This window comes from Lepidochelys kempii, chromosome 2 (assembly GCF_965140265.1).
Source record: "Lepidochelys kempii isolate rLepKem1 chromosome 2, rLepKem1.hap2, whole genome shotgun sequence".
NCBI lineage: Eukaryota > Metazoa > Chordata > Testudines > Cheloniidae > Lepidochelys > Lepidochelys kempii.
This window is the reverse complement of record NC_133257.1, coordinates 64,087,175-64,159,263: the sequence shown is the minus strand read 5'-3', so window position 1 is coordinate 64,159,263 and position 72,089 is coordinate 64,087,175. Positions and strand designations below refer to the sequence as shown.

Genomic DNA, 72,089 nt, shown 5'->3' with positions numbered 1-72,089 from the left:
AGTACATTAGCTTTTTCCACATCCTCTGTCACTAGGTTGCCTCCCTCATTCAGTAAGGGGCCCACACTTTCCTTGGCTTTCTTCTTGTTGCCAACATACCTGAAGAAACCCTTCTTGTTACTCTTGACATCTCTTGCTAGCTGCAGCTCCAGGTGCGATTTGGCCCTCCTGATATCATTCCTACATGCCCGAGCAATATTTTTATACTCTTCCCTGGTCATATGTCCAACCTTCCACTTCTTGTAAGCTTCTTTTTTATGTTTAAGATCCGCTAGGATTTCACCATTAAGCCAAGCTGGTCGCCTGCCATATTTACTATTCTTTCGACTCATCGGGATGGTTTGTCCCTGTAACCTCAACAGGGATTCCTTGAAATACAGCCAGCTCTCCTGGACTCCTTTCCCTTCAAGTTAGTCCCCCAGAGGATCCTGGCCATCCGTTCCCTGAGGGAGTTGAAGTCTGCTTTCCTGAAGTCCAGGGTCCGTATCCTGCTGCTTACCTTTCTTCCCTGCGTCAGGATCCTGAACTCAACCAACTCATGGTCACTGCCTCCCAGATTCCCATCCACTTTTGCTTCCCCCACTAATTCTACCTGGTTTGTGAGCAGCAGGTCAAGAAAAGCGCCCCCCCTAGTTGGCTCCTCTAGCACTTGCGCCAGGAAATTGTCCCCTACGCTTTCCAAAAACTTCCTGGATTGTCTATGCACCGCTGTATTGCTCTCCCAGCAGATATCAGGAAAATTAAAGTCACCCATGAGAATCAGGGCATGCGATCTGGTAGCTTCCGTGAGCTGCCGGAAGAAAGCCTCATCTACCTCATCCCCCTGGTCCGGTGGTCTATAGCAGACTCCCACCACTACATCACTCTTGTTGCACACACTTCTAAACTTAATCCAGAGACACTCAGGTTTTTCTACAGTTTCGTACCGGAGCTCTGAGCAGTCATACTGCTCCCTTACATACAGTGCTACTCCCCCACCTTTTCTGCCCTGCCTGTCCTTCCTGAACAGTTTATAACCATCCATGACAGTACTCCAGTCATGTGAGTTATCCCACCAAGTCTCTGTTATTCCAATCACGTCATAGTTCCTTGACATCACCAGGACCTCCAGTTCTCCCTGCTTGTTTCCAAGGCTTTGTGCATTTGTATATAAGCACTTGAGATAACCTGTTGATCGCCCCTCATTCCCAGTATGAGGCAGGAGCCCTCCCCTCACAGACATTCCTGCCTGTGCTTCCTCCCGGTATCCCGCTTTCCCACTTACCTCGGGGCTTTGGTCTCCTTCCCCCGGTGAACCTAGTTTAAAGCCCTCTTCACTAGGTTAGCCAGCCTGCTCGCAAAGATGCTCTTCCCTCTCTTCGTAAGATGGAGCCCATCTCTGCCCAGCACTCCTCCTTCATGGAACACCATCCCATGGTCAAAGAATCCAAAGCCTTCTCTCCGACACCACCTGCGTAGCCATTCGTTGACTTCCACGATTCAACGGTCCCTACCCAGGCCTTTTCCTTCCACGGGGAGGATGGACGAGAACACCACTTGCGCCTCCAACTCCTTTATCCTTCTTCCCAGAGCCACGTAGTCCGCAGTGATCCGCTCAAGGTCATTCTTGGCAGTATCATTGGTGCCCACGTGGAGAAGCAGGAAGGGGTAGCGATCCGAGGGCTTGATGAGTCTCGGCAGTCTCTCTGTCACATCGCGAATCAAGTGGAGTGCCCCAAGGGTTGGTCCTGGGGCCAGTTTTGTTCAATATCTTCATAAAAGATCTGGAGGATGGTGTGGATTGCACTCTCAGCAAATTTGCGGATGATACTAAACTGGGAGGAGTGGTAGATACGCTGGAGGGGAGGGATAGGATACAGAAGGACCTAGACAAATTGGAGGATTGGGCCAAAAGAAATCTGATGAGGTTCAATAAGGATAAGTGCAGGGTCCTGCACTTAGGATGGAAGAATCCAATGCACCGCTACAGACTAGGGACCGAATGGCTAGGCAGCAGTTCTGCGGAAAAGGACCTAGGGGTGACAGTGGACGAGAAGCTGGATATGAGTCAGCAGTGTGCCCTTGTTGCCAAGAAGGCCAATGGCATTTTGGGATGTATAAGTAGGGGCATAGCGAGCAGATCGAGGGATGTGATCGTTCCCCTCTATTCGACATTGGTGAGGCCTCATCTGGAGTACTGTGTCCAGTTTTGGGCCCCACACTACAAGAAGGATGTGGATAAATTGGAGAGAGTCCAGCGAAGGGCAACAAAAACGATTAGGGGTCTAGAACACATGACTTATGAGGAGAGGCTGAGGGAGCTGGGATTGTTTAGCCTGCAGAAGAGAAGAATGAGGGGGGATTTGATAGCTGCTTTCAACTACCTGAAAGGGGGTTCCAAAGAGGATGGCTCTAGACTGTTCTCAATGGTAGCAGATGACAGAACGAGGAGTAATGGTCTCAAGTTGCAGTGAGGGAGGTTTAGATTGGATATTAGGAAAAACTTTTTCACTAAGAGGGTGGTGAAACACTGGAATGCGTTACCTAGGGAGGTGGTAGAATCTCCTTCCTTAGAGGTTTTTAAGGTCAGGCTTGACAAAGCCCTGGCTGGGATGATTTAACTGGGAATTGGTCCTGCTTCGAGCAGGGGGTTGGACTAGATGACCTCCTGAGGTCCCTTCCAACCCTGATATTCTATGATTCTATGATTCTATGAATCACACCCGTGTGATAGCATAGATTTTCGGCTACTAGTTGATATATAATACAGCACAGAATTGCATTGTGCTAAACTGAAGTAGTCAAGCACTTGCAGAAGTAACCTACAATGTCCCTCATCAACTAAGCTTTCCTGAGTTTAAGAGTAATAGTACCCAGAAATAGTGAAATGCAAACACTGAATTTGACTTCACCAGCCAATCCACACCCATGCTTCTGAGAGCACTGGGCTGGATTCTTGACAGTAGTTAGAGATGCAATTTTTGCTTTATGGAATATTAATGAATGCATCTCCAGTCATTTTTTGTTAAGAGTTAAATTGTAGCAAGCCAATGTGGCTGTGAGGTTATGAGTAGTGAGTAAGGAGTTTTCCACCCTCTTGAATGACCTGAGAAATGCAGCACGTGTGCTACAGACGTGTTGCCCGGAAGTACTGTGTGTTACTAACTTTCAATTCTGGAGGACTTAGGTTCAAAACCTGAACTCCTCACTGACACAAAATGACTTCAGTGGAACATTGTACCCATGAGGAAGTTGGCTGCCTAGTCCCGGCCCTACTCTAATATTTACTTTCCTAAAGAGTTTAAATTAACCCCCTGGATAAACTTCAAATTGTTGACTATCCTCCCCAATGAAAAAATGAGAGGCAACAAAAGACCTAAGCCAGAATCGCCTAAGCAGCTGAAGCCACAGCAGAACCTAGCTCAGGACAGGGCGGCACTGAAAGAAGTCCTAGCGGACTCAATCTCAAAAAGGGTTTGTGGCCTCTCTCAGGATGTATGTGATATAAAATCCCAGATATAAATCCCAGGTGGCTCACTTGGAAAATGAGCTACAAAAAACTGCCACTGAAACCAGGAAAATTAAAAAAGAAACTGCCTCCTATATATTTGTCTCTGATGCCCATAGGTTATGTTCTCACTTATTTAGCTGTTTAGTCACTTAATGATTGATGCCCTGCATGACCAGTCTATGGATCTAGGTTTTGTGTGTGTTTGCTTTTGGTTTGTTTTCTCCAGGTTTTGCAGATATTAAACACTGAATTTTGTTATTTATATGGTATTTCCACCTTGTCCACATATTTATACATATTTTGTTTCATTATGTATTTAGATTATATATAAAATCAATAAAGTTTCAAAAGCATAACAAAATTACTTCAATGGGAGGTTTGGGCCTGTAGAGGGAAAAGGAAAAGGAAATTGATTGCCCCAACTTTGTCCCATTTTGACACATCACAAAACTACTGAACAAACTTTTCAAGAATCAAGAAGACTCATTTCAATTCAAGTAATGTGTTGTAAGGCAAAGCAAAAGGAAACAGTACAGTAAATGCAGCTGCCTAACAATTACAAGCATTACATCATATCAGCATTAAAAGATTGGTCTTTGTCATTCATCTCTGCAGTATGGATCCCAGCTAGTAACTTTTCTGAAAGGCATCACATCAAAATGTTTAAAAACAAGGGGTGAAATCCTGGTGAAGTCAATGGCAAAACTCCCCTTAATTTCAGAAGGATCAGGATTTCACCCAACAGTTACAGAAAAAGCCTAATTATACATAATATCATTATTGAGAACACTAGGCAGTCATATTCTTTTTAAATTCAGAGCCTGAGCCAAAATCTGTCCACTGACTTCAGTGAGCTTTGGATCAGGTGCTTAAGAAAGATGTGAGTCTGAACTTGAGGGAGAGAGCAGTAGGTGAATCAATGTTTAAACTCTCCGCTCCAAATGGATTTACATTAACTGATGTCTGTAGTCCCCAAATTATACTGCACCTTCACTATTATATAAATTCTAGAAGGTTTAGGCTCCCCAGACACAGATGCCTAATGTATAGCAGATACCATTTCACAAATGGCACTGCATGCACTTTTGTATGCCAGTTTGCAATAATGTTTCCCTATTTTTTGTTGTCGTGTTTCTAAAGGACAAATCATTTTCTCAGCCACAAGCCACACCTCTGTCAAGCTCAAGATCAAAACAGTGTTTCATTCTGTTGATACCAATGAGTTCAATTCTTTTATTGATAAAATATTACTTAGGCTCAATCAGTTTATTAATCAAAAATAGATAAACCAGCACAATACAGAAAGTTAATACATCACCGGTCTGGAGAGCAGTCTTGTAACATTCAGTTTGTCCCAAAGTATGAGCTCCCTTTGACTTATATTTATGCCCCACTTGTTTACAACAGATAGAAAATCCTCAAATCCACTGTATTAACAAAGCCTTATATCTCTTTTCTCATCTAGTCCTATACCCATTTTGCAAGACATAAAGACATCTGTACCAAACAGATCCAGTTCATATGACTATCTGTACCTGGAAGATGGTGCTTATTTCACAAGCCTCAACAGAACCTACATCTCATTTTCTGACAGACTCTACCCAGACAAAGAACAGAACTACATGTACAAAAACAGGGACTGCAAGAGTTTAACTGCTAGTACATTGCCACAATACATTGCTAGTACATTGCCACAATACATTGCTAGTACATTGCCACAATACATTGCTAGTACATTGCCACAATACATTGCTAGTACATTGCCACAATACATTGCTAGTACGTTGCCACAATACATTGCTAGTACATTGCCACAATACATTGCTAGTACGTTGCCACAATACATTGCTAGTACATTGCCACAATACATTGCTAGTACATTGCCACAATACATTGCTAGTACATTGCCACAATAAGCTGAACATGAGTATAGTTCACAGTTCTAAACTTAGCACAAGTATAAAGCATTCTAAAAATATATGATAGGCCTTCCTTGTTGCTTGTTAATAACTTCCTTATTTTAGTTACACAACACACCTTATCCAATTACCCATGTAATTACAGTAATAAAGCAGTATATATATTTGGGTTAATATGTCTGTGAGAATTGATTTCAGAGTCCTTAATACAAATCCATTCTTTATTTGGCGAAACTACCACTGTAACATGGCACTATAGCTTCTCAGACAATAGTTTTCTGCTTCACCTTTGGTCAAGCCATAAAGCATTGTGGGGCTCTGGTTCAGTTCAGTTATCAATTCTGGACATTTTCCAAAAGAACAGAATTACGCTAAAAGATCTGATTAAACAACACACATGCTATCACAGAGCCCATAGTGTTCTGAAGAATTAAACTTATTTCTTTCAAATATATGACAAGAGCATTGTTCATTTTTTTGGCACTGATTAATAAACCTGATTCTTTTCTAATTTATAAGCACAATCAAGATTCCATCCCTGGAGGTAAAATGTATTTCCCTGTAAGCGATATTAAAATGTGATCTAGGGCAATTATTATGTCACTGAATGAAAATTTGTCAGATTAATGGACCAATTCTACAGAGGTAACATAGGATAAATCACTGTAAGGTAAGCTAAGCATTCTGGTGTTCTGCCACTTGCAATGCACAACATGAGTTTAATTATGAAACTTGCAACAAATAACTCTATTTACAGATAGCTACCCTGCCCCATGGAATGGATGTTCAATCAAAAAAATAGATTTGCTGAAATATAGAAAATGCACTACTAAAAACAGGGGCATAATTATAAATCAATGCTTCGGTCTCTTCATTCTTACTGGGAAAACGGTGCAGGCTCTTCCAGGCTGTAAGACATTTTAAAAGTACAAATTACTTCACTGTCATCGTCTATGATAGTATCTTGCTTGGTGAAGTCAGTTATTCTATATGCAATTATAGCAAACAGTGGTATAAAAATTTAATAATAAATAACAACCATAATAACATCATAATTTAAATTGGTGGTGGAAATCGTGGAGCTACCTTTTCCAAAGGATACTGGTAATAAAGATACTTTATTTTCATAGAAGGCTATGTTCATTTTTAAAAGCAATGACTGCTACTAAAAATTTGATTCTTGCAGCACTGGAGACATCTGCAAAACCAGAACTAATACATTGCAATTCTATCCTATCAGAAATCGCAAAGTTGGGGGTCACGTGGTACCCATGACGAAGGTGGCTACCTAGTCTCGGACCTCTTCACTCCCTACATATCAATTCATCTCTAATAATTACTTTCTTGGCAAATTGGCAGTAAGTTTCTGTCATCAAAGTTGAAATTGATCCCCTGAATAAACTTTGAACACTTGACTATGGATTCCAATGAAAAGGCAACAAAAGATCTGACCCTGCATCACCTAAGCAGCTGAAAGTGGAGACCGCAGGGCCTCAGCAAAACCTAACTCAAGATATCATGGCACCAAAGGAATTCCTCACAACTGGATTTAATGTCAAAAGACATTTGTGGTCTCCCTAAGCATGTATGTGATATAAAATCCCAAATGGCTGACTTGGAAAATGAGCTACAAAGGGAAATTAAAGAAGAAACAGCCTCCTTAAACTTACACTAGACAAAGTGGAAGACAATAGGATGACTTAGAAAACAGATCTCAAATAAACAACTTTTGCCTCTTGGGCATTGCTGAAGGTTTAGAGGGGAAGAATACTATCAGCTTTCTTCAGAAGCAGCTCTCTGACATACTTAAATTGGATCCCCAGCTGCTCCCATTAGATATTGAAAGGGCTCATCAAATGCCTGATACTACTAGCCAAGATTCTGGCAAGCCCAGACTCATCGTCTTCAAGCTACTGAATAGCTTGAAGATGATAAAGTAACGTTAATGAAAGCTGCCAGAAAACCTAAAACCTTTATGTACAAAGGCCATAATTTTTCTCTTTTTCCTGCCTTCTCAGCTGAGCTTAGCAAAAAAAAGGGTTGCATTCAGTGCACAGGGGCTACTTTCATTTTCCTGGGTGGGTGTTCCACCCCGAGGCCCTACCCCCACTCCCGCCAGCACCTCCCCCCGCCACCGAACAGCTGATCGGCGGGTGGCTAGTGGATGCTGAGCACCCACCTTTTTTTCCCCTGGGTGCTCCACCTCCGGAGCACCCACAGACTCAGCACCTATAATTCAATAGCATAAAGCAAATCCTGAGGGGGACCAACCTCAGATACAGCATCAAATAGCCATCCACTTAAGGACAACCGAATAATGCTGCAGTGCATAGACTAACTGTTTAACACTAAGCTGAGGTTTATAGCAACATCTGCTGACTGAAGTATTATCTGCACTAACCATCGCAACTTGAACCGCTAGACAGAATCTCTTCACTAGCTCTGCCTCTCATGAATTGTGTTACGGTGACCACAAGTCCTTTGGAATAAGGCAACACTCCTGACATGTAAAGTACACTATAATCTTAAATAGCACTAGTTATTCAATTTGTGCAGAGCATTGGACATACTGTGAATATAATTTTATCTTGCATTTTTCATTTTTAGATTTCATACTAATTTATATTTGATTTACCAGATCAGTTGTAAATGTAGATGTGATGAGTTTGTTTATATGTATATGCATACAGTGGAGCCTCAGAATTATGAATACGTTGGGAATGGAGGTTGTTTATAACTCTGAAATGTTCGTAACTCTGAACAAAATGCTATGGTTATTCTTTCAAAAGTTTACAGCTGATCATTGATTTCATACAGCTTTTAAACTTTATTATGCAGAAGAAAAATGCTGCTTTTCCTTTATATTTTTAGTAGTTTACGTTTAACACAGTACTGTACTATATTTGTTTTTTTGTTTTGTTTAGGTCTCTGCGGCTGTCGGATTGTGCACTTCCATTTCCAAATGGGGTGTGTGGTTGACTGCTCAGTTCGTAACTCTGGTGTTCATAACGCTGAGGTTCTACTGTACATAGTAGAGAGGCTGAGGGAACTGGGGTTGTTTAGTCTGCAGAAGAGAAGAGTTGTGGAGTGGGATTTGATAGCAGCCTTCAACTGAGTGAAGTGGGGTTCCAGAGAGGATGGAGCTAGGCTGTTCTCAGTAGTGGCAGATGACGGAACAAGGAGCAATGGTCTGAAGTTGCAGTGGGGGAGGTCTAGGTTGGATATTAGGAAACACTGTTTCACTAGGAGGGTGGTGAAACACTGAAATGGGTTACCTAGAGAGGTGGTGGAATTTCCATCCTTAGAAGTTTTTAAGCCCTGGCTTGACAAAGCCCTAGCTGGGATGATTTAGTTGGTGTTGGTCCTGCTTTGAGCAAGGGGCTGGACTAGATGACCTCCTGAGGTCTCTTCCAGCCCTAATCTTCTATGAGTTTATGATTCTATAAGTATACATAAAATCTGTAGGTAGGAATATATTATACATATTCTAGAATGCCCAATAGTATATACAAAATTATATTTGATTTAAAATATATTTGTATTTAGAAATGTTTAGACTATTATTAGATAATATAGGGAGGGGAAGAGAGGATGGAACTGAAGCCATCAGAGGTCTGAACGTGCCCACACTGGGGCACGTTTTAAGTCTGGGGGGTTGGTTTGTTTATTTTGGGTTCATTTTCCCCCAGGTTTTACAATTTTTGTTGATATATGGTATTTCCATCTTGTGCGTGTTTTTATATGTTATAAGAAAAGGAGTACTAGTGGCACCTTAGAGACTAACCAATTTATTTAATCAATGAAGTGAGCTGTAGCTCACGAAAGCTTATGCTCAAATAAATTGGTTAGTCTCTAAGGTGCCACTAGTACTCCTTTTCTTTTTGCGAATACAGATTAACATGGCTGCTACTCTGAAACCTGTATATATGTTATATGTTTATATTTTATATAAAAACAATAAAAATATAGGTTTTTTTAAAAAAGACATTGCAAAGTTGGGAAAGATTGTATTTGCAAGGAAAACAAAATCCTTCTGAGAGAGATAAGGTGGGTGAGATAATATCTTTTATTGGACCTACTTCTGTTGGTGAAAGCGGCAAACTTTCAAACTACACAGAACGCTTCTTCAGATGTCTAAATATCCACCTGTGACCCTCTGAGTATCTTTCCCAGGCCAGAAAAAGAGCTTTGTATAGCTCAAAAGCTTGTCTCCCCAACAGACCTAAATCCAATAAAAGACATTACCTCACCCACCTTGTCTCTCTCTAATATCCTGGGGCCAATATGGCTGAAACAACACTGAAAACAAAAATCCTACCAGTTCAGTTTTTCACTTCTGGGAGCATGCTCAGGTTAAAATTAACAATGTTGTAAGAAATACCATTGATCAAAAGTCAATTATGTTTCAGCAGAATGGATTGGCTGTTAAATGCTCATAGATTCTGTGTCTCCATCAATCATAGGAAGCTATACTGGGTCAGACCAATTGTTCATCTAGCCTAATGTGCTCTCTCCATACGGACCAGTACCAGAGATTTAGGATGGGAGGCGTACAGAAAAGAGCAGTTGGAATGATCCATCCCTGTCTTCTCCACTTGGTTTTCTGGTAGTCAGAAGTTTAGGGTTACCTTGAGCATGAGGTTGCATCCCTGATCATCTTGGATAATAGTCATTCATGGACCTATCCTCCCTGAACACATGTAGTGCTTTTTTGAACCCAGATTACTTTTAGCTATCACAGCATCCCATGGCAATGAGTTCCACAGGGTAGTTCTGTGTTATGAGAAACGTACTTTCTCTTGTTTGTATTAAACCTGCTCCCTATTAAACAAATATTTTGTGTTTCTCACTCTACATTTTATTTTTATGGTAGGGAAGAAATAGGCAGGTGGGATTCTGATCTTTGCAAACTATGTAAAGAGTGTTCAGGAGACAGTGTTGGCCTATAGCATTGTAGTCAACCTTGTCTGAAGACCCCTTCCCAGGCTGTGGAAGCTTTTTCAGCCAAATGGAGTAAGGGCTGTAGAGAGAGGCTGTGAGGATTAAGTTCTGTACCTTAAGAGACTAACACAGAAGAGTTTGTAATGTGGCTAGGCTGGACTGCTTTGTTGCACTTCAAGAGGAAAATGCATTGGTCTTTCTCTGAGCCTGGAGACAGTTTCCTACTTATTTTTGTCCATCCCTCTTCTGGATCTGCTGTAATTACCCCAAATAAAACAAAACTGAGGAAATTTCTGGAAATAATGAATAGGAGATTTTATCTCATTCTACCTACTTTGCCCAAGGTAGAGTGAGACTGGGATGTGAATAAGAGCTTTCAGTTCTCCTAGACTGCAGCCTTAACAAGTCTAAAGTTTCATTGGTTGTTGGTGTCTGCTCAAGAATTTATCTCAAATTAAAAATCAACACTCTCCTTCTGGCAAATTATTCTCTACTGAAAGGAATTTGTTTGCTTCCATCAGAATGCTTGGCTTTTGTTGTTATTTTTACTTAACCATTCTATTAAGTGTCCCTCCTTTTAATAAGCCTTTACGCTTGCATAGTATGTGCTCACAGATCAAACAAAGGTATAGTATTTTGACATTTGAAAAGGGGACCTTTCCCCACCCCAGAGAACATTCTACTACTTTATCTCTTTGAAACTGAATTTTATATATATAAATGGAAAAAAAACCTTACCTTCATTAATTAATATAATATGTTACTTTCACAGCGGATGGGGAATGTGGTATGCCTGAGACATTCTTCCATTCAAAAGGACTTTTTTCTGGATGCCACTGGACACCATAAATAGGGGATTTATATGCTGCCATAAACAAATTTTCCATCAGTGCACATATTAGGTCTTCACTCAAGTCATTGCATGCACAATTTTATTACAATGAATACATTACTACAGTTCTCACTAATAATTAGTGGGTTCTCTAACAGGAACACAAAGCCTTAAGCAGCAAGTTGGATCTCTGTTGTGAAAATTTATTCCTATCCAAAAAGTTTCAGGCCAAGAACAATATTTATTTAAGTTTAAAAAAATAATTTGGTCAGTTATATAGTATGAGAACTTAAAGTTACAATTAAAATTAAGCATATTGTTAAAAGAAAAAGGGTTTCATTCTATATAAACAAGTTTCTGCAGGTTTTTGTTCCCCCTTCGTAATCTGATTGTTTTAGTTGCAGTATTAAAAAACTGAAAAAAGAAAGCTATCGGGGGGAGGGATAGCTCAGTGGTTTGAGCATTAGCCTGCTAAACCCAGGGTTATGAGCTCAATCCTTGAGGGGGCCGTTTAGGGATTTAGGGCAAAAATTGGGGATTGGTCCTGCTTCGAGCAGGGGGTTGGACTAGATGACCTCCTGAGGTCCCTTCCAACCCTGATATTCTATGATTCTAATTGTTTCATTTAAAAAAATGAGCAAGTGCTAGGAGTTTTGTTAACAGCACAGAAGTTACTATCGAGCTCCAGTACTAGTCTAGAATGTACATACACCATACATTTAGCCTACTGCATAGCTTCTAGTAGAACAATGACTAAATCCTCTCTCTGGCATTCTCTAGTGAATCAAGTTGCAGTGGGGGAGGTTTAGGTTGGATATTTTAGGAAAAACTTTTTCACTAGGAGGGTGGTGAAACACTGGAATGCGTTGCCTAGGGAGGTGGTAGAATCTCCTTCCTTAGAGGTTTTTAAGGTCAGGCTTGACAAAGCCCTGGCTGGGATGATTTAACTGGGAATTGGTCCTGCTTTGAGCAGGGGGTTGGACTAGATGACCTTCTGGGGTCCCTTCCAACCCTGATATTCTATGATTCTATGATTCTATGAGACATATGCTTCTGGAGTTAAACATTCAGATGAAGGCACTAGTAATGCAGGAGTCTCTTGGAAGAGAGCAATTACCAGCTTTCCCTGTGCTGGAGGCACAGATAAACAGAGCAGCATGGAGAGGCAGCATCAGTATCAGTAGACAGCCAACAGCAGAAGTCCAGAGTAGACACATTGCACTAAGGAGGGGTTTAAACTACAAAAATGGAAGTGGTGCTTCCATGTCTTGTCCCTCAGCACTGAAAATATTCTGTTGATAAAGTGTGCTGACATATCTGGTGTGGAGCAGTTGGGTGAGAGAGGGAACACGTGTACTCAGAGACATGCACATCAAAAGCCAAGCGCGAAGATGTAGGTTATCTCTAGAGTCCAGACTGAACACATTCCAATCAATTGAAAGGCAGGCAGTGCTGACAGTCCTCTGATTATCCTAACATTAAATTTGTATTATGAACTCGTAACACCACTACCACGCTCACTGAGATCTTCCACAATAATAATAATTACAATCACAGTTTACATTGGAAACTGATAGCTACCCTCCATTGTGGATGCAAACTCTATCTTTCCATCTGTGTTAGTTGTCAGAACCTTATAGAAGTTGGTTAGTTTCTCATTCTTTCTGAAATTCTGCAGCAAACAAATGACAGAAAAAAACTGTTATATTTATAGATTTAGAAGAATAAACTCATTTGAATTCACTAAATCAAATAGTCAAATACCTTAATGGAGACACTCCTCTTGTGAAAGTGTGCCGTCAAAGGCTCAGTGGCAAGTTTTTGCAACAAGTCATCTGGAAAATTCTGGAACATCCTGCTGTCTTTTGCAGCTTGTACAAAAAAAGAAAGGAATATTCTGACTATTGTATGATCAATGGAACATCATTAATAGGATGGGGATACATGTGATAAAGTACTGACTGAATTCATTTCAAATCCTTTTGATTCTGTTCTTTCGTTAGACTTTATTAATCAAGAAAACCCCTGAAATATACTCACATGTGTGTAACACAGCTCCAGCAGACTTCACCCTTGCAATTCTCACCAGGCCATATGCTGAAGCCCTGATCTATTGAGGTCCTGATTCTGCCACCTTTGTTCACACTGATTAGAACCCTATTCTACCATTAATTTCAGTGGGACTACCCACAAGATAAGGTATTACTCTATGTAATTAAGAAAGGCAGAATTGTCTAAATAAGGCAAGGCAACAGCATTTAGTCCATTAATTATTGGCAATCAATTGGAGAAATCCTGCTCATTGCTGTGAGATAAAAAGCCACAGAAAGCATCATTCAGAGTCAGATTCTGCTACCCATATGCTGACTTGCATCTCATTCTGGAGGCAGACCAACTGCTTTCAACGCTATGTGTTATACCACCAAGAAGAACAGTGCTGCCATTTATGATTAGAAGTGAGCCAACCTGCTAAGTTCTAATCCAAATGTCTCCAACGCTTGGAGGTGTTTGGATCCAAACATTTTATTCAGCTCATTACAGAGCTGGGGGACTAGACCTAAATTATGGATCTCGGACGAAACTTCCCCAAAGTTCATGGCTGTTCAGAGCCACAATTTTGATTTTGGCCTCTCTGTATATACCTGTGGCCTGCAAATAGTTTGCTTTCAGACCTCTTATTTTATATTCATAGAATTCTATTGCTAGAACAATATCAACATAATAAAAACATTAGTCTCACCTGTTCTAAATCTTCAACCTTAAATGTTGGTTCATTACAAGAAGAACATTAAAAGGGGAGAGAGAAGCTCTAACATGATTCCTGTGAAACCAAATGATATTTGTAGTGTTCATCTGTGGTAAAGTTCAATGGGAGTGAAATATTCTCAGTTTTCAGTTTAACCAGTAAGTTCTTCCCACTGGTGAGATATGTAAGCTCTTGGTGTCCCAGACATGTTCCCCAGACAGGAAAATAGTCTCCTTTATCATTAGTCTTTAAAATAAGAAGCAAAAAAAGTCAAGAAATATGTCAACACATAGAGTAATTTAGGTACATGTTAATATGCACTGGACCTTTGTAGGGTATTGGCAGATAATCTTGTGAGTGGCCTGGACATGAGAACCATGAAATGAGGACATTTCTACTATGAGGCAAGCACAACGCTATGCATTAACAAATAGTACATCCTTTTATTTCTATGGGGGACAGGGAGTTCTGCAACATCTAGCCCTTTTATGTGCTTGACGCTTGCATAGCCAGCAATTTTGTGCTCTAGGTTCCTGGAGGAAAAATTCTGACTTTAAACAACATAAAATAGAAAGTGGCACTGTTACTTTAAAAACAATGAAACTGATATGAAATCTGAGCTAAGGGCAAAACTAGGGTAAGGGAAGAAAGAAAGAATAGCTAATAAAAAGCAGAATGAAACTAATTTTTGTAACTTAAAGAAGCACATATGGCTCTGAATATTCTCAGAGAGATCTGGACAGTGAGAAGGTGGTAGTTTTTCTGACCGCACACAGGTTTTAAAAGCCCTGTTGTCTCCCGAACATTAAGGTGCTACCTCCATCTTAACTATATCACTGACACTGTGACCCTAAAAGCTCACATAGATCCTTGCTCCTACAGTAAAATGTTGAAATATTGACTATCTATGCAAAGAAGCTCCAACGGTATCACGGTATATTTAGAGCTAGGCTTGGAAGGATTAGATATTAGATACATATTTGTAAAAGTCAATTTCACCATACATACACAAACTCATGAAAAAATAGTTCCATCAATGATAACTGAAATGTACAAATAAGCAAAGTAAGGAAAATGCTACTTCAGAACTTATGAGAGTTTCAGTAAGGGTATTTACTTTTGTATATTTGGACATGTGGTCATGACAATTTATATTTAAATGGTATAAAGCTTTAAACATGTTGAATTTCAGCATCTACTGTCATTAAATAATTATCTGACCCACACTGTTTTCTCACTCTCCCCATAATTTCCTGCAACTGTGGAAATTTAAATTGATAAAAATCTAAAAAAATGCTTTAAAATAAACATCAATATTATCTGTAAAAATATTTAAAAACTTAAAACAAATTATGGCAAGCTTATTTATAGTCATCTGCCATGTAAATACTAGATGTGTAAAGCTTGCTGTTCCTTTCACTTACTCTGGTGCATGTGAGGAATGAATGATGTCAAAAGAGTTTAAGTGAAACCATAATCAAGCCCTTAACATGTACTCCCCTTATAGTCACTGTCCCTAAAAATGAGCCTAGATGCTAACCACATATTTAACATCACTAAAGACTGAATTTTTTTTCTAATGTAGCTGAGAAGAGTGTAAGGCAAAACTCCCATTGGCTTCAAATGGACTAGGATTTCACCCCTTGCGTGTACATGTAATTTAAAAACACAGTCACACCAAGTAATCTCTTATTTTGAATTTGACAAGGAAAAGTGGGAAGAGACATGGACATGAATTTAAAAGAACAGTAGAAATTCCAGACATCTTTATACATGCAAACATGCTCTTGACCGTCTTGGCCCTCCAGGGGCTTACCCTGACAGGCCACATGCCAAAGGTTGCCAATCCCTGGCATAGACCATGTCTACAAAGATCTTCTCTCAAACTCTGTATCTAAAGAACGACACAAGCAATTTATTGAGTTGCTGTCAAATGTTCATATTTCATGATCACTACTGTTTACTGTATGGTCCCTCCATCAGACTCTATGGCCCTTGCATGCTTACTCACATGTTTAACTTAACACATTGTGCATAGTTTCATTGAGGTAAATGGAACTACTCACACTACAGAAGGTAAGCAAGTCTTTGCAATATCAGGGTCTATGATAACCAGATGGCAATGCCCAAGAAAAAAGATGGCGGGGAGGACACAAACTGCACAGAAAAGTGACTTGTACCCTCAGATACATGTATACATCAGACCAAACACACATTGTACTGACCCCCAGTTATTTCACAGTGGCCACCTGTGCAGTGAGAGACCCAGAGCACAGACAATCATACACAACACTATCCAGGGTGAAGCACCTACCATTTTGAAATAATCTCTATAAACCAATACCAGTGAGAAAATATCACTGTGTTTTCCTTGGCTGCTGTATGCTATATTCTGCACAGCAGGGTATGTAGGAATGCTGATTGCAAGCTAATGTTTCCTGATGCTGCATCAGTTTATGCATTGTACATATTATGCTTTAGGGCTGGTCACATTTTTTTTGAAATTAGACTTTGCTACAGTGGTTTTCATTGAAATTTTTAATTTGGATGAAAAAAATGCATAACAATCGCTTTTTTGACCAGCTCCACTATAAAGGTTCCCACCAAAAGAGAGAGAGACTGGCCTCTCTTGAGGTAAAAGATTAGTAAAATGGAGAGATTCACTGCTGCCAGGACCTTGGAAGATCAGACTTCTACTTCAAGATAGGCCAAATGGGACACAACTAACCTTTGAAAAAACTGACTCTTAGAAAATGAGAATTAATTATTTATCTTCAGTGATGAATCAGAGCATCACTGGCATATTCCAAGAGAAACAGCCTCACTATAAATTATGTTATCCATATAAATCTAGATAATTCTCTGCAAAGAATTTTTTTCTACCTGGCTGCCTTACTGTGCGATGAATCAAGCTCACTTCTAAGGTATTGTGTACTGATTTGCAGTTACTGGGGGTCAAATTCAGAGGAAATTTGTAAAATGTGTGATTCACATTAACTTACGCTTTTCCCTCCCACACACACACACTAAGACACACTTAGATCTACTGAAATCTATTTGCCCATGTGTAAGAATAAGGGAATTTGAACGGGTGGGTGCCAAAGAAGTTGTAAATAACATCACTTTAGGGTCTCTTTAGACTCCCTTTAATGCTATATAATGATATGACTTGAGTAAACTGTATATGTACAGAATTAATGCATTTAACATTTAAATATTCCCTGTTTTTGGATGGTATCATTATTATTTACTATTTTTATTGCACCAGTGCCTAGAGGCCCCAGTCAAGAATACAGGCTTCATTGTGCTAGGCTCTGTATACACATGTAAACAAGACTGTCCCAACTCCCAGAGATCAGAGTCTACGACAATGATGAAATCTAAGAGGTGGAGGAAACAGATAGGAAAAAGGATGAAACAGTAAAATTCACACAGGTAGAGTAAACAGCAGGCCCAGCTTGCCATCTGCATTGCTATGTATCATGCACCTAAACTTCTACTCCAGGCACCTCTCCTTTTCCTACGGGCTATAGTTTGAAATGCACAGCTGACTTCTTGCTAACTGATCTATTCTGTTTTTTCCAGTCCCTTTCTTGCAGCATCAACTTGCATGTCTTAGCCACTTCTTCTCATTGCAGCATACTTATTAGGCTATTTCCTTCATCATAGCTCATATCTGCCTTCATTATGCATAACAGAAGAGAGGCAAAATATCTGTATTGTTAGGATAGATTTGTACAGTTAAATATGTTGGGGAAAGTATGTTAACTACAGTTAGCAAAGAGTGTAGCCAAGATTTTCAGAAGTGACCCATTATTTTGAGGTCCTGACTTTTTGGGTGCTCAACCTGAAACACTTAAAGGGCCTGATTTTCAGAAAGTGCTGAGCACTCACCCAAACCCCTGAAAATCTTGGCCTGATTTAGTATTGAGCAGAACATCTGAGCACTTCTACTGCATAAAAAATACACTGGATACCAAGAAAGTTTGTGTAAGTGTTGGCAATAAGGGTGACTAAGCTAAATTTTACAAGTAATGTTGTACAAATAAAGAAATTAACAATTGACTTCACTTAAATTATTTAGCGATGGGCCTCAAACCTTAAAGTTCAGATTCTAATTTTCTGAAGTTTGGAGGTGTTCAGTTCAGACCTGCATCTAAAGCTATTAGATGATTTGTTACACACACATACTAACAGTCAGCTCCTTATTAACAGGCTAACAGGAATATACTGCACTCCAGTTGGAGACTGTCCAAATATAAGCCTCCCATGATTTTGGTCCCTGAACACCGACAATAACCAGAACAGTTTTTGCTTTAAGTGGTTACCTTTAGTGCCTTCTTGTAAAATATCCTAGCAACCCTAGAATATTCTGAAGTCTTAAGACTAACACCACCTCCTGGGAAAAGTACCCTGAAAAACAATAAAGTATTATTACATGTAAATAACTACAGGTCCAGGCATAATATAATGGGTAAACATGGACAAGACTGATAAGAACCCTGAGACCTAAACTCATTGGAGGCAAACACCAAACCATATGATCACAATGCCTATGTGCTACAGTAAATTCCAACACTTCAAAAAAGAGGTGGGGCCTGCTGATAATAATTAAAGATAATATTTTCAGAGTGAAAAGAACCTGAAGCTAAAACATACAAGCCTTATAAGATAAAAGGCCATATATAGCATTCTGATCCGAAGCTTCCATATACAATTCAATGGATGCAGATACTTTCTTTTACAGAGTCAGAGTCTCACAGCCCTTACTTAACATAGCAGGGCAGCAAGATTGGGTATGGCCCACCCTTACTCACTTGTGCAGCCCTCCTCAGATTGCAACTCTGATCACAGATGAGTGGGGATGAAAAGTAAGCTGCAGCTACTTGACCACTGCTCCCTTTTGCAAGTAGGTGGATGTTGAGGGGGAAAGAGCGGGAATAGACTTGGCTCTGTCCTCTCCAATAGCCAGCCAGATATGTTGGCCAAGTTGACAACAGAGTCTTCACAAAAAGGAGTGAAATAAGTTACTCCCTCCCCATGGGAGCAAGGAAGGACTTGTCACTCTGAGTTACAGGTCATCCTGGTGCTGGACAGCTATGTGCCACCTCTCACTCAAGGTGTGTTTGGCCTTCTACAGAACATAAAGACATGGTCCTTGTCAAAAACAGTCTGCAATCTAAGAACCTAGCACTGCCACCTTTACTTACATTGAGTCACAGCTTACTTCATGAGTAATCCCAATGAAACTATTCATGGAGTAAGGTGGCATGAGTAAGGGTGGCAGAATCAGGCCCTCTGTTGACACAATATCATAAGGGTTGAGTTGGGTGGAGCAAGGAACAAGGCAGAAGAAGTTTCAAGGAGGAAGTGTGGGAGGAAGAGGGTGAGACAGTAGAAGAAGCATGGAGAGGGTTGGAAGAGGAGAAGAGAAGGAGTAAGGAGGGGAACAGTGAGTAAGCAAACTGCAAGGGCCGTGAAATAGCTTTGGCAAAATGAAGGCCATCACTGAAAGGAGGTACGGACAACATGATGGGCTGCTGGCTTCCATTCAAATGCAGCTCCTATCACCCTGCACACAGGCAGAAAGGGGTGTCAAATGAAATACTTGCAGCTGTGCTGCTATCTGACAGATACACATTTCTAAGGAACGAACACAAATGATTTCCTCTTTTAGCAGGGGTGTATGCATGTGCAGTACTTAGCACATACCTGCAAGAAAGAGGAAGATTAGACTCGCATTCCCTGCTTAGGGAAATGAAGTATCGGAGTCTGGAATCACCCCGGGTAAAACCAAGCACTTAACAGTAAAACAACAGTGGCTCTGATAACATGAAGCCTTTCTAAAATATGTGTTAATGAACATTTCCATAGGAGACTGATGCACAAAACTTACCCATTAATAGACTGGGAAATTTCATCATACTCTTCTTCTGAAAGAGTTAGTCTGAAATCCCAACAGAGATAGTTACAGGATCGATCTGAAACTTCACCACATTTTACCATTAAAATACCAAAGATACTTAATACAAACCATCTGAAATGAGCATGGAAAGTGTATAAGATGTATGTATGAAAAGTAAAGAAAAGAGTAATTCTAGGTCATTAAAGGCAAAATCTGCCACCCTCACTGCTATGAATGGTACCTTACTTTTCAGATAGTCTATGATGAGTGAACAACTACAAAATGTGAAATACTGGCTAGACAGTGGGACTGCTAAAAAGGACTGGAGGGTTATAATGGACCACAAAATGAATATGAGTCAACAATGGGATGCAGTTGCAAAAAAGCCCTATACGTTCTTGGGTATATTAAGTGGAATGTCATATGTAAGACACAGGAGATAATTGTCCCAGTCTACTTGGCACTGGGGTGAGGCCTCAGCAGAATTACTATGTGTAGTTCGGGGCACCACACTTTAGGAGAGAAATGGAAAAATTAGAGAGAGTCCAAAAGAGAGCAACCAAAACAATAAAAGGTTTAGAAAAAGCTGAACAATCAGGACAGATTAAAAAAATCTGGGGATGTCTAGTCTTGAGAAAATAAGTCTAAAGAAAGATCTACCAACAGTCTTCAAATATGCTAAAGTCTGTTATAAGGAGGATGGTGATCAATTGCTCTGCATGGCTGCTAAAGGTAGGACAAGAAGTATTAGGCTCAATCTGAAGTAAGTGAGATTTAAGTTAGATATTAGGATAAGCTTTCTAACTGTAAAGATAGTTAAATTCTGGAATAGGCTTCCATGGGGAACTTGTGGAATCCCTGTAATTGGAGGTTTTTAAGAACAGGTTGGATAAACACCTTCTCAGTAATGATCTAGGTTTACTTAATCCTGCCTCAGCACACAGGGCTGAACTAGATGACCTCCTGAGGTCCCTTCCAGCCTTAAATTTCTATGATTCCATGAATGGTACCTTACTCTTTAGGGAGTCTCACTGGGCCAGTTCATGCCCCCTGGAGCCACACATGGACAGGACGGTCTGCATACAGAGCTCACCCTTTTCACACAGAAGTGGGGGCTGCATCAGCTTCTTGATCCTGTCTCCACACCAATAAGCCTCAAAGAACTTAGTCAGAAAAGACAACATAGTCTCCCTGGCCCCTCCCTCCAACCCATGAGGCTTTGGGAACAATGCTCAAATAAATTTTTTGGTCTCTAAGGTGCCACAAGTACTCCTTTTCTTTTTGCGGATACAGACTAACACGGCTGCTACTCTGATCCCTGGTAGTGTGTCTCCATTGGAGTCATGGTGCCAGAGATGATGCAAAGGCATAGGGCTCTCATGTGGATGACTCTGCCCTCCCATGGATCCCCTAGGATCTTCCAGATCCCTAGGGATTCATCAGCTTTGAGGGAGGGACCTACAACAAGAGTGTGGGACGCAGTGGCAGATTTAGAGTTAGTGGGCCCTGTGTGCAGCTTCATTTTTGGGGGCCCCCCCTTGGGCTCTGGGCTGGGGTAGAGGGTTGGGGTCTGGGATGGGATGAGGGCTCTGGGAAGAAGTTTGGGTGCGGGGTGCAGGCTCTGGGCTACGACAGGAGGTTGGGGTGCAGGAGGGGTCAGGGGGGCGGCGCTTACCTTGGGTGCTGCGGCTCCCAAAGTGACCGGCACACTCCTTTGGCAGTGGTTCCTAGGCTGGGGGAGGGGAGCGGAGGTCTCTGCGCGCCGCTGCCTGCAGGCACTGCCCCCACAGCTCCCATTGGCTGCAGTTCCCAGCCAATAGGAGCTGTGGAGCTGGTGCTCAGGGCTGGGGTAACATGCAGAGGCACTCCACCCCCAGGGGCCGCAGGGACATGCCAGCCACTTCCAGGAGCAGTGCGGCGTGGCGGGAGGGAGACCGTGCGGGCAGGGAGCCGCCTTAGCCCTGCTGCCCTGTTGCTGGCACATCTCTGCACGCCCCTTGGGAGGAGGAGGAGGGCACGGGGTCTCTGTGCGCTGCCTGGGGCGGGGGCAGCATGCGGAGCCGCCTCCCCCCACCAGGGGCATGCAGAGACATGCCAGCAGCCAGCCGCTTCCGGGAGTGGCATGGGGCCACCGGCCACCATGGAATGCAGGCAGCCTGCCCGCCTGAGCTCTGCTGCGCCACCAGCCGGGACTCAGGAGCAGGTTGTCAGATGAGATTTGTCCTGCATTTTGTGGGGCCCCTGTCACTGGGGGCCCCGTGCCACAGCACGGTCTGTTTCATGGTAAATCCTCCCCTGGTGGGATGACCTCTTCAAGGAGATCCCTGTAGTGATTTCATCCCCGCGCCCCTGAATTTGCTGGAGCCCAGACACCACGGGCCCATACAACTCCCCACCCCGAGCACAGAGCAGCCATATTAACATATCAGTAAAGTCTTCTGTAAGATTAGATGATCAATAGTACTGCTCAGGCCGTTTCATCAACATCAAGAGCGCTCTTAAAAGGTAGTTGAGTTGTCGTCCATGCCAATGAACAGAATCATTTTAAAATTACAAAGCCAACATGGAAATAAGAAACTTTGTTTCCTCACCCCCACATGTACAATTTTTCTTGTTGTCCTGGACACCTTTGGTCTGTTGTCTCAGTTTTAAAATATTTTAACCTTCAAATTGTGGTCAAAAGAATTTTTCATTATACTTTCTTGTCAGAGATTCAGCTTAGAGCATGATACAATAATATCCTCAGAGAAAGGAACTTTTGGAAGATATTTCTTCTTGTTTAAAGGGAAATAGAATAATTACCATAGTTGGCACCTTGTACAATGCACAGCTACACTGAGCTACACAACTCAGATTCTAAACTACTGGGGAAAAATGTTTTTCTAGTGAGAATTGGAAGCTGATGCTCTTCCGTATACTGCTTTAATTTTAGTTCCTTGGAAAGAAACTCCATCAAGAAATTGTTTCAATTAATTCAAAGTTCAGTGCTTTCCTATGAACATAAAAGTTTATATTGTAGATATTTTACCTGGCAGAGACCAAACCTATTCTCAATTATAAATATGCAGCCCTCTTTACTTCATTTGGGTCGCATGCTTGTAAACTAAGAGGTGTGGGGCTTTGGTTTTGTGCTGAACTAAAATTGTAACCATTCAGTTAAAAAAAACCCACACCAAACCCATGTTAAATGGTGTTGCGAACGCATTACAGATATTGGCACCTCTGCTGCGGTGTGGCTGTGATTTACTTTCTTCACGGGACTCTTATTTGGCTTTTAATGGTTACGCCTATTGTATCACAACAGAGTGAACTGTCGTTTGATTTGGGTCTTACCTCAACAGTGAGTTTTGTCAGGTGGGTGGAAGGGCTATTATTTTACACCCACAGAAGGAAGAGGAGGCACTTTGAATTGCAAAGGACACATATCTTATTGCACAGTGATTGAAGCAGGAGAACCTCTTTAAAGTACTAACTTTCTATAAAATGCTGATGCAAATATAGTTTGCTACTGACTGTCAGCACACTGTAATGTAAATTGTTTTTGTAATTTTGTACACGTTAGAATACCTTTATATTAAAAAAGAAGTAAACTTAATATAACATTCTAGGTGGATCATGCAGTCTTGTTGGTCTGTCTCTCTCAACTTTTTATTAAGAAAAATTTACAATTAAAGATTAACGTACTATGTCAAACATTGCTTATTATTTAATCAGGATCAGGTTAATAATCAAAGTACCTGGCTAAAGATTCTGGCTTGCTGGCTGGAGAGTCATCCTGCTCCTCTGAGTATGCCAAAGTGGGTGACCAAAATTCGGAATCCTCTTTTTGACGCTTCTCTTATGTACATACTTTGTGTGAAAGCTTTTGCATTACAAAGGCAGTCCGTATTTTGCAATACCACATTTCCAGAGAAGTCACACTTTTCCCAGTAATGTTCAATACAAAGTCTTGCTGCTAACAGTAAAAAAGGAAATTAATTTGTTGCTCTCTTTGAAATGTAGAGCCTCTCCTGGAGCATTAAGAAAGCAAGTCAGTTCTGGGAAGCTGGCACTTTGCGATAAGATGAATCTCTTTAATAATTTCCTCCCAAAACCAAAATTGGAATGAATCTTATGCAAGATATGCTATGTAAGGTACTAGTGGAAAAGTTATGATTTACTAAATATGATAAGCTTTTTTATATGTATGTCATCTTTGTATTGTGAGTTATAAATGTGTGGTACATTGATATCTCAAGCTTGTGCTGTGTTTCTGGGTGACACCTCTAGACCGATTACAACAGCACTATCCAGACTGCATGAGGCCCATTCAAGGGCAATCAGCTGTACAATGAACCTGTTGAGAGAAGCCAGGGGCTACGCCTTTGAGTCAGCAGGACATACAAGAATATGCCTATGGACCGGGGTCTCCAAATTCTTTTCCATGCCTATCTGCTGTGAATTTGTGTTTGGGACAAAGGAAATATAAGCCATATTGCAGAGAATATAAAAAGGCAGCTGTATCACCTCCATTTTGTCTTCAATCCTGCATCTCACAGTAACTTCTCTACAAACCCATATTTGATACAGCGTTGCAGCTGGTACTAGCTAAAAAGAAAAAGCCTTTCTTGAATGCCAAGCTTGTGAAGGAGTGCATGTTGGAACTGCTGGAAGAGCTTTTTGCCAGAGATAAAAACAAAGATGACATTGTGAACCATGTGAAGCAAGTTCCCCTGTCTGATTCCACCCAATAAGAAGATTGGAGGTAATTTATAGGGATTGTTTGTCAGCACTGTTTTCTGACTTAAAAAATGCCAAATATATGCTTCTTGCAATGGACAAATCAAATGATTTAAGCGACACTGCCCAGCTATCACTGTTTGTTAGATTTTATGATGGTGACATTTTCAAGGCAGAATTTTTGTGCTTAATACCATTAGAAATCTACACCACCGGAGAGGTCATTTTTGAAAAAGTAAAAGGCTTTTTTGAAAAAAAATGGCTTAGATCTGCAGAAAACAAATCTGCTTGTTACAGATGGGGGTCCCTCCATGACAGGAAAAGAAAAGGGCTTTGCTTCATGTTTGGCAGTGATACACCCTTCATCAAATATACTTCACTGCACCATTCACTAGACTGTCCTATGCGGTAAGTTGTCTGGGGACTTGAAAAAACAATGGGTATTGTGAGGAAATTAATGAACTACACATGCTCAAATTATAGCTTGCAACACCATCTTTTTAAAGCTCTTTTAACAAGACATTTCAGCCAAATACAGTGACCTATTGCAGCACAGTGACGTTTGCTGGTTAAGTAGGGAGCGTATGTTAAAGAGGTTTTTTGCGCTTCAAAAAGAAATAATAGAATTTCTTTCAAACTACAAGATGAACAAAGCTTGCAAGGTCCTGGAATTTATGAATGATGTCCTCTCTGTATCACAGGTAGCTTTTCTGTGTGATATTACTGGTCACTTGAATTCCCTCAACTTGCAGCTCCAAGGCCGTGCAAGCAGTGTCGGGGATCTGTTTAGAAAAAATGATGCCTTTCAGACAGTCTTAACAGGAAAGATATTGCACTTCTCCACATTACATGTTGTTGGTAGAGGTGAAACTTCGATGTAAACGATGCAAGAATTCCTAAACAATTAAGGCTCCAGAGCTCAGATGTCTTGGAAGCAAAATTCAGAGAAGTGGAACTTTGTGATTACTGGACTTAAAATGCTGGCCAATTTCAGAATAGCCAGAATCTACCCTTCTATCTTTTAAAGATGTTTGGATCAACATACCTCTGTGGATCTGGGTTTTCTACCATTGGCGTTATAAAAAACCAACACCACAATTGTCTGATAGATGAGCATTTTCACCGGTGCATGTGCCTTGCCCTGAGCTCCTCCAAAACACTCTTCATAAAGCTTGCCAGGGATCGTCACTGTCACCTTTCCCATTCGAGATTATCACAAACACAGGTAATAATGTTGATTTTTATACTTTGTTAAAAGATAGAAACTCTAATATTTATGTGGCAATCAAGGTCTTTATTAAGTGCCAACTGAAGTTTGTTTATTTTGTCAGCCTTCTGCATAGAATATCAGGGTTGGAAGGGACCTAAGGAGGTCATCTAGTCCAACCCCATGCTCAAAGCAGGACCAATCCCCAATTTTTGCCCCAGATCCCTAAATGGCCCCCTTAAGGACTGAACTCACAATCCTGGGTTTAGCAGGCCAATGCTCAAACCACTGAGCTATCCCTCCCCCCCACAAATGGCCCGCCTCTTGTCATAAAATTCTCAAATCGGCCCACAGGTAGCTCTAATTGAGTGTTGCTGCTTTACATCCTCTGCCTTGACTGCTACATGCAAGCAAAATTTCACTCTTTCCTAAGTGTAGAAAATGCACATTTCAGCTTGCCTTCCACCACTACCATGTCTCTGCTCCATCCTCTTCCTCCATGACCTCTCAGTTGCTTTTGGTACCCTTGATTATACACTCCTCCTTGAAATCTTGTCTTCTCTCAGTCTTCTGTAGATAGAGACAGAGGGACAGACACACAACACCTGAATGGCACTGTGACTCCATGTGCTAAGTGTGCCAATCAAATTTGGCTCCCCACTCCTCAGTTTCCATCTACAGCGGGAAGCACGTGCCAACCTTGAGTGATGCTGTAACCACATGCACCAGGTTGTAACGTCCAGAGTGGAGAGTTGGGCCCATCCCCCCAGGACAGGAGCCACTGCTGTGAGGTGAGTGTGGGGTGGGTTTGTCATGGACTTGATTCCAATTCATTATACCATGAACACTATGACCTCCAAGCTAAAGTTATAGCCATAATCATAGCATCTGTATCCCATGACCCAGCTGCAAAGGGTATAATGAATTACTTGGTTAAGACGTGTGGTCTGGGTAATCATGACTGCAAAAAAAGTAAAAAAGCAGGATATAAAACCCCACAGAATTGCAATCAACTTGAAACAGAATGTAAGCTGAAAATCTGTCCTCCGAACTAGGTAAAGTATTATCCCATTCTATGCAGTGCTGATCTATCTTATAAACACCAGTTGAGTAGAGTTATCTGATGTTTCATTAATCAATAATCCAAATAGAACCATAATACCAGTAATAAAACAATGAACCAGCTGTGCCATTAGGACAGGGCGGGGCAAACTACAGCCGGGGGGGGGTGGCATCTGGCCCTTTTTTTAATCCCACCCTTGAGCTCCTGCCGGGTAGTGGGGTCCAGGGCTTGCCCCGTTTCAGCCAGGGAGCAGGGTTGGGGACTTGCCCCGCTTTGTGCATCTCCCAGAAGCAGTGGCATGTCCCCCTGCGGCTCCGCATGCTGCCCGCGCCCCAAGCACCGCCCCTGCAGCTCCCATTGGCCGAGAACCACAACCAATGGGAACTGTAGGGGCGGCACCTGCAGACAGGGCAGCATGCAGAGCCACCTGGCCGCACCTCTGCATTGGAGCCAGAGGTGGGACTTGCCACTGCTTCTGGGAGCTGCTTGAGATAAGCGCTGCCCAGAGCCTGCACCCCTGACCACCTCCTGAACCCTAATCCCCTGCCCCAACCCAGATCCCCCTCCTGCCCTCCGAATCCCTCAGTCCCAGCCCAGAGCACCCTCCTGCACCCCCAGCTCCTCCCATACCCTGAACTTCTCATTTCTGGCCCCACCCTAGAGCTTGCACCCCCAGCTGGAGCCCTCATCCTCTCCCAAACCCCAATTTTGTGAGCATTCATGACCTTCCATACAATTTCCATACCCAGATGTGGCCCTCAGGTCAAAAAGTTTGCCCACCCTTGCATTAGGATGAACATTTCTCAGCATTTTCCAGATAAAAGACTAAGTCTGTGTTTCTTGCTTGACTTCTTTTAATGATTTTCATCTATAACAATGTCAGTGACCTTTCCCTAGGCAGTGAACATTAATATTCCTGGGATGGCTTGGATCACAGAAACCCCCTTGGGAATTGCCAACTGATGTGCTGAGACTACCTCTAAGCCCATTTTCCATGGCAGCTTGGGACTTCAGAACCCTGCTTGGTTGTGCCAGACACACTAGCTTGCTACAAACACAGACCCAGCTCTGAGCCACGTCCCCCACAAGCTGCAGGCTTAACTGAAAACAGCTTAAGAAGTGCTCCTGTCTCCACCACTTAGGTACCCAGCTCCCAATGGGGTCCAAACCCCAAATAAATCTGTTTTACCCTGTATAAAGCTTATACAGGGTAAACTCATTAATTGTTTGCCCTCTATAACACTGATAGAGTGATATGCACAGTTGTTTGCCCCCCCCCCCAGCTGTTAATACATACTCTGGGTTAATTAATAAGTAAAAAGTGATTTTATTAAATACAAAAAGTAGGATTTAAGTGGTTCCAAGTAATAACAGACAGAACAAAGTGAATTACCAAGCAAAATAAAATAAAACACGCAAGTCTAAGCCTAATACAGTAAGAAAGTGATTACAGATGAAATCTCACTCTCAGAGATGTTCCAATAAGCTTCTTTTACAGACTATCCGCCTTCTAGTCCGGGTCCGGCAATCACTCACACTCCTGTGGTTACTATCCTTTGTTCCAGTTGCTTTCAGGTATCCTTTTGGGGGTGGAGAGGCTACCTTGAGCCAGCTGAAGACAAAATGGAGGGGTCTCCCAGGACTTTATATAGTTTTTCTCTTGTGGGTGGAAACCCCTCCCTCCCCCTGTGCACAGTCCCCTCTACAAGATGGAGTTTCAGAGTCAACTGGGCAAGTCACGTGTCCATGCATGACTTAGTTCTCTACAGGTATGTTCCCAGGAAAGCTCAGATGTGGACTGGCGTCTATCAAAGTCTATTGTCAGATTAAGTGTTTCTTGATTGGGCGCTTACTGAGAATAATCTTTTCTCAAGAAACTGACCAAATGCTTCACTGAGGCTACTTAAAATTAAACAAGTATACAGCCAATATTCATAACTTCAAATACAAAAATGATACATGCATACAAATAGGATGAATATATTCAGTAGATCATAACCTTTGCAGAGATATGTTACATGGCACATGTAGCATAAAACATATTCCAGTTATGTCATTTACATTCATAAGCATTTCTATAAAGCATTATGGGGTGCAACATTACAATTCCATCTCTTTTTCATGTTTGAAGTCAATCTTTTGGTGGTGGATTACTAGCCTGTTCATAAGGAATTGTACACAAGCTCCTCTAAATTTGGAGTATGGAGTTAATCCAAGATATGGATCCCCACTACACTTGCTGCTATGAGCTTCTTTGCATGAAGCTTCAGTAGAGAGACAAGCAGGAGGTTAAAGGCAGAACTGTAGGTGCCTCCTCTTGTTGTGCCAAAACCAACCTGAATAACCTATTCTGCACACCCTGTGGACAGCTTGGCATTGGTAGCTGAGAATCTGGGAGGTTTTCGAACAGGGCTGCAGAGTCAGACTACAGTAGCTCTTCTATGCTTGCTAGCTGTGGGTTTAGGTGAGACTGTCCAACCCAATGGATAAGTTGCTTTAGGAATGAAGTGATCTGAAAGAGTACAGCTGAACAGCTGGAATTTCCCACATGGGAAGTGGAGAGATGAACAGGACTGAAGGCCCTAAAATTATATTAGACAATCTTCCCTTGAGGGAAGGGGATAGTCTATATGCCTGCAGAAATTAGTGTACCTTGCCACTAACTGGAGTTAGGGAGCTGATGTGCATGTGTCCGTGGAGTGGCCAGGTAGAGAGAAGTCCCTTGTAGAGCAATATCTAGGGCACTTTTGAAAATCCCATCCTAGAGCTCTAATGAAGGCAGACTCCTGGTCTGAGCAACAGTCAGGTGAGGAGTCCAGAAACAACACTAAACAGTTTGCAGATGGAGTCAACAGGGCCTGGCCTGCCACAGGTTGTCATGAGTGAAGAAGGGACTTTGAGTGGCTGTCTGTCAGAGCACCTTGTTTTAAATACAAAACAATGAAAGACAAACCTTATTTCTAAGGGACCTGAATGACTTTACTTGGGGTGCAGAAGTTATCTCTGTTTTCTTGATGCCATTTGAAGGGGCAGTTGAATGGACCATAACTGAAAAGACAGCTTTATTCCTCAGTTAATCTATTACAGTACTTGGAGGGGACTTTTCAGTTTTCTATATGCATTTTGCTAGAAGCTGTATTGACAACCTACTTTTGTGGTTAACATTGCAAGCAGTAGCTAGAAAGAGAAGCTACTTGGGAAAGGAATGCTTACACTATTCCATAATTCCTAAGCATTTAAAAACAGACAAATAAGTGGAGGGGTTGTGGGAAAACGTGAACATACTTGCACATGTAGTAGTTGTGTTCAGGTAGATGGGTTTGGGAGGAAATAATTAAAGAGATTCATCTTATCGCAAAGCGCCAGCTTCCCAGAGCTGACTTGCTTCCTTAATGCTCCAGGAGAGGCTCTACATTTCAAAGAGAGCAACAAATTAATTTCCTTTTTTTACTGTTAGCAGCAAGACTTTGTATTGAACATTACTGGGAAAAGTGTGACTTCTCTGGAAATGTGGTATTGCAAAATACGGACTGCCTTTGTAATGCAAAAGCTTTCACACAAAGTATGTACATAAGAGAAGCGTCAAAAAGAGGATTCCGAATTTTGGTCACCCACTTTGGCATACTCAGAGGAGCAGGATGACTCTCCAGCCAGCAAGCCAGAATCTTTAGCCAGGTACTTTGATTATTAACCTGATCCTGATTAAATAATAAGCAATGTTTGACATAGTACGTTAATCTTTAATTGTAAATTTTTCTTAATAAAAAGTTGAGAGAGACAGACCAACAAGACTGCATGATCCACCTAGAATGTTATATTAAGTTTACTTCTTTTTTAATATAAAGGTATTCTAACGTGTACAAAATTACAAAAACAATTTACATTACAGTGTGCTGACAGTCAGTAGCAAACTATATTTGCATCAGCATTTTATAGAAAGTTAGTACTTTAAAGAGGTTCTCCTGCTTCAATCACTGTGCAATAAGATATGTGTCCTTTGCAATTCAAAGTGCCTCCTCTTCCTTCTGTGGGTGTAAAATAATAGCCCTTCCACCCACCTGACAAAACTCACTGTTGAGGTAAGACCCAAATCAAACGACAGTTCACTCTGTTGTGATACAATAGGCGTAACCATTAAAAGCCAAATAAGAGTCCCGTGAAGAAAGTAAATCACAGCCACACCGCAGCAGAGGTGCCAATATCTGTAATGCGTTCGCAACACCATTTAACATGGGTTTGGTGTGGGTTTTTTTTAACTGAATGGTTACAATTTTAGTTCAGCACAAAACCAAAGCCCCACACCTCTTAGTTTACAAGCATGCGACCCAAATGAAGTAAAGAGGGCTGCATATTTATAATTGAGAATAGGTTTGGTCTCTGCCAGGTAAAATATCTACAATATAAACTTTTATGTTCATAGGAAAGCACTGAACTTTCAATTAATTCAAACAATTTCTTGATGGAGTTTCTTTCCAAGGAACTAAAATTAAAGCAGTATACGGAAGAGCATCAGCTTCCAATTCTCACTAGAAAAACATTTTTCCCCAGTAGTTTAGAATCTGAGTTGTGTAGCTCAGTGTAGCTGTGCATTGTACAAGGTGCCAACTATGGTAATTATTCTATTTCCCTTTAAACAAGAAGAAATATCTTCCAAAAGTTCCTTTCTCTGAGGATATTATTGTATCATGCTCTAAGCTGAATCTCTGACAAGAAAGTATAATGAAAAATTCTTTTGACCACAATTTGAAGGTTAAAATATTTTAAAACTGAGACAACAGACCAAAGGTGTCCAGGACAACAAGAAAAATTGTACATGTGGGGGTGAGGAAACAAAGTTTCTTATTTCCATGTTGGCTTTGTAATTTTAAAATGATTCTGTTCATTGGCATGGACGACAACTCAACTACCTTTTAAGAGCGCTCTTGATGTTGATGAAACGGCCTGAGCAGTACTATTGATCATCTAATCTTACAGAAGACTTTACTGATATGTTAATATGGCTGCTCTGTGCTCGGGGTGGGGAGTTGTATGGGCCCGTGGTGTCTGGGCTCCAGCAAATTCAGGGGCGCGGGGATGAAATCACTACAGGGATCTCCTTGAAGAGGTCATCCCACCAGGGGAGGATTTACCATGAAACAGACCGTGCTGTGGCACGGGGCCCCCAGTGACAGGGGCCCCACAAAATGCAGGACAAATCTCATCTGACAACCTGCTCCTGAGTCCCGGCTGGTGGCGCAGCAGAGCTCAGGCGGGCAGGCTGCCTGCATTCCATGGTGGCCGGTGGCCCCATGCCACTCCCGGAAGCGGCTGGCTGCTGGCATGTCTCTGCATGCCCCTGGTGGGGGGAGGCGGCTCCGCATGCTGCCCCCGCCCCAGGCAGCGCACAGAGACCCCGTGCCCTCCTCCTCCTCCCAAGGGGCGTGCAGAGATGTGCCAGCAACAGGGCAGCAGGGCTAAGGCGGCTCCCTGCCCGCACGGTCTCCCTCCCGCCACGCCGCACTGCTCCTGGAAGTGGCTGGCATGTCCCTGCGGCCCCTGGGGGTGGAGTGCCTCTGCACGTTACCCCAGCCCTGAGCACCAGCTCCACAGCTCCTATTGGCTGGGAACTGCAGCCAATGGGAGCTGTGGGGGCAGTGCCTGCAGGCAGCGGCGCGCAGAGACCTCCGCTCCCCCCCGCCCCCTGGCCTAGGAACCACTGCCAAAGGAGTGTGCCGGTCACTTTGGGAGCCGCAGCACCCAAGGTAAGCGCCGCCCCCCTGACCCCTCCTGCACCTGAGGATATTATTGTATCATGCTCTAAGCTGAATCTCTGACAAGAAAGTATAATGAAAAATTCTTTGAACTACAATTTGAAGGTTAAAATATTTTAAAACAGACTACAGACCAAAGGTGTCCAGGACAACAAGAAAAAATTGTGCACGTGGGGGTGAGGCAACAAAGTTTCTTATGTCCATGTTGGCTTTGTAATTTTAAAATGCGTCTGTTCATTGGCATTGACCACACCATAGCTACCATTTAAGAGCACTCTTGCTGCTGATGAAACAGCCTGAGCAGTACCATTGATCATCTTACAGAAGACTTTACTGATATGTTAATATGGCACTCTTAGTTTCTCCTTCCTCTTAATTTTAAATAGCAAGTTTGTACAAATATCAAATCTACTGATGATTCCAAGAGAAGCAAAATAAACATTTGAGTCAACTTTACAAAAGACATTGTCCTTATAAATGCTTTTAACATTAGGGTCCATAAGGAATCATTAAGAGCTGTTTAATACATCTGTCAAACAATTTCTGCCTTGTCAAAAATCCATAAGAAATAAGAGCTAGGAAGTTAGTTTGCTAAAAAACAAACAAAATCAAAGTACGTTCATTGTTTAAATCCTTTCAGTTTAAATAATCTATGTTATTGCTGTGTAACACAGGTAAGAAAATATCTCATTTTGTTAAAAGATGTAATTTGGATCTGGTTGCGTCCCTTTAAGAACCGCTTTTAGTAAAGACAGTGGGAAAGTTTTCAATTGCCTGTAATAGCTGAAGAGGCATCGGGGTCAGTATCAAATACATTTAAGTAAAAAACTTCTGCCAGTGCTAAGCAAAATGCCCAGGCACAGGAGATGTTGAATACCCTTAGCATCTCTTGGAATAAAAAGGAAGGTGCTTGGCATCTAACAGCAACAGTATTCAGTGAGAATACTGAAACCACATGACACGTTTATTTCTATGGTCAAATCCATGAAGCGAGACCTACTTTCTTCCCCTCAAACAGCCCAGTCCTGGGCGTTGCTAAGCACCCTTTACTTCTACAGGACTTCACAGTAGGAGTTAAGGGTGTCTGGCACTTCACAGGAGCTGCCTTGTAACTTATCTAAACAGAACATTTGTTGCCGGGGAAGAAAAATTATTTTTCAAAGTTAAGTTAATCCATTTGCCCCCCTCCTCTTTGTGATTCACGTGATCTTTTAATAGTTTCCAAGTTGATTATCCCTTTACAATGTTAGATGCTTACTAACTTAAATGCCTGCATGGCTATGTGCTGCTCACAGCAGCCGCTGGCACAGCAATGTTCCACCACTGCTGATCAGTTTTCATCCAAAGTGCAAGCTCAGCTATGCGAATTGACTGGAAATCCACTTCCCTGAGAATCAATCCAAAGACCAGCCCCATTCCCTGCTAACATTAGGCCTAAGAAAAATCACTACTTTGTACAAATGTGCTTCCAAGCTAAACGACTGTAACTCCAAAGCAGACTTGCCCTGCAGCTCTTGAAATCATTTGGCTCTTTATGTCAGTGCATCAACTTGAGCAGCTACAGTGCAAGAGCTGAGCATATGGTTTGTACTGAATCCTCACAGACTGGAGTTCCATGAGAACATATCTAGAGGAATATTGTTCTCTGCAGTATCCTACATGCAGCACTATCCAGCCTTTGGGCACATATATAATCTGTTACAAACAGTATTGCATATTATCCTTCTAAATATCAAACTCATGTATCTCTCCTTTAGTTCTGAGATGCAACTCTAACTGAGATGTAATTGCTTGGAGAGGATATCAAGTACAAATATAAAAATGCAGCAAATGGGGCATTTCTTCCCTCAACAATGATCTACCAGAAGTTTTACACAGGTCCCTTTAAAGTAATGACAAATCTAAATAAAAAATTTCTGATTGAAGTTCATTCTGGCTTGCAATCATAATACTAGGAATTAACTGCAGCTCTCTGTTTTAATGAATTGCCTCAGTACCAAGAGGTTACTTTTTAATATGGTTGCTTCACTGGAAAAACCAGAGAAATACTCTGAAGGTAATCTGCAGATTCCATTATGAAGTCAGTCCACTCTTGGGAAAGGTCTTCAATGGAGACATCCTCCCCACCATACTCCTGTGGGAGAATGCTAGCTGGGAAATGTTGCGTCAGACTCTGTATGTAATTACTCCCATGCATATACACCTGAAACAAGAAAAGCTGTTTAAAAATGGCTTTCCAGTTTTCATAATACACACATACATTTACTTCCATCTGAATCCCACAGCGGTTAGTGAAGACATTGGAAAGGCAAGAACCTCAGGTGTGGGAACTGAAGCACAAGCTAGATTTCACTAATCCACTGTATCCTCACTTCTTTTAATGTACGTTCACTGCCACACTGTGCAAATAAACTTCACTATACTCTCCTAAAGCTCCCAAACTCACAGCTATTCGCTGCTTAGTTCAGGATGAAATGCAACTTGTGTTTCATGCTGCTGCAAATGTAGAAACCAAGGCCTAGTTTACACGATTTAACTATTTCAGGTAGGGGTATACAATGCATACCCCATCTATGCTGTGCTTAGACCAGCCCTAAGGGTGTGATCATGCAAGGTACTGTCCCCTCTCACTTCCCATTCAGTATGTCAAGGTCTGTTATAAAAAGGACTGTGATCAATTGTTCTTCTTGTCCACTGAAGGTAGGAGAAAAAGTAATGGGCTTAATCCACAGCAAGGGAAATTTAGGTTAGATGTTAGGGAAAACTTTAGCTATAAGGGTAGCTGCACTCTGGAATAGGCTTCTAAGGGAGATTGAGGAATCCCCATTATTTGAGGTTTTTAATAACAGGTTGGGCAAATACCTGTCAGAGATTGTCTAGGTTTACTTACTTCTGTGTAAGGACTTGACAGGGGACTGGACTTGATGACTTCTTGAGGTCCCCTCCACCCCTGCATTTCTATAATTCTATGATATTAACATTTATTTCTAGTTTACAACACTTAAGATAAAACATTTCTAAATGGGGGTAATTATTTCAACCACCTCAAAGGCTTTTTCTGGGGTTAGAAACATCAGATGCAGAGCCTGTACTTTGAAGAATATCAGTAGAACCGCTTTGTTGTTGTTTCTTCAGTGCTGTTTTGAAGTCTCATGCACTACTTCCCGCCAAATGCTTGTTTCATTTCCAGTCTCTAGTTCTTAACATTTAAACAGGCTTTTCTGCAAATGTGTATGACACAAAGACTTATTGTATCAAAGCACAATAAAATGAACATTCAATTAAGTGCGTTTGTGCTCAGGGCTTCCTGAGCAAGATCTGAGAGACAGAGTGAGAAAGCAACGCCTCCTCCTGAAGCTAACAGGAAGCCAGTCCAGGGGTGGGCAAACTTTTTGGTCCGAGGGCCACATCGGGGAATAGAGATTGTATGGCAGGCTATGAATGCTCACAAAATTGGGGTTGGGGTGTGGAAGGGGGTATGGGTTCTGGGGTGGGGCTGAGGAGTTTGGGGTGTAGGAGGGTGCTCTGGACTGGGACCAAGGGGTTCGGAGGGCAGGAGGGGGATCAGGGCTGGGGCAGGGGTGCGGGGAGGGGTGCAGGTTCCGGCTGGGGGTGCAGGCTCTTGGGTGGGGCTGGGGATGAGAGGTTTGGGGTGCAGGAGGGTGCTCTGGACTGGGATCAAGGGGTTTGGAGAGCAGGAGGGGGATCAGGGCTGGGGCAGGGTTTGGGGAGAGGTTCAGGGGGTGCAGGCTCCAAGCAGCATTTACCTCAAGTGGCTCCCGGAAGCAGTGGCATGTCCCTTCTCCAGCTCCTATGCAAAGGCGTGGCCAGGCGGCTCTGCTTGCTGCCCCATCCATAGGCACCGCCCCTGCAGCTCCCATTGGAGGACATAGGAGTCAGAGCAGTGCCTTGCCATGGCTTCTGGGAGCTACATGGTGCAGCCCCTGACCCAGCACCCCAGCCAGAGCGGGGCCGTGCCGCATGGTGCACCGGAGCAGGGCTGAGCTGCATGGTGTGGCCTTCGACCCAGCACCCCAGTCGAAGTAGGGCCAAGCCACATTGTGCAGCTCCATCCCAGCGCCCCAGCTGGAGCAGGGCTGAGCAGCATGATGTGGCTCAGGAGCCAGCTTAACGGCCTGTGGGCCGTAGTTTTCCCACACCTGAGCTAGTCGCTTCCCAGACCCCCTGGCCTGGTCTAGCCCTAACTATTGACCTCAGGCTGCTTTTGTTCCACTTCATCAGCTTTGAAGTTTTCTCTATTCTCTCATTCACTCTTTTCTCCTCTTCCTCAGCTTAGTGCTGCCGTTAACCAGAGTCACTCCTACCTACTTTGCCTGGAATAATTGCCACACAGCTTGCCATGCAAGAGCAATCTTGCTGGAATGCTTGATGTGCCACTACACCCAAATACAACAGGGATTTTAGGTTAAGTAAACATCAACTATGAATTCATTTAATGTCACGCAAAAGCTATTTTAAAAAACAACTTTGCGTCAGTTGAAATTTGAACCTTTAGCCTGACCCACGAGTCTGTGTTCAGGTTACAGTATAGGCTCTTTGGAGCAAGACCAGTGTATTCCGTTATGTTTGGAGAGGAGCAGTGTCAGTGCCCACTGAGTAATAATTATCGCTTGAAGCAAAATTCAGGAGATCTGGGTTTTATGCTCAGCTCTACTGCACACTTGGTGTATGACACTGGGCAACTGATTTAACCTCTTGGCACTCCAGTGTTCCTTATCTGTAAAAATGGCGGCAAGACCAACCTCACCAGTGTGTTGTAATTCTGAAATATTTAATATTTGTACAGTGCTTAAAGATTCCCCTAGTGAAAGTTCTACAGAAGTGGAAAGTATAAAACTGATTTATCCTACTCAGTGCTCAGGCACTGCAGAACCCAGATCCAAATGGAAGTTGTTATTGTAGAAAAAAAGAAATATGTATTTATGTTCACTCACCCGTTCCTTTATTTTGTCAGTGAGAAAGGGCTTAATTAGAGCGAAGACCGGGTGGAAGAATAACGGTTCATTAATCAAGTGGATGCCACGAACTTTTAGTGGAAAGGAATCCTGCAAACATATCAACAAAATCACCACAGAGTTTAAGAAGAGGGAGAAGAGGCCTCCATTCATGCCCCATTTCATTGCTACAGCTCTGCTGACTACAATTTTTCTACTTCTTCCAGAGGTGAACTGGAGATACTGATCATAAATGTTTTTTCCATGAATATCACACTAGCCTCTCTTTTCTTATCATGTTGGATAGGGCCAGATTGATGGGCTCTTATCTGAATTAAAAAATAGCTTGCTAAATGTAACGGTTTTTAGGAACTTTTTGAAACAGTGGGATAAAAACTTAAGCATCAGATTCTAATCTTGTAAAATGTATGCAATGAGCACTGCTATGTAATCTCACCAAAATCTGCTTTTACCCATATCTGTGGTAACAGATTTTTTCAAGATCCACAGCTATGGGCACTGCACAGTTCAGATTAGGCTATAGTCCATAACAATTAAATGCTCTTGCTAGCTAATGAGGCTTGGGACTGGAAGCTAAGAAACCGCTTGTCTTCTTAGTTCTTTCTGTGTCCAGAGAAGCAGGACTTTGTACATTTCTTGTAAATAAACAAGATGGCAACAAAGAGAATACCAGACTTTTATCAATTTTTGCTTCCAACTGGAACATTCCCAGCACCCTGAAATTGGACTAACTACTTGGGTCAAAAAGAGGCAATACTATTATTTTGATGCTATTTTTCCCTTTCTACATTGCAATTAACCTCTCTCTCTCTCTATGTCTTCATATTTGTTCATGCAGTGCAAGATCATATTTTTACAAGAGCTATTACAGTAAAGTTTAAAAAAAAACAGGAGCTGAAAGTTAGGATCCTAAATCTAAATGTTCCTAAATTTGGATTTAGGAAATTAACTTTTTTAAATCTTGGCCCATAACGTGTTACTTTAAAATGTCACAGTGACAGAAAGGGACCTGAATTGCCTGAACTGCCAAGCAAAAGCAGAAGAAACCTGTGTGTGAAAAATGTCAACCCAACTTAGAAAATGATGAGAGGAATAGATAGAGAATTGCAATAAATAAATTTATAAATTTTAAGAAGCACTACTCACAATTTATAGTTTTGATTTATTTTCTCTGCTGCCTTATTTGTAGTACTTTTAAATGTTTGAAAAACAAAGGGTAAATACGAAAGTAGACACCTCACATCCAAAGAATTTCTGGCATGGGAGTACTAGATCCAAATCCCTAAATTTAACCAGGCACCCTCTTTCCCCACCCCCAAAACAAATTCTAAAGATACCAGGGACCTGTTTACTGGTTCAGGTACAGCTGAAATATTTCACAAGAACAGCCTTTCTAGTGAGATTTTTCCCAAGATGGTAGAATCATCGTAAGAGTAACCAACCATGTAAGAATTCCCACATTTAAGACGGTAGATGCTCTGTGAGGCTTGGTTTCATGAAATTCTCAGGTAGAAATATTATCAGAAAAGCTGAGATTGCTGCACCAAAAGATCAATGACCTAACTCTGATTAAGCCTCAAACCCAAACCCTTGCTAGTCTGAAGCCTGCCACTATCTAGTTGGCTAATGTTACAGAGATGAGCTATTGGCTTTATTATTTTTATTGAGTTCTTATGGAAGTTTACTGACTTTTTAAATATGTAACTAGAATCTGGAGGATATTCACTACTTGATTATAACAATTTGAAGGCAAATCAAATAAAGTTTAGATTTAAATCATTTAAGTGTGTCTCACTTCTAATAGCTCTAAATAGCACTATTTTGTTCTTTCAAGCGGTGTTACCATGACAAGGTCCTACACAAAAGGAAAGTGTGCCATAATTTACAGTAGAAACATTTTGACTATTGCAATAAAGAAACTAAAATTAAGCATCAAACCTACTGTGAGCACGGCAGCAATCCTCTTGGCCACTGTTGGGCTGATTTGAAATGCATGAGCAAATAGCCACCCTTGAAGATCAAAGATAGCCTTGACTCCATTCCGTTGTGTCTCTCTCTCTTTTACAATGAGCTCTGATGTCATAAGGCTTACACGAAACACATCATATGCTGTAAACATCTTTGGATCCCATCGTCCTGAAGAACAAATAGACTGTACTGTATTACCACACAGATATTCTGTATACATATACTCCCACTGGCTATTGTTTCTAATGCACTCCTCAAATACAAAATGAGTAAACAGCAATATGGAGTGTGAAGTCATTTTCTTTTCCTCCTTCAAGCCCTCTCCTGTTCTGCAATAAGTAATTTTGTCAGTACAGAAACTATTTACTCTACACCCCTCTGGCTCCTCTTCTACTCTGCACAATCACTCCACTCTCTGCAATTCATTTCTACTATCAGCAGGAACCTGCCGGGAAGTTTTCAGAAAAGAATCTTGCAAAGTTTGCTTCAAGAATCCTCTAGGTTTGGCAGTGACAGTAGTAATTAAATTGTAAAGTCACTGGCCAAAGCTCCACAGTACAATATCTAGGAGGGATACTCCTAGGATTCACCTCAACCAATATGTGTTAAAAATGAGAAACTGCCTTGTCTACACTAAGATTTGAACATATTTTAGCTAACACATTAAAAATGCACCTTTTTTCCTAGTGAAGACAAGGTTTGTGTTACTTGTCTCTAGCACAGTCTGGCCCTGATTCTTGTCGGGGTTTTCTAGGAACCACTGTAATAGAAATAACTAATTATGGTGGGGTGCTAAATATAATAATTAACACGGCAGATAGCTATTACACACACTCTCTCTCTCTCTCTCAACAGCAAACAAACACTACTTTATCCAGGTATGTTAAATGAGATAGATATTCATAGGTAAATAGTGAAAAATTAAAGAGGTTTCTGGCTATCACTAGAGTTTTCACTTAATCAAGTGCTTCAGGAGTTCTCCCATCTGAGTACTTCTCTACAATATACAGTTATATAGTATGAAGGTGGTGCTTTACTAGCACACCTATATCCACAGGGAGGGAAATAAGCTATACCAGTTTAAGGGATTGTACTGTTTAATTATGTTGATAGAAAAATCACACCCATAACCAAGAGAGTTATACCAGTACACAAAACAATGTGTAGGCAATGTCTGGGCCATAGAATTGTTACTTACCAATTCTATAAATAAGAACTTTGCTGCCACGTGGGTCCCTTGATCTCAGGACTCCATGGTAACCAGCATGCAGGAGATTGAGAATAGAGCAAGGCTGTAAATTTGCACTTAATTCTGGGCATTCAGCTCTCCACTTGTGATAGTTCTTCAATAACTGGGGATAAGAGAAGCATTCTTGTCAGAGGAATATCAATAGAAATGGGAAGCAAAATCCAGTCTCAAGTGTCTTGGACAGATGGGTCCAAGTCACAGAATTAACATGTTAGAGCAGCAGTTCTCAAACTGGGGATCGGGACCCCACAGGGGGTCACAAGGTCATTACATGTGGGGGGTCGCAAGCTGTCAGCCACCACCCCAAACCCTGTTTTGCCTCCAGTGTTTATAATGGTGTTAAATATATGAAAGTGGTTTTAATTTATTAAGGGGGAAGTCACACTCAGAGGCTTGCTATGTGAAAAGGATCACCAGTACAAAAGTTTGAGAACCACTGTGTTAGAACTTCCATCATTCCAATGCTTCCTTATTTTATTTTTACTTTCAACAAATGAATTTTAGGAGCAAGGAGACTGCCAGACTGGATCACACCAGTAGACCAGAATTATTTCCGACAATCGCAGGCCAGTATCAGATGTTTCAGAGGAAGAAGCAACAAAGCCTAAAATAGTTGCCTAACTATTTCATTAGTTAGATGAAATATCAGGCAATAAGCTTTTTTTTTGGAAGGGGGAAGAGAGGAACCTTTGCCAATGTAACTTGAACATAAGCTTCCACTGAGTGATCCACAATCATACCTAGGTTGCTCTCTGCCCTGAGTTATTACAGTGAATTTAGAACCCAATCCATTTGTTAATAGCATGTAATCACCATTCAGTGCCGCGTGGTAGATAGAAAATACTGGCAATAGGATATTTTACTACACAAAATAAATAGAAATGGGATTCTAAACTGAATCCTCCTTGTGTTATTTAACTTGATACTGTGTCAGGCTCATACAGGGGCATGTTGAACTAAGTAGAGACTTACACATCTCATAAGAGGAATTCCCAAACAAAAGGGTATTAAGCCATCTTATTGGCCACAAACTTTTATTAATAATTCCACTGGACTGATCATTGTGCCATCATAAGATCATTGTGCCATAGCATGTAACCACTGGCACATCCACAGCACATTTTCAAAGACATAAAGGTTTCTCCTTGTAAGATATTGATTAGATTATTGATCAATGAGATGTCAGATAATTCAGCCCAATCGTTTTTTATTAAGTGAAGATAGATCAACATAAATAGAGAAAGGCAAAGGTTAATAGAACTCACCCTTCCAGGGACAATTTCTGTTCCAAACTGATTACAACTCTGTTTTATATCCCACTTCTTTGCAAATATTTTATTTGCCTATTACATTTCACAGTTGTTTCCATACTTACCTTATCTAATCACATATTAACCACAAATATGACGTTAACATTTCCTGTACACCTGCAAGACGATTCCTGGCTCCTGTACATTTCCATTCTATATGCAATACAATACTCATCTGAAAGCAATTTTCCACTGTTTCTCTATGCGAAGATTTACAGAAGTCTGGTTCAGGTTTGGTACCTAACTCAGTTCCTCCAATTATGTTTGTTTATAACATGTCTGCTTATTCATTCCTTTCGTGTTGTGTCAGGTACAATTTCATTACTTGTTGTTCAAGCAACAGAACCAATTCCATTTTATCTAATAAGCACATATCTTCTTATTTGTCACACTTGCTAGCACATATGCAGTTAAAAGTACCCTATGCAGCTACAAAAGAAAATATAGGATCTAAAAATGGGTGACACCCTAAATACATTACCATTCCTTTTAGGGCATGTCCTACACAAGTTCAATATGCTCAAAGCCATGTCTAACTTTTAGTTGCCCTTGACATAACTCTGAGAAATGCTGGAACCTCAATGCCTACATGGCAACAAAGAGCATCAAATAATGATGCAATGGATGTCTCTCTCTTTCTGATTGCCCATAAGAGACATGCTTTTTGAGAGTGGAAATAATGGAGGTCGGTCATTGCCAAAACAATAGAGATCATGTCTGTTGTCAGGAACATAAATACTGTTGTTCAGATGGAGGCAAAACAGATTTGGGCAGCATTATACTCTGGAACTGTTGAATGATACAAAAGAGCTATGCGCAGAAGTGATATGAAGAAGTTCTGAAGAAGAGTGACTTAGCTAAAAAGTGCTGACTTTTGAGGTTAGATCCTGCTGGAGAAAATTGAATTATCCATAGTTTCATGATTTCCTTTAGAGAATTAAGTTGATGGTGCAGTAGTTCTGATTTCCAAATCTGATCAGATATTATCCTCTTAGAATAAAATAATTCACTATAATAAAATTCACCTGCTTGAAAATCTGGACTTTACCTGCCACTAAGAGAAAAGCTCTGCTGTGCAAAGGAGCCATTGATTTCACCGAGTACCACCACTTCCCTCACTTTATTTCTGATACTGTGAAGAGGTAAACAGGAATGGAAGTGCTTCTGGTTACTCCAGGAGTTGAGAGTTCTCCACTGACTGTGTCATTAATTTGATTGGTGATCTTAACCAAGTAACTTAAACCTTTGGTTAAGATTTTCAAAAAAATAAAAGCTTGGAAGTTAGGCTCCTTTGAAAATCTCAGTTTAGAAGCCTAAGAGTTTCAATGGAAGTCGGGGCCTAATTTCACAAATAACTGAAGAAAAACGAGGATAGCCAGCTTTAAATCCTAACAGTAGCAAGGATAGGGCCTTACAGAACTATTACTACTTTTTTTTATTTTGTTATTAGTGCTCTCAGACCAGCAAGACAACTCTAATCATCAACACATTTTCAAAAACATCAAACATTTTCTCCATAGCAAAGTAACATTATGCCTGAAGCGACTAGATCTCTCTAGTTACCCCTTTTTTCAAGAGCCCAAGTAACATAGCTAGAAATAAATAGTTACTAGTTCTAATAACTAATAAAGTAGAACAAAGTATCAGCTTTCCAACTTCTCACTTCTATGCAAGGCTCTTCCTGGTCTAACCAGTTTTTCCAGGGTCTTGAATTGCAGACTAAGAGTCAAACTGAAATCTAATCCTCTTCTGCTGTTATCCTGTGGCAAGCTAAGGATGGATATTTACTGTGACTACTGACCTCTTACCCATTCCTCTACTTTCAAGTTCCTCTTGTCTTTTTTAAAAAAAAGTGTATTTTTGCAGCATATTTTTCCCCGCTCTCCTTGCATAAAGTTGTAGGCTATTTGAAGGGTGTCTTAAATAAATTGTCAAGAAGGAAACTGGTTGAAAAGACCCAATGTGTATCAGCTCTACTTGTACAACAGATAGGAAGAGATGGAGAGATATACTGATTACCAGTCATGTACATCTCCACTCTTCATATACCCTATAATGATTTATTTAGTAGTGGCTTAAGACCTCAACCAGGCTAGAGCCCCATCTATCTTGAACACTGTATAGAAGATGGTAAATAATCATTCCTTAACCAAACAATACACAAACAACCCAGTTTTGCCCGTTAAGCGTTTTAATTAAGTATATAAATTAGTTCTTAGTCTAGGCTAATAATATGTAGAGAGTTTTCTGAGGGGTGTTTTTTTAAAGTTCTTGGTATGCAAGAATATAAGCTATTGGTAATTGATAGAGCAGGGGTCGGCAACCTTTCAGAAGTGGTGTGCCGAGTCTTCATGTATTCACTCTAATTTAAGGTTTTGCATGCCAGTAATACATTTTAACATTTTTAGAAGGTCTTTTTTCTATAATATATAACTAAACTATTGTTGTATTTAAAGTAAATAAGGTTTTTAAAATGTTTAAGAAGCTTCATTTAAAATTAAATTAAAATGCAGAGGCCCCCCGGACTGGTGGCCAGGACCCGGGCAGCGTGAGTGCCACTGAAAATCAGCTCGCATGCACGCCATAGGTTGCCTACCCCTGTGACAGAATAATGTGATTAGAAGTTCACTGTGCTGGTAAACAGCAGTCCAGAACTTGATATTATTTTACTTCATGTTTACCTCCTTACAAACAACACTGATTAGCATGAAGTGTTCAGAATTGCATAACCAGACAGCATGAACTGGCAACACTATGTATTTTTTCTGTTGTCCTTCATACATACAAGCTGAATCAGCAGAAAAATATTTACCTTGCCAAAAAAAAAAAACACCACACTTCCCAAAAATCTGTAATATTGGTTTCTGCCCTTTTCCTCTATTAGGAGTTGTGCACACATTTTCAATAATTAATTATTCTATTAAAAGAAAACCACTGTACATAGCTAGTGAGTTCTGCTCCATGAGAGACTCAAACTTGGAAAAGCAGGGTACTGCTGATTAGGGTTGCCGAATTTTTAATCACACAAAACCGAACACACCTGCCCCACCCCTTCCCTGAGGCCCTGTCCCCACTCGCTCCATTCCCCCTTCCTCCATCACTTGCTCTCCCCAACCCTCACTCACTTTCACTGGGCTGGGGTAGGAGGTTGGGATGCGGGAGGGGGGTGAGGTCTCTGGGCAGGGGGTACGGGCTCTAGGTGGGGCCAGAAATGAGGGGTTCAGGGTGTGGGAGAGGGCTCTGGGCTGGGGCATGGGTGAGGACTCCAGCTGGGGGGATGAAGGAAGGGGCTCCGGGCTGAAACAGTGGGTTGGAGTGCAGGAGAAGGGGTGCAGCCTCCGGCTTAGGGCTCTGGGGTGGGGCCAGGGATGAGGGGTTTGGGGTGCAGGAGGGGGTTGAGGCAGGCAGTTGGGGTGTTGGGGGAGGTGCGGGCTCCGGGAGGGAGTTTGGGTGTGGGAGGGGACTCTGGGCTGGAGCAGGGGGTTGGGATACGGGAGAGAGTTCAGTGTCTCGCGGCTCCCAGGAAGTTGCCTCCAGGTCCCTGCAGCCCCTAGACACATGGGCGGCCAGGGAGGAGCCACGTGCTGCCCTCGCGCCCGAAGGCGCCACCTGTGCAGCTCCCATTGGTCACGGTTCCCATGCGTTTAGGGGCTACAGGGACCTGGCAGCCACTTCTGGAATCCGCATGGAGCTAAGGCAGGCAGGGAGCCTGCCTTAGCCCCAGGCCCCCCTGCACCCACTGACCGGATTTTTAATGGCTTGGTTGGCAGTGCCAACCGGAGCCGCCAGGGTCCCTTTTCGATCGGGCGCTCCAGTGGAAAACCAGATGCCTGGCAACCCTACTGCTGGTAGAAATCAAGATGTGTGCAAAAACAATTCTCTCCATCACCTAGTCAATCTCCCTACCAGCGCAGAACTTTTTCCGCCAGTTCATACTTTTAGCCACAGCAGCCGTGATTTAAAATCAGCAGTGTTTGTACCTGCAATGTTAATGGCACATAAGGGAGGCCAAATGACACCTGGCGTGAACATTTGCCTATAAATCACTTAAGATAGTGAAAAAAGAGATTAATTATACCATCTCGAGATACAGCCTGCAATTAGATGGTGTCAGATGCTATTTTCATCTATTTCTACCAAAAGGTAACAACAAATAGCTAAAAGTTACCAAGCACTCAGTTCTACTACCTTTACTCACACTATCATCTTACTCTGTAAGTAGTCCCATTGATTTTAATGAGACTACTTGTGGAGTATGAACTACTCACTGTGTGAAAGGGGTGCAAAACTGAGCCTAAATGTCTGAAATATTTATTTCCTGTTCTAAAATTGAAGTGTGAGCTTAGCATTAAAGGACTTTCTGGGTTATCTCCAGCAGGCATTTAAGGTTCAATCCTGCAAACTTTGCTCAAGCAAATTAATCCTTTTTCTACTGAGTAGTTCCACTGAAGTTGCATAGGACTGCTTGCATGTTTAAAGATTACTCATGTGAATAAGGCCTGCAAAATCGGACTATTCTTGTTGAACAAGCTCTGAAGAACAGCTCTCTGTTATCTTTAAAATAAATCTCTAATTTAACATGGTATAAATTGGCTCAGGGTCTCATGTACAAGGATTACTTGCTGATAGTTTTGAAGGGAATATATCTGTTCTGCTAAGGGAGTCAAGGGAAGGTGTACTGTGTTTATATATTGGCTATAAAGAGCTGTAGGTGTCAGTGTGGGTATAAGAGGGCTAAGTAACCTGAAAATACCGGGTTCCCATCTGGTTTGTAGGAAAAACAGATGGGATGATCATGATAGATGTAATGGCAATGTTCCAATCATTCAGGATTGTGGAACAGTTATTGTATGTGGAAAAACAATTCAATACATAATTATATTAGTTTATTAATTGAATAAGCAACTGTATGTCTGTTTGACAACTGATGATGGATATAAATTAAGTTGGTAAGTGGAATAAATTTGATCAGAAACATAATCCAATGTCTGTGGAACCAACCATTTCATCATGAGTGTCTTCATGCCAGGGATATAGTCCAGGATTTCTGAATGTCAAAGAAGTTATTGATTAACCTCAGAGAGTGCGAATTCAGTGTCTGACCTAGAACTAATTTAAAGAAAACAATGCATTTATAAATGAAAAATGACTGAATTCAACTTTTCCTGATCAATAATTATGAAAGCATATTGCCAGAGGCACTAATCAGAACTAGGCCTCCATTGTGGTAGAAACTATGCAAACACAGGCCATAAGAAGAAACAGTACCTCCCCAGAAGAATTTACAATCTAAAAATAATAATGAAAGATCCAGAAGAGAAAATAAAAAGGAAATGGTATTTCTTTAATTTCTTCAGATCAGATCACACATACTGGGCTAATTTCTTTGTCACATAGTTATTACTTGAAACCAACAGTATGCTCAGTCCTGGACAAAATAGAGGAAGTCTCTGTCCCTGCCCCAAGGAGCATACATTCTAAAGTAGACAATACAGACCCACGGTAATCTACTGGTGAATCTGAAGTTGGTGGTCTCTCAAAATTGCTTTTGTAAAGGTAACACTTATTTCACGGGTGGATTGGTGCCAGGCTACAAAGAGTATGTCTTAAGGAGGGAGTAGAATGAGGAAAAGGTGGTCAGTTGACATATCTGGAGAACGACAGAGTTTTAGACCACCTGGAAGAAGGTGTAAAAAGAGGAGTGGATTAAGGAAACTTTAGCCCTGACTACAGTAGGAAAAGGACCCATTGTCAGCCTTCCTGAACGGATATGGAGATCAGTTTAGCTATTCGTGTAGTCCTACCATAACTGTTTTCAGCATCTTTATGGAAAGTGTTATACAGATGCTTCTGTAAGGCAACAGAAAAATTGTGCCCCAGCTACTACGCACTAGCAGTTGGCCACTTTCAACTCCAGTTAGAGATGGAGGAGACAACTGTCAGCAGTGGGTCATTTACCTAGTGTGAATGGATCTAATGGAAGCAGTTAGACAAGAGGCTTGGGCAGGGCAGAAAGAACAAGGTGGAGGGCAGGAAGATAAGGGCAGAACCATAGCAAGGGCTGGCTCATGCAGAGCCTTCAAAGTGAGGAAAATTTTGAAATCAATGAGAATAGCAAGAGGAAGTCAGCGAAGGGAAACAATACGGCTGTAATTAACTCTTGCAAAGAACAAAACAAGCAGCTTATTTTCCATAATGTATGTTAACATATAGAAAGCAGAACATCTTGAGATAACATCTTGAACTAAGTTGCGGCATGCCTAGCTCCTTTTATATGCCACGAAATTTGGTGACTGTGAAGGAAAAATGCCTAAAATGGCCAGCTGACTTTGAACTGTAGTAATCATATTCTGTATTGTAGTGCTGCAATACAAATAATGAACTGAAAGCTGAAAAGTTTAGGAATGTTTCATTTGGGGCCCTATTGCATACTGTGTGCAGGATTACCTCAGAACACAACATGGTTGCTATGTGCTATTTCTCAAGCAAGCTTAGGAAAGTGTCCAACATGGCAACGATTATATTGTTTCACTCAAAAATCCAGCTGTGGAGAATGACAGTTTTCATAGATTTGTTATTGATCCAGTAAGCATTTAGGAAAAAACTGACTGCATGCCATTGTTTTGGATCCACACATCACCAGTAAATAAAAACAGATGCTGCGGTTTGTAACATTGTTAAGACTTTGTCTCACCCTTCATAGATCTCAGTAACCACTGTGGTGAGAAAAACTTAAAAGGAGAGGATTTAATAACAGGATCCTAAAACACTGGGAGCCCAGAAGCCCGCCAATGTTTTAAGGTCCTGATCTCACAAATACTTGAAGAAGGAAGATACCCTGCCCCTTATAACCTTTCGGCTATGGAAAGGGTATTCACCCAGGATGTGAGAGACTCCCCAGGCAAGTCCCCCCTCATCCTAAGAAAGAGAAGGGTTTTGAACAGCAATCTGCCACCTCTCATGTGAGTGCTCTAACCACTAGACCATAGAATATTCTGATATAGGTGTCCCAAGTTGTTCCATTTTAATTAAACAAGTGAATATTATTATTAATTGGGCCAGCGAGAGCCTTAGAATGACTCTTTAGACCACTAGTTAGGGCACTCACCTAAGAGGTGGAAGATCCCAGTTCAAATCTGCTCTCCCCGTCTTGAACCGGGAGTTCCCTATCCAGTAGGCTAAAGATTGAAGGAATTTCTCCCCCCACCCTGGGTGGGTTTTTTGGGTCCCACATGCAACTTCAGGGGCTGAACGCCTGCCTTCTCCTGGTTCGTGGACCACAAGGAGAGCTAGATGCCTCCCTGCAGCCCAGACTTAGGCACCTATCACGAGGGAGGGGCGGGACTTAGCACACTCTGGTTGGTGTCTCCCGTTGGCTAGCTTAGGCAGCTCCACGCTTAACATGAGGGCTTTGTGGATTGCAGTCTAAGGCACCTAATCTTTGCTCAGGCTCTGTATAGGGAGCCTAGACACCTAATTCAGGCTTTGTGGATCGCAGTGTTGATCCTGTGACTTTTCTAGGCACCTAAAAATTTGGTGCTGTAACGCTCAGTGTTGCAACACCCAAGTCCCTCCGTGGATCCCACAGACAAGGTGTACCTTTTGAACACTAAAATATATCCAGGTAAGTGTTAATGCGCCTACCTGTGCCTCAGTTTCCCCATCTGTAAATTGTGGACAGTGCTACTGACCTCTTCCGTAAAGCAGACTGAGACATACTGATGAAAACCACTGTAAGAGCTAAGTATTGGTGTTATTATTGCAGTATTAACATCTGATCCCTGCCTGCATTTCCCTCAGGGTGGAGGAAGATTAGTTACTGCACAGGTGTCAGCAAAATCAATGACAGTACAACTCCCTTGCTTGCCAGTGTTATTCCCCAGTAGGTGACCATCCTGCCAGCATTTCTTTCTGAAGTTGCACAGGAGAAGAAAATTCCTTGTTTGTGTATTCAAGCCATTTCACATATTCAGTGCCATGACTGTCTGTGCTTAATCTTTTCTGTGTCAAAGGACTTCTCGCTTCACCCCAAGGAAGACAAATCTCTGCCAATATTCCATTTAGACTGAGTTAACGCTTTCCTACTCATGAATGTTTACCCTTGTAATCCTTTACCGAAAGCTATTCAGTTACTTTCTCTTCTACTTTTGGAGTCTGTGTTTAAATGGTCAGGGCATACAGTCCCACCAGCATTTCAAGATTAAGGTTTTGGGGTCAGACGGGTTGCTTAATTGAATTTGTTTCAGTGTTTTGTAATAGTAAAAGTAAAAATGTAAAAGTGTATGCTGTGTTTGTTCCTGCCTGCTCTATGGTTTGGAAATGGTGTGTCTTACTGAGATGGAAGAAAGGAAGATACAGGTAGCAAAAAATAATATACTGTGAAGAATGGCAGGCAAGCAGAGCGTAGAAAGAGTGTGTGACACACTGTATGGATATGTGGGACAATTTATGATACTGTTGAAACCGATATTATAAAATTTCCAGGAATCTGACCAGATATGCCATCTGAGAAAATGTTACAATTCGCCAAGTATGATAATCTTGTTTACATGTTCGTATCACCTTTGTATTATGAATTATAGATATGTAGGGTATATCTGTATTTCCAAACTTGTGCCGTGTTTCTGGGTGATGCCAATCTGTCTGGGGGTATCAGCACTGCCTCGCCTGTTTGATGGCCCATTAAGGGACATCAACTGTACAATGAACCCATTCATGGGTGGCGGGTAAGGGAGGCTGGGGGAGGCAGTGCCTCCCCTAACAGCCAGGCATGGCCCCACCCACACTCCACACCCAGGGTCCCGCTTCAGCGGTGCCGCGCTGGGCTCCAGGGGGCTGGGGCCACACCACTCTCCCTCCCAGCACTGGGGAGGCTGCAGCGGCACTGCTGCACGCTCTCCCTCCCAGAGCTCTGGGACTGGGGGCAACTGCAGGCACTAGCCAGCCTGGGGCGGGGGCTGTGGTGGGGGGCTCTGGAGTACGCGGAAGGGGCAGGGCCTCTTGTGGAAGGGATGGGGCTGGGGGCTAGCCTCCCCCAGCCAGCGGTTCACGCGGCACCTACGAACCCCTTGAAAGCAACCAGGAGGGATACCTTATGAATCAGCAGCAAAGCATGTAGTATGCCTGTGGACAGAGAACTCTAAAGCTTCCATGCCATGTGCTGGGCAGCTTGTGTTTGGAACAAAGGAAATACAAGCTGCATGGCAAGACTATAAAAGGCAGCTGCATCTTTTGTCTTCAATCCTGCTTCTCACCTCTGGAGTAAGTTTTCTACATACTGAAGCTCTGAACAAATGACTGAATGAATCATCTGAGCTGTGGATGTGTTCCAGAGGGACTTTCAAGCCAGCAAACTCACCAATACTGGTAAGAACCTGATATATGGACTTTGAAGTCTTTGTATGTATCTGATTGCTTTGACCATTTAACAACTTTCTTCTTGTTCTCTCTATTCATAATAAACCTTTAGTTTTAGATGCTAAAGGATTGGCTGACAGCCTCGTATTTTGCGTAAGATCGAAACTCATATTGACCCGGTAACATGGCTGGCCCTTTGGGGTCAGAAGAACATTTTGTATATGTGAGCAGAGTTTTAAAATAACCTCACCTTACTGCACCTATGTGCTGAATGGGAGCCAGAGTACTGGAATGCAATAAAGGCGGCTGTGTGATTTCTTTTTTTGCTTCTTGATAACCAGTGTGGGGAATCAGGAGCACAGTTTGTGACTGGTTGAAGAGTTTAACTTTAGTGTTAACCACTAGTTTTGGGAGTGTCTGCTCTCCCTTATGCAGCCTGCCCTGACCTTGGCATTTCCAGTGAGGGGTACCCCAGCACCCTGTATCACACGGTGTATGGAAGAAATTAGGGGGAAAATAAACTTGGGGCTCTCAGTGATAGATAGGCCGGACAGCACACACTTGAGGTGGAATGGACATGTGATAAGAATGGGAAAAGAGTGACCAGCAAGGAAAGCACAGGAGGAAGAGGATAGCAACACAGGATGTGGAAGACTGAGGATATGATGGAAAGACTCCATCAAGAGAAATCTGAAGAGAAAAAGAACTGGAACTACAAGACATGTGATGAGCCCATCCTACGGTCCACAAGGAGCGGAGAAGAATCATGTGCACCTCTGACCCAATGTAAATAGAAAAAGGAGTTGAGAAAAAAAGAAAAGAAAGTTTTGTAATAACTCTGCAGGACCACATATGAAATAGTTGGTGTCAGGCTTAATGGGATGCACCTCTGGATTTTTAACATCTCTAATCCTTGATATGGGTTTTTCCACCAAAAATTAAATGCTTCAAGGCTGGGTTTTCTCTAATTAAAAAACAGCAGCAGCCTAACACTCCTGAGCAACACTACAATAGCCAGTGAGCACTGAGTATGGAAGAATAATTGGTATAAAATGTTTGTTCCAAGTTTCCAGTGAGTTATTATAAACAGTTATTTTAAAAATACACTATTTTGCCAATGTCTAACTGATCATCCTTCCTTTAGTAATATTTCCATAATGTGTTAGGCCCAAATTTTCAGACATGCCCAGTGTGACAAGGTGGGATATGTCTGAACTGAATTATGACTCCCATTTTGTGTTGACTATCATTTTTGTATTAGACAGGCGATCTCCAGTCTCAGTCTCTGAGACTGAGATCCAGTGTCAGAGGCTCTATGATCAACCACTCAATCACAATAGGGTTGCCAACCCTCCTGGAGCCAAACTGGGAGATCAGCCACTAGCAGTCCAGTGAGGCTCAGGCAGGCTCCCTGCCAGCTCTGGCCCCGCACCACTCCCGGAAGCAGCTGGCATGTCCGGCAGAGGCTCCTGTGGGGGGAAGGGCAGGGGAGCGCCACACGCTGCCATCACCTGCAGGCACCTCCCCCGCAGTTCCCATTGGTCAGGAATGGGAAAGCGCAGCCAATTGGAGCTGTGGGGGTGGTGCCTATAGGTGAGGGCAGCGTGCAGAACCACCTGCTCCCACAGGAGCCACTGCTGGACATGCTGGCCACTTCCAGGAGCAGCGCGAGGCCGGGGCAGGTGCAGGCCTGGCCACCAGTTCCCACAGCTCCCATTGGCCAGGAGCAGCAAACCGCAGCCACTGGGAGCTGCAGGTGGCCATGCAAATGTATACAAATGGTCTGTTGGCTGGCCAGCGGTTTGCCCTGATGGACCACGTGCAGCCCGTGGGCTGCCCAACACTGCTTCAAAGGCTCAAAACCCATAAGACAAATAGAATGCAAAATATTAAAAATTTTAGCAGGCTTGTCTCATGATTTTTGAACACGCAGAGTTGGCCATACTGATTCTCTGATATATTAATAAGTGAAAAATCATAGCCTAAGGCAATATTACAGCTGGGAAATATAAATATACGGTTTGCTAGGCAACATTAACTCATCCACATCAATTTCAATTAAAATACAACACATATTCAATGCTGGTAAGTTAATATTTCCCTGAGAAACTTTAAAGGGCCACTGATGACTTGAACTTGTTACCAGTTTTAAAAAAACCTTTTAAGTAATTACCACAAAACAACCAGGAAAATGGTGAAATTCACTATATACTGAATGAATTCAAATGCACTAAATGAACAAAGTCAGAAAGAGAGGAAAATATGTTTTTCCTAATCTCTTTGTGTTATAGTAACTCCAGGTGTTATCTATAAGACAAGAATGTGATTTTTGATGTTTATGGCATCCCTTTAAGTGTTTCACTTTCTGATATTAGGGTATTTAAATCTGTACTCAATGCTGCATAAGTAAGATTACAGAAAGCTAATAGTCATACTGTGCACTTCTCTGGCATCAAGCTGGATATGTGCATCCAGTTCCTGCTTTGTGAACTTAGAAAGTGCTATAGCTACCAAAACAGCTGCTCCAGTCCAATCCCTACTAAATGCTACAGCCATTTCCTTTACTCCTACTTTACTCAGTTATTACACCACCAAGACGCGACCCTGATCCTGCACTAGGAGTAGTCCCATTGACTTCACCAGGGTTCCCTGGGGCCACGTGAGTCTATCCAGCCCACACAGACCTCTTGGCAGGAGCAGGGCCTAAACCTTAGTTTGGGTGTTGTCTTTATTTATCCTGGAACGCAGCGGCCCCAATTTCTCCCATAAAATGCAGGCGTGTGGTTTCATGAGCTGTCTCTCCCTTTCCCCGCGAGGGATTAGTGTCTGTATTGTCATTACTTCTAGGGAGCCTACACAAGCTATTAGGCACTTGACAGACAGACCAACAGTTCTGACCAGAAGGGCTCACGCTGCAGACTAGCAGGCATTGCCCGGGCGTCTGGTACTCCTCTCCCCACACCGGGGAGCGATCTCACACAGCAACCGGGGCATGCACCTTCCGGCTCCCTGCAGGATCGTCCGAGGGCGGCGGTCGAGCCCGCAGCGCTGAGCCCCTGCAGCCCTGCGGGGTCCGAGGGAAAGGGCCGGCTGCAGCCCCAGGGAGACCAGCTGGCCTCGGGCCCCGCGCCCAGCCCCTCCTTACCTTCCAAGCCAGGGGCAGGTCGAAGTCCCGGGCTCGCAGGAACCTGAGCAGGAAGGAGTCGGTGAGAGCGAGCGGCCAGCGCTGGCTGCGGTCAGCCGCGGCCAGGCGCCGCAGCTCCGCCACGGCGGCTCCCACCAGCGGGGACTGGTCGGGCAGCTCGTTAAGGTTCCCCGGCGGGGCGGGCGGCTTCACCTGAGACATGCGGGCTGTAGAGCCAGGGACCCGCAGCGACGGCTGCTGCGCCATGCAACGGAGGCGAGCGGCGGCCAAATGCCCCCCGCGCCGCACGGGGCGGACACGCCGCTTCCCATCGCGAAAGAGGCAGAGCGAGTCAGGGACGCGGGAGCGCTCACCCCACCCCCGCCAGGTCAAGCTTAACCCCTGCAGGGCCTGCTGACGCCAGGAGGAGGGTTGTCTTGGGGCCGGGGGCTAGTATCTGGACGCCAGTGGCGCATCAGTCCCTGGGCCAACGAGCCCATGCCCAGGGGTCCCCGCCAACTGGGGGAGCCCGGACACACGGGCGCCCCCGCGTCCCGCCTTTCCGGGGCTCCTGCAGAGGAGCGGGAGCTTCCGCGCCCTGAGCCCGCTCCCCGAGCAGGAGCGCCGGGCAGGGCGAAGCGGGACATGCCCCCAATCCAAAATTTCCTTTCCGTGCAAGGTGCGGGCTTCATGCGCCCCTGCAACCCACCGCCAGCCCCAGCTTTGCAAATCATCCTTCAATAAGGAACTGTGGTTTCAACGCACATAAATAACAAGAGACCTCTCAAGTCAAGCGTCACATCCAGCAAAAGTTGGACTGTTCTGGAAAGACTTGAACATGCCACTCTCTGACCCCAAACTTTTTTTTCTTTGCAAAGCACTGTCCTGTCTCCCTACACCCATCTTCCATTTTGCAACTTGAATAATAAGCAACTGGGTTTGTAGACTGCCTACAAAAAGGACAGATGAAGGGATCAGAATGTATAAATATTATACACACCTTTTCCATTTTACAATTATACATATTATTTATATTAAGATACCCAAAAAAAAAAAAACCCTTTGTTGTCAAGCTGTTAAGTTTTCTACACAGTTAACACACCTGATGCTATGGGTTCTCAAACTTCATTGCACTGTGACTCCCTTCTGACAACAAAAATTACTACACGACCCCAGGAGGAGGGACCGAAGCCTACCTGAGCCCTGCCACCCCGGGATCAAAAGCCCGAGCTCCACCACCCTGGGCAGGGGGCCCAAAGCCCAAGGGTCTCATCCCTGAGCTGGGGACCTATAACCTGAGCCCCACCACCAAGGGCCCTGGGCAGTGGGGCTTGGGCTTGGGCTTTGGCCCTGGGCCCCAGCCAGTCTAATGACAGCCTTGGAGACCCCATTAAATTGGGGTTATGACCCACTTGGGGGTCCCGACCCACAGTTTGAGAACCCCTGCCAGGTGCAAAATTACAAAAAACAAGGAAATGAAAAGTTAAGTCTTCTAATCTATTCCTTCTCTCACACTCCCTACCACTGTCAAAACTAACAATACAGACCATGCTCTGTAACCTTAACTGTTCCCCCAGAGATGCCAGACTTTTATCACCACTTTTATTGGCCCTTGCGCACCAGAATATTTTATCTGCTATCACCTGCACCAGAGATTTCTGTGCATGACAGCAAGTAAGCTGGAAAACCAAGGTGCATTTGGCTGTTCTATCAAAAAAATTAATTGTATTATTTTAAATACCATTCATTGCCTATGCAGAAAAGGTTTTAGGAGCATTTGCCTTCACCTGCCCCCTCTGTAGCTCTTTTCCATGTAATGTGAATGTAGCATTAATATTAAAAATAATATTTCAAACATTGATTAGTTCAGTAGAGGACGTCAAAGAGCTTGGCCAGAAAAGTAAGTATTTATTAAAGCAAAAATTCTGTCATTACAGATGTAAAGTTGTTGGAATAATCTACAATATTGGAAACCATTTCGTATGTTTCCACAAGCTTGGGAAAGCTCAGAGCTGACATTTCTATGATGGCATTTTTGAATTCTAAAGCAAAGCAAATGGAGATATTTCAGCCACCGAAGAGATGTTCTCCAAATATCACCTAAAGAAAAATGGCCTCAGTCACGCTGCTGATGTATGGGTATGTTGCATGAACTACATTATTTTGAAATTGCTGGATGTGAGATGGTGTCATAGGATAAATGTTAAGTGAAATTATATAGTGAGGTACGTTATGGGACGAAGACCAAAAAGAACACATACCACTAGGTGGATGGAGACACAGAGTATGTTTACACTGCATCTGGGAGTTAGCTTCCCTGCCTAGGTCCACAGTCTTATGCTGGTGGGGTTTGCGTTAGTATGCTAAAAAAAAGCTGTGTAGACACTGCAATTTAGGCCGGAGCTCAAGCTGTCAAATCCATCCCCACCCGAGCTTGAGAGCTCAAGTTCTAGCCTGAGTCGCAATGTCTACACACCTATTTTTAGCATGCTAACCAGATATCATGTAGACATACCCACAGAGACTTGGACTTCTGGACAGAAGCTCCACTCAGACTCCTCACTTGGAAATTTGGGAGGTTGAATTTGAAGGAGAAGAAACTCTGCTGGGCTCTTATAATCTTAGGCTGTCCCTGCTAGAGTAAGAAGTAGGACGGTCACTAGATGTTACTGTTTTGCTTGTGTTATGTTTACTCAGTTAGATAAAAGTTTAGTGTTTGGTCAAACCCAGGAGTCAGAGGCATAGTCAATCGGTGGGTTTTGAAGAGATCCGAAGGGCCTTCAAAATACAGTAACGAAAAGCAGCCAAGAGCACCTGACATTTACAGGCAGGTGTCCTGAGAAGAAAATTAGAGACGTAAAAAGGCTGCACTTGTCAATTGTAGCCACTGACACTGGTGTTGAATAAGGTGTGCTGCCCCGTAAGGGGGAGGTTGTGACAACAGGTATTACAGCAAGCTGAAGGAAAATAGTTGATTGAACTCGTCATAACAAATATTTGCACATTGGTTAAAAAAAACGGAGCAAATGTGATGTGCTTAGCCATCTTTCCTGTTCTTAAATTGTCTAAAGAAGAGAGTTTCTGTAGATCTTCTTTATTCATAATTATTTATCTAATAATGTCTGAGAAAATATTGCAGCTGGATTTGCAACAAATGAATGAAGTGTTGGATTTGGTTGCTTTCTATGGGTTTGTGTGTTTTTACTCAGAAAGACCAGGCAAAGTGGAAGTACAGGTCTGATATTTGGCAGGAAGCCCAGAAAGGTAGGAGTGGTGTATTTTGTCATTTATGTATGTTGAACTCCCCGTTGCTTATTTAAGAACAATTTGAAAAAGGAAAGGGTGGGAGGCTGTAACATATGTGAATGATTGTTCAGAAATAAATCTTTAGGTCAGGCAGTAGCACATCCTAGACTTTTCATAACGGTTTAATGCTTGCATAAATGTGTCACATGGGGTGACATGACTTATTTTGTTATTTATACCAGGTCAGCCTTAGTTGCTGTCACGGTTCCTCCCCCACTCTGAACTCTAGGGTACAGATGTGGGGACCTGCATGAAAACCCTCCTAAGCTTATCTTTACCAGCTTAGGTCAAAACTTCCCCAAGGTACAAAATATTACATCCGTTATCCTTGGACTGGCCGCTACCACCACCAAACTAATACTGGTTACTGGGGAAGAGCTGTTTGGACGCGTCCTTCCCCCCAAAATACTTCCCAAAACCTTGCACCCCACTTCCTGGACAAGGTTTGGTAAAAAGCCTCACCAATTTGCCTAGGTGACTACAGACCCAGACCCTTGGATCTTAAGAACAATGAACAATCCTCCCAACACTTGCACCCCCCCTTTCCTGGGAAATGTTGGATAAAAAGCCTCACCAATTTGCATAGGTGACCACAGACCCAAACCCTTGGATCTGAGAACAATGAAAAAAGCATTCAGTGTTTTACAAGAAGACTTTTAATAAAAAATAGAAGTAAATAGAAATAAAGAAATCCCCCCTGTAAAATCAGGATGGTAGATATCTTACAGGGTAATTAGATTCAAAAACATAGAGAACCCCTCTAGGCAAAACCTTAAGTTACAAAAAAGATACACAGACAGAAATAGTTATTCTATTCAGCACAATTCTTTTCTCAGCCATTTAAAGAAATCATAATCTAACACATACCTAGCTAGATTACTTACTACAAGTTCTAAGACTCCATTCCTGTTCTGTCCCTGGCCAAGACGACTACAGACAGACCCAGACCCTTTGTTTCTCTCCCTCCTCCCAGCTTTTGAAAGTATCTTGTCTCCTCATTGGTCATTTTGGTCAGGTGCCAGCGAGGTTACCTTTAGCTTCTTAACCCTTTACAGGTGAGAGGAGCTTTCCCCTGGCCAGGAGGGATTTCAAAGGGGTTTACCCTTCCCTTTATATTTATGACAGTTGCTTATTCATGAACCATTCCCAAAACATAAGTGGGGAGGAGATGGAAGAAACTAAGCTTTGGATCGGGGAGTGGCATATCCAGGTCTCTTCACCACAGTCTAAATTTGGCAGGGATGTGTCGCTTGGGGTGACTGAAAAGTTTCTTGTCATTTATGTGGGTTGAAACCACAGTTCCTTATTGAAGATCACTTGCAAAATGTGGGGAGAGTGGTGGGGCACATTGGGGTTGTGTGACACATTTTGCACAGAAATGAATCTACAGGTCAGGGTGTGACATGCTCTCTGGAGTCTTCAGAATGGTTCAATAGTTGCACAGATGTTTCATTTTAGATGTGATCCAAAAGGTATTTTTGTCATTTACGCATCATCAAATATATTACTTTTTCAAATTAAGAGACAATTCCATCATGTGAGACTGGGGTCTTGCTTGCATCTCAGAAAAGTGTATCCTTAAAAGCATGACTATATAGTGTTTTAAAGCTCAATCTAGGGTTTGGTTTGAGATTTCTAAAAATTAAATGTACACCAATTAATTATTTTTATTATTATTTTGGCCTTTGAATAAGAAACCAACAAATAAGGATCCTAGCCTCATGGGATCCTGGACTTATTGAAGTCAATTGAAGGGATTTCAGTCTCTTGCGTTTGCACAGTACCTAGTGCAGTTGCATCCTAATCAGAACTATTAAGCATTGCTTCAATACAAATCACAAATAGAAACCAGAATAATGAGGTACAGGGCAGGTTAGCAAGCAGAAGAGGTGAAAATTAGAGGTATATCCAAAGGAAAGCCTTTAAATCAAGAAAGTGAGAAGAGCAGAAAACTCCATGAAGTCCAATGGGGACTTCTCCATGTTACATGGGAAGTACTGGCTGCTGGGCATGGTATAAAACCCAAGATAGAGTTAGCAGGTGTTAATTGAGCCTCAGACACTTATGTACATGCTGAATGTTAAGCACACATATGTCTACAGGATCAGGCTTAAGAGTTTAATTTTCAAAGGTGCTGAGCACCCACAACTTCAGCTGCAGTCAGTGGGAGTGGCAGGTGTTCAGGGTCTCTGAAAATCAACACTAACTGCCTTACCTAACCTGCCACAGTGGCTCACTGCTAGAGCCAGCAAAGAATGTTTGACTCATAGGTCCTGGAGTTTTGCCCAGCAGCTTACATTTGACTCAAATCAATGCAGTTGTTGAGATAGGAGAGCAAGGGGGAATATTATGAGGGGAGGGGTGATGCAGAGAGTCTTTTTGTATGGCTTGCTTTTGAGGGGGGCGTTCATCTTTCAAGAAGACATTTATGTTGTTGGCTTGTTTTTGTTATTGATCACAGCACTAAAAAGGTGCTGAACTTTCAAACCTCCTGCTTCAAATGTAGCATGTTCCCAAAGATGGATAAATTGCTTGGAAAAACATTTTACCAATTTACCTACGAAAGGTATAAAGCTAAGTGCTGGTAAAATGGTACATCTCACTGAAGGTTTTTCCATTATTACTGGAGCCCTTTGTCAATAAGCAGCTGGGTTTGCTCCAGAGAGTTATCACGGTTAAGCTTCAGTGTAGCAATGAGCTCAGTATAAGAAGACTTCTGCACCCACACAGAGCCTCTACTGAAGTGAAGAACTTACTGTCAAATCATGGGGGTTCCTATAGGGTGCAGTATCTTCCCATGCAGAGCTCTTTGCAGGATCACAGCCTTACTCATGAAAAAAAAATACATTGTCTATCATCAGATCCTATAAGCTAAGCAAGATTGAGTTGAGAGTTAGTTCTGGTATTGCCAAGAAATATTGAGTGCTGCAGGAAGAAAATGTAAATAGGTGTAATTCTTCCCCTGAATCAGCACCATACTAATGCTTCAGTATGGTGTTTGGGTGTTGTGCTGCTGGAGGTGCCATCTTTCAGCTGACACCTAAACCTCAAGTTCAAGTAATCTCTGGTCATTAAAGGGCAGGGGTCAGTGCAAGCCTCTTCCAAGATGTGAGGAGGGCTAGGCGTAAAATCCTGCCACAGAGCCCAGCTCCTCTCTGTGGCCCCATGCCTTGCTCCTCAGGTGAGTACTGGCTTTACCTCCTCCTCTCCTCCTCCCACAAGGCACTGCCCCATGACCAGGTCAGATGCCAGAAGCTGGAGCCAGGCAGTGCAGGGTGGCTGCTATGCTGGCAGTGACTGGTGCCATGATGCAGGCAGCTGTAGTGCTCCTCCATCTCCTGCTATTGCCTCAGGCTGTGTCTGCTCCTCAGCTCCACACTGCCCTTCGACTGTTCCCAGCTGGTAATGGCTGCCTGAGTGTGGGACCCAGCTCTGGGGCTGACAGAACGCTAGGGAAGCTGCGACCGTGGGAGCTGGGGCCCAGGAGCCCGGGCTGGAACAGGTGAATCTAGGCCGCTGTGGGGAGCCCTGGACTCTCCACCTGCCCTGGACGGCATGCCCCAGTAGGTGGGCACATGGGCCAAGGGCTTCTCTTGGGGCCCCCCACCCAGGCTTACTCCAGCACTGCTACTGGAAGGGGCACTGCCTTCAGAGCTGGGCACCCGGCCAGCAGCCACTGCTCTCTCCACTCTGCCTTCACATTTCCAAGTGTTCTACTTCCTGTGTCACTCCACCAGTGGTAGACTGGTCACTGGCACTTTTTAACAACCATACAGTGGTGCTGGAACAATTTTTATAGGGGGGCACTGAAGGTGGAAACCATATGTTTGGGTTATTATTACTACTTCCAGCCAGGGAATACGGCAGCACCCCTAGTTCCAGCACCTATGCGACCATATCATCTAACCTTGCTGTGTTCCTTCACCCACAGGCCATTGGCTTTAAAACTTCAACAAATTTTACTATTGCACTGGGCCTTGAAGCTTAACATACTTTCTGGAGGAGAAAATGAATGACTCAACAGATTGGTAAAAGACTCTTAAAAATCTTTCACTATGTGATATAGTGAAGTGAGGTCAACTGCAGGCAGGGCATAGTGTTGACCTTATCTAGCTACATTGTGGTAAAAACGACAGAACCTTTTTCCCTCAGGATTTTATAGTGAGATAGCTAATGCACATTAATTATCTCTATGTGAGAGGCTGGACAAGGTCTTTTTTGACAAAGAGTAAAGTCACCCAAAAATGCAGTTCTGGGGGGATCATAACTATTTGCAAATTCAGATCAAATTTAGCAGAGAGTTTCAGCCCAATCAAAAATGCGGAAAACTTTTTCAAAAAAGTTGAAATGTTTTATTTTGATATTGTTAAAACAAACCATTTTGTTTCAAAATCTGGTTTTTAAAATATCCATTTGAATCAACTTGGTTGGTTATTTATTTATTTTTCCGCTTAAGCCAGAAAAATCAAAAAGCTGGGTTTTGGTGTGAAATGAATGACTTCTTTTTTTTTTTTTGGTTCAGCTATCAAAACTGGGGAAAAAAACGTTATTTGCTCAGCTGTGCAAAAAGCACACCTCCCTCCCCACCCACCCCCAGTGAAGAAATAATCTAAGTCTCTGATTTAAAATCTAGTCTAGATCAGTTGTTGTGGCCTTTATGTAAAATGAATTGGTGGTTTCAGTCCAGGTCCTAGTGGATGGGTGAACCTATTACAGAAACCATTACTTGGCAGTCTCAGTGAAGGACTGAATCAGAAGAGAAACTAATGCCCTGACCATACCGTTTATTGCAAGAAGGTGCAGCAATCCAGCCACATCTAGTCTTATTTCTCAGTTCTAGAGGCTGTCCTTCCAGTTGAGGGCTGAGATAAGCTGGTGAGGCAATGTGGGGAAACTTGCACAGCTGCTATCTGTTCTGTAAAAGACATCAGGCTCCAATTTCATATGAGCCCAGCCATAGGTGCCAACTCCGTGGGTGCTCCAGGGCTGAAAAATATTAGTGGGTGCAGCCACCTCCCCTCCACCCCCCGTGCCTCCTGGTGGCCCTGCCGGTCAACTCCTCCTCCTCCCCACACAGGGCCTCCTGCCTGCCACAATCAGCAGTTTTGCAGCAGGCACTAGGAGGGAGGAGGAGGCGCTTAGATGGGGCATGCTCAGGGGAGGGAGCGAAACTGTGTGAAAACAGGTGGGGTGGGGCTGGGGGTTTGGGAGAAGGGGCGGGGCTTGGGGCAGGGCTGGGGTTTGAGCCGCCGAGGTCCGGAAGAAGCTGGCGCCTCATTTGTACCTTTCAGACAAAACAAATTCCTTTGGTGGCTATCCTGCAGTCAGTTCCTTTGTTTAGTTTTTATCTAATTAATATGATAGGGTTTTCATTCAAGAGCTATGTTTTCCAGAAAACATGGGTAGTGATGAAAAGTAAGAAAGACTAAGCACGAACCTCTCAGCAAGTTTCTCATTATCCTTTGCATCTGTGCATATACAACTCATGTTTATGACTGTGTGCTCAATATGGCTCTCTTTAATGTACACCCCAGGACCCATGCTCAGAACTCTCTGCTGCTTTTGCAGTTTGTCAAGATTTTCACTGTGCAAGCCCGCAAACAATAAAGATGCTAACTCAGGTTTTCTGGGGCTGACAGCAACTGAAAAACCAAGAGCAAAATAAACAAGCAGAATCAGGTGGGTGAATTTGTGTATTTATGGACATTCATTTGCTTTGAGTTTAATTATGTAACCCTTACCTTTGGTATTATTGCTTCTGCTGCTGTGGTGCAAGACTTGCAGTTGCAAATTCCAATAGTGTTTGATTTTAAAGTCAACAGCTGATACAGCATGTAATTTCTGTGGGGCTCAAGGCATGGTTTTTCACTGCTTTGCCCCTGATTTGGTAGCATTTTACACCCATCCCATTCAGTTATAAATAAAGACAGAAAGTGGAAGGCAATGGAGAATCAGGCCCTAACAAAGTATGGATTAACCAGGTTTGCAATGTGCAATGTTTCCTGTCCTTTTCAGCAAACACTAATTGTTTATCCATCTTTACAAGTAGATCACATGGTTGTAAACTAATGCAACATATTAATTTGTTCCTGTTTGCTATGTGGAAAATAGTCTACAGGAGAATAAAAGGCAAGATCCCTGTTGTACCCATCTCCACCTCCCAATTTGCATACGTTTGATGGAGGAGATTGCATTATATTTCCTCATGTTATGTTCTGCAAGATAAAAACAACTTCCGTTTAGTGTGTTGAACAACCACTGTTGAACCTCGATAGGCCACTGGTACAGCTAGTCTAAATCCAACACAACTATAAGTATGCATGTTGTGATGTGTTTTTGGAAGAGCAAACTTCAGACAACCTAGTTATGTCCCTCAAAAGCATTGTATGTTTCATATGTATCTGTGAGGGCATGCAGGTTACCCCAGTGCACCCCCTTTTTAGTAACTAGTACCCCAGGTGAGCCCAGCCTCCCTTCACCCTACTTATAAACAAGTCCAGGCAGATCCTTTTAATCAAAGAGCACCCCTTTTCCAAGGGTCTCATTTATTAACAAGAGCCATAAACATAAATTTGAGTTTACTCAGCGACACCCAGGGACATTCTTCAACTCTGGCTTCATCCAACATGCAGTCTCTAGCTCCTTCCTTCCAGAGACTCTTCTTTCCTGTGCCTATAAAGAGGCTCTATTTCTGGAACCCTTCTCAGTTCCTTCTCTGGGTTATATCTTTCAGTCCTTCCTTAGGCAGCAATCACCAGCTGTCCTGTCTGGAATTGGGATGTAGTTAGTTAGTCCCCTCACTGTCTCCTTAAACAGGAGTCTCTTCAGCTCTCTTCTCTGATACTGTTTGTCAGATTTTATGATTGTCCTTAAGGAGCCATCACCTCTCCTCTCTGGAGCTGAGTTGTGTTTTAGCCAGCAGTAAGAGCTTTGCCAACTTCTCCTTCAGCTGGCCCGCTTTTCCTTTATCAGACTTCAGGCTGCCTAGCAGGTTAGCCTTTCCCTGCTGGTGTCTACTCTGCTCTAAGAGAGGAGGCAGCCTTTATGCTAGTCCCCTTTTTCCAGTTCATCCCTAATTGGTTGGATGCGAGGGGACCCTTTCACTGCCCTCTCTGCCAGGCTCCTGGCAGAAAGAAACCATGACAGAATTTCCTCCCAAACCCATTCCGGAACCACTTCCTCTCTCCCAGGTCCTTATCTATATAAAATCAGACCTTTCAACCTCTTGAAGAGTCATCCCACATGCCAGGATGGGTTGACCATTAGGCACCACTACCCTTAAGGGACAGACTACCCCATTACAATATTAGAATAAATAAACACTGAATTACTGCACTCGGACATAATTTTGCAATGATAGGACCTAATCCTATTCCCACTGAAATCAGTGAGAATAGGAATAGGCCTATTGTTTGGAAAAGCAGTGCTTTCATTATCATCAGCTTGTTTTTATTTCTCAACCTGAGGGTCATGGCCACTTTGTTCTTATCATATTGTTACATGGGAGGGGGCCTGAGCTAGAACCGAGCTACGAGGAAAGGGAATTCGGGGGGCTCCTGAAGTGGAAAAACTTGAGAACCTGCCCTAACGATATCACTATTTATACAATCAAATCAACATTGCTGCTGGTCAGCTGACTGGTTCCAGCAAAAGATTATAGGGTTCATGTTTAAGTGCCCCATCCCCAGCTCAAATTAATTTTACATATGTTTGTATTTTCAGCCAATGATCAATGAATACTATTGATTGCCAATGCTTTGGAAAACAAACATAGTGCGTGATGGGATCAATGATATTTTAAGCAATAGGATCGATTCATCTTGTGATCCAGATGATCCACAGTAAAAATAATAAAATTTAAATGTCAGATAAAATATTTACATGGCAAATGATGGGTTGGGAAGATTAGATCAGACATTTTCAGAGAACTGTATATGAGTATAGTATCAAGTGAACTTTGTTCACATGAGGCCTGATGCTGTGAAGTTCTGAGCACCTTCAACTCCCACTGAAGTCACTGGGGTTTGAGAGCTCTAAACATAGAGCAATGCTGTATGGGGGATAGTGAGGTCCACAGGCCTAGTCATGAAATTCCCATTTGTCTACCTCTGATTCTGCATTGATGTGACCTTGGGAAAGTCACATAGATACTGAAGTCTGTATGTTAAAACTGCACACCCAAAGGTAACTGCATATGCATTTTGTTTCCATATCAGAAAATATGGTTCCTCTATTCTTCTAGCTGCACATCCATAAAATTGGTATAGCAACATGTGCTGTAGAAAAGGGCTTGTCTGGTTTACTTCAATTTTTTATTTGTAGTATTCTCATGCTTCAAATGAGTCATGGTGAACGTCCACAGCAGCCAAGTAGAGACAGTATTAGTGGGGGAGAATTCAGTGAGTCAGATTGTAAACGATTTATTGAAAAACACAACCTGATCCTTCTTCATCAGTCAGGGGATACTTTAAAGACTGTCTTAGAGTAAATACCAATTAATGACAAGGAGAGTGATGTGCAATGTGGGATGTTCTCAGTGAGACACATGAGCTTGCTTGCTCATTTCCTTGCCTCCTTATCCTAGGAACACAGAACACCGTGGTCCAGATCCTCAGCTGTAGCCAAGAAGAGCATAGGGCCAATAGTTTGTTAATGAATATAACATAGGTGTAATACTTGGAGGCTGATCCTGCAAACTCATATTATTCCCACTGGTGTCCTATTGACTTCCTAGGAGTTTCATGCAGTACTTAGTCCTCGTATGTAGATCTGGTTCACACACTAAAGCTCTTTGTTTTTATTTTATACCATTTGTGACTTTTCAAGTATTCCTTTTACAACACTTGGAGCTGAGGCAATTTTTTTTGAACAAATGTATTTTTAAGGGTTATTTTACCCTGTGAAATAACCTGAAAAATAAAACTTGTGTTAAATGATTCAGTGAATGAATGTTTTATTTGTAGTAAAAGAGAGGTGTAAAACATGCCTGAGTGTTTATACTGTATAATTAAAGTTCCCAGTGTACTAAGCAAACACACGACAAGGTTCAACACCAAGAAGAGGCTCCATATTTCTTTCCCACAGAACAGGTTTATTTTTTCTACATTTTATTTCCCTAGGTTCAGCTTTAGAATTTATGGTGTCCCCAAGTAGCACTAAATTTTAGTCTCTATGTTGGGGTGAGAGTTTTCAACAGGGATTTTCAGTGACAGAGTGGACCCTTAGGAATTCATTTCAAAGAAAAGATGCAGTGGGATGCATTATTAAGAGGAAAGTATATAGAGCCAGAGGACAGAACTTTGCTTCTGAAATGCATCATATAATTACATTTCAGGGGAATCCAGAGCCTTCTATTACTGAAAAGCCTACATAAAGTGACATCATACATTTTCTTGGCTAGGGCCAGGTAGGAGCTCAAATTGTATATTTGATGGGATTTAGGTGAGCAAGATCACAAGAGTAAAATATCAGCACACATTGGGGGGGAGCAGCCACAGGTGCACAATCCTGACCGGAGCCATGGGGAGTGGGGTGCCCAGCCCTAGGAAGCTGCGATGGGGGCATATGGCCCCTGCTGCAGCCCCTGTCACAAGCCACGGGGCAGGGGCTCATGGCCACGGCAGAAGCCACGGGACAGGGGCACAAGACCCTGGCTCCAGCCCCTGGCAGAAGCCACAGGGCAGGGGGGCATGATCCCAGTTCCACTCCTGCCTGCGCTGCTCACTCAGCCCAGCTGACAGTCACCTTACCTCCCAGCAGGGCAAGTGATTGCGGCCAGGGAAGGAATCAGGGCGTGGGGGAGTGAGTGTCTGGGAGGTCTGGGCGGGGGTGGGTGCTGGCAGGGGGGGAGGTTTGTGTATTTTGGGGTGCTAGGCTGTGGGGGGTCACTGGGCAGTGGGGAAGATCTGTGTGTGTCAGGGCGTTGGGCAGTTGGGGTCTGTATGGGGCACTGTGTAGTTGTGGTGGGGCTGTGGGGAAGAGCAATGGGTAGTGGGGGAGGGGAAAATCTGTGTGTGTTGGGAAACTAGGGAGTGGGGGGTTCTGTGGGGAGCAGTTGTGGTGGGGCTGTGGGTGGGGAGGTGCTGGGCAGGGGTGGTGGTGTGCAGGACGCTGTTCATTTTTGGTAGGGGGTTTAACCGTGTCCCTGTGGGTTACAACGGAGAATACCAAATTCAGGACAAACTGCTGAAAAACAGGGCAGACACACCCCAAAACTTGTGGTTATTCTCCCATGAGATATACCAAACCAGCAACAAAAGTAAACTTCTGTCTCACCACACTGGATAACAAGAAGTCATAAAAGCAGTTTCCTTGGGTATTCCAGTGCTTGTGTCATCCCAAAAACACTAGATTTAAAGATGAGTGGTTCTTTAAAATCAATTTCATCAAACAAAAAAGGTTCTTCTGATCCCAAAGGATCAGCCACAGACCCAGGTCAATATACAACTCAGATCTTACCCAATAACCACGCTGTTGCCAATCCTTTAGTATCTAAAGTCTAAAGGTTTATTTACAAAAAGAAAGAGAGAAAGGTGAGAGTTAAAATAGGTTAAAGGAATCAAATACATACAGTAACTGCAAAGTTTTTGGTTCAGGCTTGTAGCAGTGATGGAATAAACTGCTGGCTTAAGTCAAGTCTCTGTGTAGTAGTAGGATTTTATGTTTGTATTTTGTATAATTTAAAATGAAGAATAAATGAGATAATAATGTAGCATGTATTGCTGTATGATTTGATCATATTCTGCCAGCCACCCTTTTTGAATGGCAAAAAGGAATGGCCTAATAGGCCATTTGGTAAAAATGCATCAACCAGAATCTGTGTCTGTGCTAATTTCAACGGCAGTGACAGACCTTAAAGGGTCACCAATTTAGCATTTTATAATAAGTAAAAGAACGCAATGATTGTTTTTCTTTTGCATTGCAATTTGATGTTCCTGTTCAAAACGTTCTGTGTAAATTAATTTTGTTTTGTGTGTGAAGGAGGAATGTATGTGTTAAGAGATAAGTGTAAAGGTCATCACTGAGCCAGACGTACGAGGGAGGAACCAGAAACAGACGCAAGGGCGCCAGGAGGCTGCAACACGCCCCTATTGAAATGTCAGAGGAGAGCAAATTAACGACTCTAAAAATGAGACAGGCACCTATCAATGAGGACAAAATAGCTGTAATAAAAAATAAGGACAATTTAAAAAAACAAGCACTTGTCAAACAACAATTTATTACAGCATGATGGTGCAAAACTTATTGGTCCCAATGAAGAAAAATCACTATATAAACAGTGTGCCTTGCCATGAATCTTTGGGTTCATCCTGCCAAGACTTCCCCAGAACATCGTGTTGTGACTGACGGAACCCGGCTCCTCCCTACCAGTGATCAGCTAGCTGGCCACTAGGTTAATCCAAACTCTGGACTGGTAACTATAACATCGACTGGTGGACTGTGTGTGTTGGGGGGAGGTTAATTGAATGCATATGCTAATTGTTGTATCTTCAATAAATGCGGCATATTGCCTTTTCCCCTAAAAAAGATCCCATGTGCTTCTTATAAGCATAACATCTGGTTGCTTCCAAATCATCGGAAGGTCCTCAGTCCCTTGATTACACTAATGGGAGCATTCTAAGTTCATAGTCCAGAAGTTTGAGCAGGCAAGAGACTTGAGCAGGAAAGAGGCAAAATGGAGATGTTCCCAGCACCTTTTATAATTTCTGCCATGTGGAGGGTGCCCACATGCTTTATGGAAATATGCTCATGAATATATATATATGACATAACTGGAATATGTTTTATGCTACATATGCCATGTAACATATCTATGTAAAGGTTATGATCTGAATCTATTAATCGTATTTGTATGCATGTATCATTTTTGTATTCAAAGTTATGAATATTGGTTGTGTACTGGCTTGATTTCTAAGTAACTTTAGTAGAGCATTTGGTCAGTTACTTGAGAAAGGAATGTGCAAATTAGGCACCCAATCAAGAAACACTTAAAGGGCAATGACTCTTGTAAGGCTCCAGTCCACATAAGAAGTCTACCTGAGGACGTTCAAGGAAGCACGTGAACCATGGCTGCCACCTGTAAGTTCTGAGTCATGCATGGATGTGTGACTTGCCCATGTGACTCCAAAACTCCATCTTGGAGCTGGACTTTGCATAGGAGAGAGGAGGGGGTCTCCACCCACAAGAGAAAATCTATTTAAGCCCGTGGGAGACCCTTCCATTTTGTCTTGAGCTGGCCAAAGAGAGAGCCTCTCCATCCCCAAGGATACCTGAAAGAAACTGCAACAAAGGACAGTAACTACAGTGGGTGTGAGTGATTGCTGGACCCAGACTAGAAGGAGACTAGTCTGTAAAAGGAAGCTTACTGGAACTGGTGAGATTTCATCTGTGTTCAGCTTTATTACGATACTAGACTTAGACTTGCGTGTTTTATTTTATTTTGCTTGGTAATTCACTTTATTCTGTCTGTTACTACTTGGAACCACTTAAATCCTACTTTCTGTATTTAATAAGATCCCTTTTTACTTATTAATTAACCCAGAGTATGTATTAATACTGGGGGGAGGGTGCAAACTGCTGTGTATATCTCTATCAGTGTTATAGAGGGTGCATAATTTATGAGTTTACCCTGTATAAACTTTATACAGGGTAAAACAGATTTATTTGGGGTTTGGACCCCACTAGGAGTTGGGCATCTGAGTGTTAAAGACCGGAACACTTCCTAAATTGCTTTCAGTTAAGTCTGCAGCTTTGGGGCACGTGGTTCAGACCCTGGGTCTGTGTTGGAGCAGACTGGCATATCTGGCTCAGAAAGACAGGGTGCTGGAGTCCCAAACCGCAAGGGAAAGCAGGAGTAGAAGTAGTCTTGGCACATCAGTTGGCAACCCCATGGGGATTTCTGTGATCCAAGCTGTCACAGAGGGAAATCCATTGTTTCAAACAAAGCTCTCAGCATAGCTAGTTAAAAATTACAGGTAGCAAGATGGTGTTTGGAGTCACATGGGCAAGTCACATGTCCATGCATGATTTTGCTTAGTCACAGTAGGAAAGTCCATTAAGTGTAGATGTGCGTCTCCCATGGTCCATTGTGAGTTAAGTGTTCCTTGATGACCTACTTAATTTGAATAGTCCCTTCAAGATGTGCAGGCTAAATATCTTGGGGGCATTACTGCTACAAACATATTTGAAATACAGGTATAGAGCCAATACTCACAACTTCAAATACAAAAATGATACATGCCATACAAATAGCATAATCATATTCAGCAAATCATAACCTTTCCTTAGACACCTTACTTGACATAATTTGTACAAGTTTTGTTGCAGTTATATAACAGTGGTAGCAACAATAATCTACATGGTCATATTTAATCAGATAATGGCACAGGGGGGTTGTGCGGGGCATTGGGCATAGCAGGTCTGGGAGGTGTTGGCATGTGAGCTATGTGGCGCAGCCTGGGCCCACCCCCAACACGAAGGGGCATGCTCACAGCACAGGGTTAGGTGAACCAATGTGCGTCTGGCCATGCCACATATGCCCAATTGCCCCGGGCCAGCCCCGCCGCCCACTGTGAGACTCCTCACTTGAGGGCTGGGGCAAGGAGAGGAGGTGTGGGGGTGGGGTCCAGGCGGCTCTTACTTGAGGCAGCTCCCTGGAAGCAGCCGTCGGGTCCCTCTGGCGCCTAGGATCAGGGGCAGCCTGTGGGATCTGCGCATGCTGCGCCCGCCATGAGTGCCGGCTTCACAGCTCCCATTGGCTTGGAACCACAGCCAATGGGAGCTGTGGGGGTGGGACCTGCGGGCATGAGGAACGCACATAGCCCCCTGGCTGCCCCTGACCCTAGCAGGCAGAGGGACCTGCTGGAGGTCCAAGCAGTGCTTACCTGGGGCCGGCAGGTTCCTCTGGCTCTTAGGGTTGAGGCGGCCAGGGGGCTCTGCTCGTGCCCGTAGGCCCCTCCCCCACAGCTCCCATTGGCTGTGGTTCCCAGCCAATGGGAGTTGCGGAGCTGGCGCTCCTGGCAGGTGCAGAATGCAGAGACCACCCTGGCCGACCCTCCACCGAGGGGCCACAGAGTCCTGCCGGCTGCTTTCCGTGAGTGCAAAGCCAGGTAGGGAGCCTGCCAGCTAGGGTGATCGGTCTAGCCCCGCACCAAAAATCAGGACAAACGGCATCCTGACTGTACATCAGTTGGGAAGTGGGACAAACAGCTAAATATAGTGACAGTCC

At 42.8% G+C, this 72,089-nt stretch overlaps 1 protein-coding gene and 2 long non-coding RNA genes across 5 annotated transcripts; 1 reads left to right on the top strand and 2 right to left on the bottom strand.

The window, feature by feature from the left end:
* Nucleotides 1–4,225: 4,225 nt before the first annotated feature.
* Nucleotides 4,226–23,932, bottom strand: LOC140906670 (uncharacterized). Of its 2 annotated transcripts, XR_012157199.1 has the most exons (7): nucleotides 23,571–23,932; nucleotides 18,257–18,341; nucleotides 13,923–14,174; nucleotides 12,947–13,053; nucleotides 12,764–12,854; nucleotides 11,089–11,215; nucleotides 4,226–6,317 (listed from the first exon to the last, which is right to left on the bottom strand). It is a non-coding gene; the product is annotated as an uncharacterized lncRNA (long non-coding RNA). The 2 variants fall into 2 exon arrangements; XR_012157200.1 differs by lacking the exons at nucleotides 13,923–14,174; nucleotides 18,257–18,341.
* Nucleotides 23,933–32,960: 9,028 nt separating this feature from the next.
* TTPA (alpha tocopherol transfer protein) lies at nucleotides 32,961–55,049 on the bottom strand. 2 transcript variants are annotated; one of them, XM_073331029.1, is made up of 5 exons: nucleotides 54,578–55,040; nucleotides 40,715–40,868; nucleotides 39,491–39,684; nucleotides 37,528–37,638; nucleotides 32,961–34,775 (listed from the first exon to the last, which is right to left on the bottom strand). In XM_073331029.1, the coding sequence occupies exons 1-5, from the start codon at nucleotides 54,821–54,823 to the stop codon at nucleotides 34,584–34,586; spliced, it is 897 nt and encodes a 298-aa protein (XP_073187130.1). In that variant the 5' UTR covers nucleotides 54,824–55,040; the 3' UTR covers nucleotides 32,961–34,583. The 2 variants fall into 2 exon arrangements, with proteins under 2 accessions (XP_073187130.1, XP_073187131.1); XM_073331030.1 differs by lacking the exon at nucleotides 32,961–34,775 and adding an exon at nucleotides 35,651–35,793 and having other exon boundaries at nucleotides 54,578–55,049.
* Nucleotides 54,421–69,361, top strand: LOC140906669 (uncharacterized). The gene is made up of 4 exons (XR_012157198.1): nucleotides 54,421–54,944; nucleotides 56,494–56,695; nucleotides 63,397–63,541; nucleotides 68,843–69,361. It is a non-coding gene; the product is annotated as an uncharacterized lncRNA (long non-coding RNA).
* Nucleotides 69,362–72,089: the final 2,728 nt, after the last annotated feature.

Coding starts and splice junctions, on each gene's coding strand:
- TTPA (XM_073331029.1), bottom strand. CDS start 54,823: ATGGCGCAGCAGCCGTCGCTGCGGGTCCCTGGCTCTACAGCCCGCATG. Junction 39,685..40,714: donor AGTTCTTATTTATAGAATTG/GTAAGTAACAAT, acceptor TTTGTTCTTCAG/GACGATGGGATCCAAAGATG. Junction 34,776..37,527: donor CTGACAAAATAAAGGAACGG/GTGAGTGAACAT, acceptor TTCTTGTTTCAG/GTGTATATGCATGGGAGTAA.